Here is a 72,089-nt window from a genome sequence, read left to right as displayed (position 1 = left end):
GCACAGCACACCCAGCACAGAGAAGGCAGGGAAGTCGAAGAGAAGTAGCTAGGAAGCCACAACTTTTACAGGCAAACCATTCAATGCGGTTAGTCAGACTGCGACGCACTCATCATCCTGGGGCTGATGTAACTGCGCGCTTCCAGTGCCAAGTTCCCATCGTTGCCGCCATGCCATATTCCCTTTACACAAAGGGCAAGCGCGTCAACACCAGGGGCGCTACTCTTTGATCAGGCCCCCTTCCTTTGGCCGAGGCTCCCTTGTTTCTCACACTTCAGGTCTTCCTCAAGTGCCATACCCTTTGGCAAGTTTTTAGCCTCCACAGATCTTCCCTCTCCTCCAGTATTCCGTATTAAAGTTACAGTAACTTTTAGTACTACTCCTCTGTAAAGCATAGTTTAGTCCATAATTTCTATCAATTGGTATTTTCACTAGATTTCAAGGATGCCAGTCTCGACTTCTGCCAGCTTGTGCAACTGCGGGGCATGATCAGTGTTTTAAAGCATTCTGGCATGCCCCCTCAGCTCTGGGCAAAGGCGGGAGCTGTGTTGTGATTCTTATCTTAAGGCATAGCCAATTGATTTTACATTCATTACATTTCTTTCTTTGACAGAGGCGTCCTTCAAGAAATGATCTATTTTTCTGGATATTCTGTTTCCATACATTGCTTAGAATATCTGAAGGCTTACAAATTGTTCTGCAAGCACAGAACCTTCTTTGACGTAACTGTCAATATTCTTCGTGGTGCAGCCTTTGTCAATGGAGAATCAGAGGGGACCATGCTTCAGAAACCATGACCCCAAGCACCCAGAACCAACCCCATTTGATGACAAACATGGTCTCGACATGTTAGGATGGCAGAGACACGATTTCTAGGTTTCTCACTGATGTTAACTTACCAAAGATCCTGTACACATTGGTTGGCTAGTATGATCAAAATTTAGTGTAATTTATCCTTTAGATATTTGTTGCTTACTTACTAGCTGTGTTATAAACTCTGGAAAAGGAACGGGAAGTATACCTCTGAACAATCCAATGATAAGATTTGTACTGTAGAATTTAGAATTACAAGTGGTGGTCGGCACCATAAAGGAACTGGAGTATTTGATAACAGAGGAGGAGCTTGAAGCAGGAGAATGGGGGCAGGTGTAGCAAGAACTCAAGATGGAGTGAGGCAGAAGGTGAGGACAGGACGTTTAAACTAAAACCCAGCAGAGGAGAAGCAGTAGTCTTGAGAGCACAGAAGAAGAAGAGATAGTCTGTCAAGTGGAACAGTTGGTTTTGTTCAGCTCTATAACCACTCCTTATTCGGGGCACCTGCCTTAACCTTGAGAGTCCCAGGTCACAATGATAATAGCTAGTTGGCATTTAGTGTTCAGCTACAAAATACCATTATTACAGTGTTGCTCCAGGAAAGCTTATTGCAAATGAAGAAATTGAGACTCAAGTAAAGAGAGGGATATCCAACCTTATCTATTGGACTCCAGAGTGTATGTCTCCCCCTCCCCCCCATGGTAATTGTATGCAAGTGAGTGAGCGTGACCCAGAGTCACCCAACTCCAGGATCTGAAAAACTGTTCAGAGTATGTTCTCTTGATGACCTGTCTATAAATCAAATTGAAAATAAATCACAAATGTTTTACTTGTAAAATTTTTCTTGTAAATATGATGAAATACATCTAGGAGTAGGGAAGAGTCAAAAATTAAGCAAATAATCCAAAGAGGATAAGAATAGCTTCCCTGATGCTTCCTGATGTATATTATATGTTAGCATTAGCTGGCCCCTGCCTGTATAGACAGTAGATAACCATTATTGACTCCAATATTTCCTTCTTTCATTCCACAGATGCTTTCTGAGCACCTGTTATATGCCAGACACCCTGGTAGTAGCTCAGGATATAGATAAATATCATGCTCTGTCCTGGGTTTATATGCAATACTTTGGGGAACAAAGAGAAGAAACAATTATAATGTAATATATATAGTATGGGAAGTGCTATGTTTGAGGTACACAGGGACATGGAACACAGACTGGAAGGAGGCAGTGTTACAATTTCAGCAAATGCTCCTTGAAGGAGGTGATTTCTGATCTGAGTTCCTAAAACGTAAGTAGGAGTTAATCAGCTGAAGGCTATAATCCAGAAGTGCTAGCAGGGAACATTATGGGAACTTCCAAGTAGCTGTTTTGGCCGGACCTAATGTGTGGGTACAAGAAAGTAAGCGTAGTAGGTGAGGCTGAAATGTAACTGGAGGCTAGACTGTGAAGAGCTTCTACAATGTGATCAGAAGCTAAGATCTTATTAGTTCTGTGGGGAGTCATCATATGTGAAAATGTAAGCAGAGAAATGATGATGTTTTTTGAGTAATCTGTGAGAGCTGAGTGGAGAATGAATGAGAGGAGGGGAGACTAAAGGGGTGGCAGAGTGGGGTGGGATCATTGCTGTGTGCCTGGTGCTGTCCTGGTCATTGGGGCTCTGACCATGAATGAGGCAAACACGGAGCCAGCAGGCCAGGGAGAGAGACAGCAAACTTCACTGCTAGATCTCATTTTATATTCCTGACCAGTAACCTCCTCTGGCTGCTTTGTGCTGCCCAGCAATCAGGCTGTAAGTCCATTCACTCCTTCACTTCCCTAGATACTATTTCATCAGTTCTCTTCCCTCAAACTGCTATGTCCTCCCAGAAACTCACACTTCATGGTTGACCTTTCTTCCCACCTCACAGAGAAAATGCAAGCAGCCAGAAGAGAACATCCGATGGACTCAGCACTGTGCCTACCCACGTTCCATGTCTGCAAGTTCTGACACCCCCTGCCTAGCACCACACAAATTCCCTGGACTCCCATCTAAAACCAGTCCCTCCTCTTCCTGGATCCTGTTCCCTCTGGCCTACTCAAAACAATTCTCTTGCTTTTCCCCACCAATGGACCATTCCATCAGCATTTAATGTAGTATTATTCTTCCCAGCTTATTATCCTTTTCTTGACCCACTTTGACCACCAACTGCTCCAATGTTTCTCTGCTCCCATTCATAGCAAATCTCAGAAGAGTTGTCTATACTCACTGACCTAATTCTTCTCCTTCCAGGTTTTCTTTCTGTGAACCTACTACAACTGGGCTTAAGCCCCACCACTCCACAGAAATTACTTTGCTAAATCCAGGGGTTAGTTCTCAGTCCTCATCGCAAGTGGCACTGGTAATGATATAGTTGCATAAATCCTATTCTTAGATGTCCTCTCTTGACCTTGCTTCCAGGGCACACATTTTCTTGGTTTCTACCTCATTGTCATGGCTTCTTAGTCTCTTTTGCTGATTCTACCTCTTCTCCCCGACTCTTTATGTTACTATGCCCTGGAATAGCGCTCTTACTGTTTCTTGATATTCACACCACCTATATGCTGGCACCTCACTAACTAGAGTATTAATCTCAGCTCTTTCCTCCATACTTCAGCCTTGCTTATGCAACTGCCTTCTCAAGACTTCTACCAGGGCACCCAGTGGACACTCGAACCTTACGTGTCCAAAACTGAACTACTGGTTTTCCTCTATAAAGTCTGCTCTATGTCAGGGGGAGGTATCTCCATTTTTCTAGTTTTTCAGGCCAGAATTCTTGCGGACTGTCTGGTTTCTGTGTCTTTCCCACTTACATCTCATACATAAGTAAATCCTATAGCTCTGTGGTCATAACGTGGCGACAATCCTCTTACTTCCAGCCACCTTCACTCCTACCATTGATAGAGCCATCACCTCCTATTTCAAAAGTCTCCTAATGGGTCTCTCTGCTTTTACTCTTGTCTTCAAAAAAATCTGCATTCAAACTCATCACTGTTTACTCAAAACCCTGAGTAACAATCAGGGTACCTAAAGTTCCTAAAAAGTGCTATACAACGTGTCCTCTCCATCACCTCTCTGACCTCACATACTTTCTCTTCTTAACTACTCTGTTTCAGCCATACTGACCTTTCTGATCAGTCTTAAATTCTTCAGAATTTCAGAATTTTTCAAAATTCTTAAAGAATTTTGAATCAGTTGTTTCTTTTTCAAAGATATTCCATGTGTTGCTCTATACATACCTTCACCTCATTTAGGTCTTTGCCCAAAAGGAACATTTTTGTAAGGCCCACCTTGAGCACTCTGTTTTAAATAGCAACCCCCTACGCCTCTTGCATTCTTGATCTCCCTTACCCTGTTTTATTCTGCAGCAATCACTACCTTTTAATTTACCATATAATAATATGCTTATTTATTATCTTTTATGTGTGTATGAATATCACACTTTGCCTGCCAGAAGTTAGTTTTTTCCAAGGGAAGAGCTTTGTGCATTTTGTTCTATTACACATCCATTATGCATCCCATAGATGCAGAACAGAGTCTGTCCTATAAGGAATGGAAAAATGTGGGCCCCAAATGAGACAATGTCTGTGGAGTGGAGAAGTACAGAGATGAAGAAGATAAAAGTAGGAAACCTCTTTGATTGACTTCAAGGGTAGAAGAAGGGAGTAAAAAATGGTTCCCAGATTTTAGGCTCAGGTGTCTCAGTGGAGGGTGGTACCTTTTAGTGAGATAAGAAATGGGAATTCAGTTTGATACCTGAATGTGGGACAGCAAGGTCAAAAGTTCTATTTGTGAAGATTTTTAATAAAGTTGTTAAGATAGAATGCTCATATAGTAAAATTGACCTTTTTTGGAGGGTTATAGTTTTGGAACATAGTTGATTTACAGTGTTGTATTAGTTTCAGATATATAGCAAAGTGAATCAGTTATACACATATCCACTCCATTTTTAAGATTCTTTTCCCATGTAGGTCATTACAGAGTATTGAGTTACCTGTGCTATGGGCTTCCCAGGTGGCCTGCCAATGCAGGAGACACAAGAGACTTGGGTTTGATCCCTGGCTCTGGAAGATCCCTTGGAGGAGGGCATGGCAACCCACTCCAGTATTCTTGCCTGGAGAATCCGGTGGACAGAGGAGCTTGATGAGCTGTAGTCCAAAGGATCTCAAAGAGTCAGACCCAACTGAGGTGACTTCACATGCACTCACCTGTGCTATTTGTTGTTGTTCAGTTGCTCAGTCGTGTCCGACTGTTTGTGACCCCATGGACATGGCTTCCAGGCTTCCCTGTCCTTCACCATCTCCCAGAGCTCACTCAAACTCATGTCCATTGAGTCAGTAATGTCATCTGCCATCTTGTCCTATTGTCCCCTTTCCTCCTGTCTTCTATCTTTCCCAGCATCAGGGTCTTTTACAACGAGTTGGCTTTTCACATCAGGTACCTGGTCAAAGTATTGGAGTCCTTCCAATGAATATTCTTGGTTGATTTCCTTTAGGATTGACAGGTTTGATCTCCTGGCAGTCCAAAGGACTCTCAAGAGTCTTCAACATCGCAGTTCAAAAGCATCAATTCTTTGGTACTCAGCCTTCTTTATGGTCCAACTCTCACATCCATACATGACTACTAGAAAAACCTGTGCTATATGTGGGTTCTTATTAGTTATTTATTTTATATATGGTAAAGTGAATATGTCAATTCCAATCTCCCCCCAAATTGACTCTTGTAAATTGTTACAATTCAGTAGTTTTTAGTATATTCACAAAGTTGTATAACCATTGCCACTACTAATTCCAGAGCATTTTCATTGTTCTACAAAGAAATCTCATACCTCTTAGAAGTCACTGCCCATTCTTTCCTATCTGGAGCCCTTGGAAAACAATTCATACACTATGTCTCTATGAATTTGGTTACTGTGGATACTTAATATAAATAGAGTCATATATAGCCTTTGTGTCTGGCTTCTTTCACTTGGTATAATGTTTTCAAGAACATATTTTGCAGCATATATCAATACTTCATTACTTTAGGTGGCTGATTAATATCCCATTGTCTGAATATATTACATTTTTTTCAGACTTTACTTTTTATTTTTTCTAATGTTTAAAAATTTTTTATTTTATATTGGAGTATAGTTGATTTGCAGAGTTGTGTTAGTTTTAGGTGTACAGCAAAGTGATTCTATTATACATATACATATGTCCATTCTTGCAGAAAAAGGTATTACTGAGCTGGTTCAGTACTGTATTTCTGCAGGGTAGTCAAGTGTTAAGGGGAAAAGGAGGTAGAAAGAGCTGGAATGGTGTGTTGAATAGGAGATAATTGATCTTAAACTTTCCAAAGCTGCCCCCTCCCTCACCCAGTCAGTTACATTTTTTTGCATATGGAGAGAGATAAGAGAAAGCAAAGCAAAATTCAAGAAAGGCACAACAGAGAGCCTGGCTTTTTTTTTCTGCCAGTTATTCAGCTTTTCTTGTCTCAAAATAAATAAATAAAAAAGCATTTTCAGATGTTTTCTTTACTCTGAACTATGAATAGTTTTAAAATGTCATAAATATCCGTTTATGTTTCAATCTGTTCACAGGAAAGAGATGAGTTTAGCTGCAATAAAGTTAAATCGACCAAGCATTGAAATCTCACGGAGTTTTTTGTTCATTTATGCTGTATTGCTGAGGTTTCAGATTTGTATTTACTCTTTCACAACAAATATTTTATTTTTCTTAAGTTTATAATCAGTTGCATTCATCATTACCTTCACACGACTGATAGATTAGACAGTATTGCCCATTTGCCTTTTATTGTTAAACTTTTGATTGTTAATTTTAGTAACCTGTACAGAGTGTGAACAATTTTGATACTTTTCACTTAGATGGTGTGTGTCAATTATCTGGAACTGTTTCTTAGTTCTTTATATCATAAAACTTAGGTAGTATGGTAAAGGAAAAGTGGGGATTCTAAAAATGAGTTTAACACTAACTTTTTCACTCTCCACTTTCACTTTCATCAAGAGGCTTTTTAGTTGCTTTTCACTTTCTGCCATAAGGGTGGTGTCATCTGCATATCTGAGGTTATTGATATTTCTCCCGGAAATCTTGATTCCAGCTTGTGTTTCTTCCAGTCCAGCGTTTCTCATGATGTACTCTGCATATAAGTTAAATAAGCAGAGTGACAATATACAGCCTTGACATACTCCTTTTCCTATTTGGAACCAGTCTGTTGTTCCATGTCCAGTTCTAACTGTTGCTTCCTGATCTGCATACAGGTTTCTCAAGAGGCAGGTCAGGTGGTCTGGTATTCCCATCGCTTTCAGAATTTTCCAGAGTTTATTGTGATCCACACAGTCAAAGGCTTTTGCATAGTCAATAGCAGAAATAGATGTTTCTCTGGAACTTTCTTGCTTTTTCCATGATCCCGCAGATGTTGGCAATTTGATCTCTGGTTCATCTGCCTTTTCTAAAACCAGCTTGAACATCAGGAAGTTCACGGTTCACGTATTGCTGAAGCCTGGCTTGGAGAATTTTGAGCATTACTTTACTAGCATGTGAGAAAGTGAAGAGGAACTAAAAAGCCTCTTGATGAAAGTGAAAGTGGAGAGTGAAAAAGTTGGCTTAAAGCTCAACATTCAGAAAATGAAGATCATGGCATCCAGTCCCATCACTTCATGGGAAATAGATGGGGAAACAGTGTCAGATTTTATTTTGGGGGGCTCCAAAATCACTGCAGATGGTGACTGAAGCCATGAAATTAAAAGACGCTTACTCCTTGGAAGGAAAGTTATGACCAACCTAGATAGCATATTCAAAAGCAGAGACATTACTTTGCCAACAAAGGTCCATCTAGTCAAGGCTATGGTTTTTCCTGTGGTCATGTATGAATGTGAGAGTTGGACTGTGAAGAAGGCTGAGCACCGAAGAATCGATGCTTTTGAACTGTGGTGTTGGAGAAGACTCTTGAGAGTCCCTTGGACTGCAAGGAGATCCAACCAGTCCATCCTGAAGGAGATCAGCCCTGGGATTTCTTTGGAAGGAATGATGCTAAAGCTGAAAGTCCAGTACTTTGGCCACCTCATGCGAAGAGTTGACTCATTGGAAAAGACTCTGATGCTGGGAGGGATTGGGGGCAGGAGGAGAAGGGGATAACAGAGGATGAGATGGCTGGATGGCATCACTGACTCGATGGATGTGAGTCTGAGTGAACTCTGGGAGTTTGTGATGGACAGGGAGGCCTGGCGTGCTGTGATTCATGGGGTCGCAAAGAGTTGGACACGACTGAGTAACTAAACTGAACTGATACCTGAATATCCTTAAAATGGTAATTAAAATACAAACACTATTTGCAAAAGTTAGTTCAGCCCCACCCACTCTCCAATAAATGGAAAAACTCTAGGAACAATAGGCTCAGAATATAAATCTGCTTTATATCATCATCTGATTGTTCTAATTAACACTATACTCTTCCTCACCTCTCTGTCCTTATAATTCCTACTTCCTCTAAGTGGTTGGTCACTTTTAGTTTTGCTTCCTCTGAATACCTTCCAGTAGGACATGCATGGGTTCCATGTTATTTATGATCTATTCTATGCTGCTGCCTACACAACCCAGAATGATCTGACCCCAGTATTTTTTTTTTTCAAACTCATCTCCTGCTGTCTCCTCCTTGCTCACCTTATTTCAGACTCACTGGGTCTGATGGTTAATTTCATGTATCAACTTGATTGGGCCACAGGGTGTCCAGGCATTTGGTCAAACATTATTTTGGGTGACTCTGTGAGGGCTCCAAAATCACTGCAGATGGGGCAGTGAGGAGAAGGGGACGACAGAGGATGAGATGGCTGGATGGCATCACTGACTCGATGAATGTGAGTCTGGGTGAACTCTGGGAGTTGGTGATGGACAGGGAGGCCTGGTGTGCTGTGATTCATGGGGTTGCAAAGAGTCGGACACGACTGAGCGACTGATCTGATCTGATCTGTGAGGGTGTTTCTGGATGAGGTTAATGTTTGACTCTCCTGCGTTTCCAGTTTGCCAACTGCATGTCTTGGAGCTTCTTAGCCTCCATAATTATGTGAGCCAATTCCTTAGAATGTATAATATATATACAGATATATGTGTGTGTGTCTCTGTGTGTGTGTATCTATCTCTGTGTGTGTATCTGTGTGTGTGTTTCTTTGGGGAGCCTGGATTAACACACTGGGTTTCTCATTAAGCTCTTTCTTGCCTCAGGGACTTCTGACATGCTGTTCCCTTTGCCAGGAACTTGCTTTCCCCTGATCTTCCCATGGCTGTCTCATTCTCATCATTTGTCTCTACTCAAGTTGTTTCCTCTTCCTGGAAGTCTTCCATGACCACATGAATAAAACCCCAGCTCCCATTACTCCACAAACTTTGATTCTCTACCAGGATACTCTCTTTATTTCCTTCTTATCACTTAGGCCTGGAATGATAACTATTTGTGTAATTTTTTTTGGTTTCCACTCTTTTCCTTGATGTTTCATTATAAGAGAATCAAACCTCTTATTCTCATCCACCGGTGTGTCTCTGTGCTCACAGAGAAGCCTAGCTTGTGCTAGCTACTCAAAAAATATGCTTCCTCGTATTTAATGGTGTAAGGAACTCAAGAACAGCTTCTGAAAATTGACATATCCTGTAATTATTTTAAGTAGTTTTTTGTCTACATCACCAGCATTAGGAGAAATAAGACAGAGGTTATGATGATAAGACTTCAGCTTTGAATCTTTATCATCAGCCACCCAAGAAAGCAGGCAGTGCTTTCCCTTTCTTCCTACCAAATAAAAATCACATGGGTGATGTACATGGAAGTACCCTGAATATGCGAACCGTGGTTTATATTATTATACAGTAGACTGAAGCGACTTAGCAGCAGCAGCTATATTTTAATAGTGTAATGGTGCAATAGGATAATAGTTTAACATTGGAAACTATAACTGTTACTGTACCTTCTCATCCCACTTTGTATTGTGCTTGGTTTCCTTTTGACACTTTATGAGCACTTCTGCATATTATCAAATATTCTTTGCAAACATGATTTAGTGACTCTATATATTGCTTTGTGTGGAGGTATAATAATTGCAAATCTCATGATTGCTGGACACTTAGAGTGCTTTTATTTACATTAAACTTATACTGTGATATGCCATAATAGATCAAATATGTTACTGATTATAGTTTCAGAATGTGTCTTCAGACAGAATAATACAGCAAAAGAAAAGAGTTTTTATGGCATTCTGAGCATAATGGCAGATTGTTTTTCATTAGAGATCATACCAGTTTACATGCTTTACATTTCCCAAGTGTTGAATGAGACATATTTTTTACCTCTAGCATTCTTATGGGTGAGGGATATTATTTTTGCTGTTGAGTGCATATTTATGGTATTATTGGTGAAGCTGAGCATTTTTGTATATATATTGGACATTTATTTTTCTCAGAATTGCTTGCTGTTGTTTTGGCCATTTTTCTATTGGATTTAAGGATTTCTTTCATTTAATCAATTTGTATGAGTGTATTGTAGATTGATGGCTTCTATCATTTATCATGAATCTTTCAAATATTTTTCCCAATGTGTCTTTTGTCTTAAATTTATATATGACACAGAACTTTTCATTTTCAGGTAATCAGATTTATTGATAATTCTGGCTATGATTTCTTTTACCATATTTATGCATAGAAAGTTCTTCTTTGGTTTTATATCAGATAATTATTAATATTCTTTTTCTCCCATTCTGATAGAATTTTATTATTACTTTAACTCCTAAGCCACCTGGACTTTGGGGTACCAAAGTGGGGATTTTACTTGTTTCCCATCTTCATGTCTAGTCAAGCATTGCTCATTCATTTTATCAGTTTCCATATGCCAAATCCTCCATAGACTAACATACGTTTCTTGGGCATTTGTTCTGTTCTAATCTATTGGTTCAATTTTACACAGACACCATTCTATGTAAAATTATTACAGCATTACCACATGGTGTGATTAGGCAAAATGAGTTTCTCATTAGTGCTCTTCTTTTAAAAACAACACTGACTGTCTTTATTGTTTACTCATTCAGATAACATTTCGACTCTTTAAATTATGTAAACTCAAACTTATATTTTTTGTTGAAATTACACCAAGCATACAAATTAATTTGGTAGAATTTTATATTTTTACAATTTCTTCACAGAATTAAGAATTATTATGTTATGTCACAGGATTAAGACTTTATTCTTTTTTATTTATTTCAAGAATTGGTTTAAGCTGTACAGTGAAGGTTTCTCGTTTTCTTAAAGGTCACTTAAGGTTTTCATTAAGATTATAACTCAATATTGTATATTTGATTACAGTTCTTTATTTAGGTAGCTTTGATGTTGTTATACTATTTCTAAGGAAGTAAATGTTGCTTATATGTGTCATCAGTCTGTTTCATATATTGGGAGAAGAGTTGAAGAGAAACAAGTCCAGATAGTGAGTAAAGAAAGCACATAGGATTCAGGTGAGGAGTCACTTCCACACAAAGGCAGCTTATAAACCCCCACGTAGCTTGTAGTTTTAACTTGGTTCCCATCATGCCTGACTCTTCACTTGTAGATAGTTGTCCCTTTGATTTAAAAAAGGAATATGAGGGTTTATTAAACAATGCACACCATTATTATCCTCCAGTTGGGCTTTCCTGGGGCCTCAGTGGTAAAGTAGGGTATGGATAGCAAGGACAGAACAGAGAAATTGTCTATAGTAACGGTGAGATGTTATCAGACAAAGCCAGAGCTGACAGGATCAGATGCTCGCAGGAGAGAGGGGTCACTCTGCAGGCGGGGAGCCTTCTGCCCTCCAACTCTCCCTGCTCTTCTCCCTTTTCAGATGACTCCACACCAGGGAAGTCAGTTATTTGAATGGATTCTTTCAGATAAGTGTTTCTTGTATCCTAGATTGATGCTCAAAATTTTTTTCCCACCATAGGGAAAAAACAAACAAACAAACTGCTAGTAAAGAAGAGTTGAAGTAGCCCTTTTGAAACAATATGCCAAGAACTAAGCAATTGGGGACTGAAAACCAACTGCTATGTTGATCATAATCTCTATGGAGAAGGCATTATAAGTTTCAAACCAACTTCCAAATCAACTTTTGGGTTCCAATGCAGCAAGTTTCTTGACAGCAGGGTCTGTATCTTCATCATTGCGTTACTGAAGATTAGCCCAGAGTCCACTAATGTTGGATTGTTCAAACATGGGTCTGTTTATAAGTTGCCTGCCTCTGCTTAATACAGGAATAAATAATGTCTCAAACATTTTCAGGCACCCTTTTCCCCTCTCTTATTTTGATGTGACTTATATTGAAGACTAATGATTTATTTATCAAATATAAATCCTAGCACTAGAAGGGAGAAGGCAATGGCAACCCCACTCCAGTACTCTTGCCTGGAAGATCCCATGGACAGAGGAGCCTGGTAGGCTGCAGCCCATGGGGTCATGAAGAGTCGGACACTTACTGAGCGACTTCACTTTCACTTTTCACTTTCATGCATTGGAGAAGGAAATGGCAGCCCACTCCAGTGTTCTTGCCTGGAGAATCCCAGGGACGGGGGAGCCTGGTGGGCTGCCGTCTATGGGGTTGCACAGAGTCGGACACGACTGAAGTGACGTAGCAGCAGCAGCAACACTAGAAGGCAAGTCTAAAGACTTCTTGCCTTCCTGTAATTCTAATTTTTGAATGGTATGAGGTCGCCATCCACCTCCAGTTTAGGGCTCCCATGAACTTGAACCCGAGGATCCTCCTCCTATTTAGCTTACTGCTCCAGTGGTCCTTGTACTGGTTTTGTCTAGGACAGACTGCCCGTCTCTTGACTTCTCTCTCCTCCCCCCGCCCCCCCCCCGGTTTACTGAGATGCAGCCCTTTTTATCTGCTCACAGATGTGAACTCCTAAGTGCTAGTTTGCGATCAAGAAGTAACAAAGCTGTCATCTCCCTAAATATATTTTTATATTTTGCTCAGTGTTGTCACTATAAATAAGAGAAAGTATTGCTGATGGGATTTTTCATGTGTGTGCTCTCTTTCTCTCTTCCTCTTCATCCACTTTATCATCGCCAGGCCCCTGAGCTGTGTCACCACCCTGAAACAAATGGGGGCAAGCAAACAATTACATTAAAATGCAATATAAATAGAGGGAACAAACAATTTTTAACTTTGGTTTCCTGAAAAACTGCTCCCTTTCTGGTGGCTAGTCAAGGAGAGAGAAGAAATAAAGAGGTTATTTGGGTGTCATTTCATCTGAACTATCATAAGGATGCAAGTGGCCTAGGGCAATAGTCCCACCGAGCCCTTGCTCTCTCACAGACAGCTTAGTTTGTCTCTGTCACTCATTTGGGAGAATACTGAGATAGAAGGTATTTCTGTTGGAGTCTTAGGGAAATTATTCTGGGAACAGGACCCGTGAAAAGGATTGTGAGAATAATGAACGTGGAGATTTGAATCCCTCATGTCTTCTAGAAATGGAAAGACAGCAAAAGATAGAAATGCCCTGCCAAGAATTGTCATACACATGCCACTCTGTCTCACAGGAGGCAATGCCATCAAACGTCAAGGTGACCTTAGAACCTGAGAATGTGGAAGGGAGAGGTAGCCACACATTTAGCAGGCTGTTTGCAAACAGGTGGAGCAGTGGTCAATATATCACACATGTTGCAGTCTCCCTTGTCATGCCCATGGCAGGTAGTGTAAGTGAATTAGGGTCTGATCTCCCCCACAACCCAAATTTTGTCTTTAAATCTGTTTCAAATCAGAATGCCAGGTACATTAGCCATCTCCTGGTGGCAGCATACCAGGAGAATCAACGTGCTATCCATGATCTGGAGTGACCTGAGACATCTATCTGTGAAGTCAGATTGGAGGAAATGTGATCCGGGCTTGATTTAAGAAGGAAGCACCTGCCTCCTCACCTTGAGCTTCTGCTTCGACTCCAGGTACAGTCACACCCCTCTCCATGAGTGCCCTGGGGTGGGTTTTACATTTCTCATGCCATCATATCCACTGAACTTTGCTTTCTACTCTACCCTGTTACTTCTGCCTCTGTAATATCCAGGCAAAACTGAGGGGGCTGTCTTGCTGAGGATGTGACTGGAATGGAGTTGAAGGTGATGAGGAGGGAGAGGGTATGAGTTTTCCCTCCATCTCTGTCTACACTCATATGTTTAGTATGTCTTGAAGTTTTCGATTCTGGTCTTGGGATCTGCAACAAAATCTCCATAAGCCTTGATTGGCATTCTGCTCAGCTCCTCTGATGCCCCTTTCTGATTTTTAGATTTCCTGGGAGATCACTGGACTAGTGATGACCATTATGATGATATCTATAAATAATTTTCCTACAAATAAGTTGCTAAGTTCCTACAGAAATGATGCTTGAGCTTCATAATTTTTAGACAAAGCCTGCACAGCTGCCTTCATATCAGGTATAGCTGTAATACTGATTTTTGCATATTTTCATGAAGCTTTCTGGTATATTCTCCCTCCTTCAATTCAAACAGCCTCACTGAAGTTTGGTAATAGTCTCTAAAACTAGCCACCAAATCATACTTGTCTACAATAATGTAGATACATTTCAGTATTTGTAATTAAAAATAATTTTAATTATAAAAGCTTTCAATCATACTTATCTTCATAATGAGTGCTGTGTTTCTGGAAATATTCAAGTTTGTTATGCACAAATATGTGTAGACAGTTTGAGGGACAAAGGGGCTGGAGGAGTATTTTCTGAGATCTCTTTCTTTAGAAGATTCTTTCTTCCAAGTGTGTTTTTTAAAACCAAGAAAAGAAATTGAGGGAAACAGCTCAAACTTCAGATCAGGCAGTTGCATCAGAATGAGGGGTTAGTAGCTGTTCTCAGCTGTGAGGATTCTGAAATTCTTGCCAACCTCAAACCTGCCTCTTAAATTTCTAATTTTAAGTGTATCCCACTGAGTTAAGACAATGCTTCTCTCTTAAAGATGACACTCATGAAACAGTCATTGTTTTAATTATCTGGTTATGTAAAGCAGAATAGGAGGAATGGTCATGCCTCAGAAGTCTTGAATAAAGGAGAAGCATTATGCCTTTGGGTCACATCCTTCATACTTTGGGGACATCTTGAAGTCATGGGAGTCACTTTTTCTTTGACCAGTTTTATGCTACCAGAACATTTTCACAAACTAGACTTCTAACATAGCTGTGCCCTTTGTGCCAGCTAAGTGCCTTACCTCATCAACCTCCCTAACATCCTTCACCTGCCACCAGGTGCTAAGCTAGGCTTCATCTCTGGTCTCCAACAGTGTCCAGTTTTCCTCAGAAGCTACTTTTTGTCACCTTCCCCATCCCTGCCCCTTCCCTCTCTGCCAGGGCCTTCATAAGCAGGTTTCTTCCTAATTCATGGCTCATAGGAAAACAGGAAGGTCCCTTCTCACTACAGTCCCATTTTCTAGAAAAAGAGCATCTTCTCAGGCTTCTCATAGCAGTGCTGACAAATGCAACTTGATGACATCAGCATTAAACCCCTCTCATTTTAAGTAGCCTGAGAGAAAGCATGCACAATATTGGCTCTGGCTTGAGGTATGAGGAACAGGGCAAGAGACTCCCAGTGGACTAACTGATTCACAAACATACATGAAAAACCCTCTGATGGTTTCAGAAACACTGGTGTGATGGGAGATGTGCAGGACCAGAAAAGAGTATGCTGAGGTTCTGAAGTGTTCAGGTGGGGCTGAATGAAGCTGGTCTGACCTTAAAGTTCATTTGTCCTCACTAGGACCAGGTTGCTGCTACCTGGGAACATCTGATGTACCACAACTGCATTATTCCATGGGTGTAGTATCAATTGCTCTTGGAAGATATGAGACTCCCATGAGCCCCTAAAGTCACTAATTTCTATAATTGTCCGCAGTAAAATAATTTGGGAAGAAGGTCTTATGGGTTTGTTTTAATAACCAATGAACTCAATTGTATCTGAAGACCTACGCCTGTGAGTATAACTCTTGTTGATATTTGGCTTAATAGAAGATGGCTGGATTCCCGTATCTGCTTCTACATTCAATCTGTTGTCTGTTGTTTTGCAGAAATATATGAAGATATTCTGTCCGCAGACAGGCATGTAGTTGGAAAAGTAAGGAGAACTCTACTTGCCTTTGTAGATCAGTGCAAATACTCTTTTTTTGATGGTACACCAACATTCAGCAAGTAGTAGTTTCTTAAAACTGTGTGTTTGAAATTTGAAACCATTTCAGTGAACTTTTCTTGACTCTCTTACATTACAATCCATTGTCTCATCTTGCATTTTGATTACTGTAGCCTTGAAGTATAGTGTGAAGTCAGGGAGCCCGATTCCTGCAGCTCCATTTTTCTTTCTCATCATCTTGTATGTTGAGTGGATTATTTCACCATGCATGATTCTGTAACATTGGAAAATATTGGTTCATATCTTTTCAAATGTTCACACATTTCATCATTCAATATCAAAAAATCACATTTATTTGTAGCACCACCAAACCTATTAGAAAAGTCTTTATCTGTTAAGAAGCTGGCAAGCTCATGGTGATGGATACAGGCTTTTCAAAATTCAAATTTTCACTTGAAAACTTGAATTTTATCACTGGCAACAAATACTGTCAGTCATTTTCTTTGAAGTGATAGACCTACTCATTTTCATGATATTTCCCAAATACCCAGATCTGAATAGCCATAGTTTGCCTCTCTTTTGTACTTTCAAGTAAGAACGACATTTGTGAATGAAATGAATAGTTTAGTTTGCACTTCAAACAGTTGCCCAAGTGCTTTGTTTGAGGATAACTGCCATCCTTTAAGATGCAAGAGAAATGCAATTCTTTATGCATGCTTCCTGTTTTATTTATGGTGGTTAATTCTACATGTTCAGTTGGTAAGTCATATCTGACTCTTTGTGACCCCATGAATGCAGTATGCCAGGCTTCTCTGTCCTTTACTATCTCCCAGAGTTTGCTCAAACTCTCTTGAGTCAGTGATGCTATCCAACCGTCTTATCCTCTGTCACCTCCTTCTCTTCCTACCCTCAGTTTTTTTCCAGCATCAGGGTATTTTCCAGTGAGTTGGCTCTTTGCATCGGGTGGCCAGAACATTGGCTCTTCAGCTTCAGCATCAGTCCTTCCAATAAATATACAGGGTTGATTTCCTGTAGGATGGACTAGTTTGATCTCCTTGCAATCCAAGGGACTCTCAAGAGTCTTCTCCAATACTACAATTCAAAAGCATCAGTTCTTCGGTGCTCAGCCTTCTGTATGATCTAACTCTCACATCTGTACATGACTACTGGAAAAACCATAGCTTTGACTATATGGATCTTTGTCAGCAAATGATGTTTCTGCTTTTTAATATGCTGTCTAGGTTTGTCATAGCTTTCCTTTCAAGGAGCAAGTGCCATGTGCCCTGCATATAAGTTAAATAAGCAGGGTGACAATATATAGCCTTGAAATACTCCTTTCCCAACAACCAGTCCATTGTTCCATGTCTGGTTCTAACTGTTGCTTCTTGATCTGCATACAGATTTCTCAGGACACAGGTGGTGGTCTGGTATTCCCAGTCTCTCTAGGAATTTTCCATAGTTTGTTGTGACCCACACAATCAAAGGTTTTAGCATAGTCAGTGAAGCAGAAGTAGATGATTTTTCTGGGATTCTCTTGCTTTCTATATGATCCAACAAATGTTGGCAATTTGATCTCTGATTTCTCTGCCCTTTCTAAATCTAGCTTGTACATCTGGAAGTTCTGCTGAAGCCTAGCTTGAAGGATTTTGAGTATTACCTTGCTAGCATGTGAAATGAGTGCAATTGTGCATTAGTTTAATCATTCTTTGGCTTTTCCCTTCTTTGGGATTGGAATGAAAATTGAACTTTTCCAGTCCTGTGGCCACTGCTGAGTTTTCAGATATCCTGCATTGCTGGCAGACTGTTTACCGTCTGAGCCCCCAGGGAAACCCCATGTGTCAACTAGGGTGTTTTTGGATGATTCTACTCTTCCCCATCTGTCTTGGAAAGTAAGAAGAGCAAAGAGATTTCTGTAAACTGACAACCAACCAAATCAATTTAAACATCATTCTTAAGGTAATCCTTCCTCCCAACTCTTAGAGTAGTTGAGTGGGTACAGGTGCCTCTCTAGGTTTGGTCTCTGTTGGTGCCAGAGCTGGTGAGGGGTCAGTGCTGACTCTCACCCCTACTCAATTTGCTTCAACCCGGAGAGGCCTCTTTAAATAAGAGTAAGTACGTCTGCAATTCCAAACCTCATTTCATGCATAATTGATAGTTCATAAGAAAGTATCATATTCCAAAATATAAAACAAATGGATGAGGTTGAGGTCCTTTATGGTTGTTGTGTATTCACATCAGGAAGAAGAACCCTTTAAGGAGAAGAATATGGTATTTTCATTTGCATAAAGGCCATAAAACTCTTTCAGCAGCAATTTCCCCATATATAAAAAGTGAGAACATAGCACCTCAGTGACACTGACATCTGTTACTTAAACAGATGCCACCTTCTAAACTCACTCAAGCAACCCTCTGCTCCAACCAGAGACCCCTAAACCAAAATTAAATGTGCGGCTAGAGCTTAAAAGGAGGACTTTGAATAATGATTGATTTTTACTTCTAAGCTTTTTTATGAATCTGCTTTGACTTTTGTGTGTTTTTAATTTAGCAAAATCTCCATCTCTGTCAGTAATTCCTTGCTTCTGGTTTAATCTCCACAGTCTACAAAATCCAGTGCTTCCATATTAGATTCATTGTGATTAACATTAGCCCTTCTGAGGACCAGATAAATCATGGCTTCTGTTTGTTTCTTCTTGCAGGTGTACTTTAATGACTTCACAGGGCAGGGCACTAGCATCATCTAAAAAAGGAATGAAACTTGGTTTCTTTTTTTAAAATAGCACAAAGAGTCCCGGACAGATTTTTACCAGTTAAGCAAAGCAATACTTGCCCAGGCTGAGACTGATAAGCGCCTTCAGAAGTTAGGCTTACACTTCTAAATCAGCAGTTCATGAAAGGCATTACGAAAAACTATTATACTGCTATAATGGATGACAGCACAGTTGTATATGTTACACCTTGAAGTAAGCAGTAGGATTTTCAATCACCTGATAACCTTGAAACTGCTAAGGTATCAAATTGCTATCATGAATATTGTGCAGGAACAGAAATAACTCAGGAAGCTGCCTTTGTGAATAATAATCAGAAAACTGCACCATTTTTTACCGAGAAAATGGATTTGAGGCACTGGTGTATTGACAAGCTCTCTAACAGAAAACTAAGGTAGACCTTACAAGTACATTTGCACTGGGCTGTGCGTCAGTCCATCACACAGCACCGGATTGTAAGATGTAGTAAGTTAAAAATTATTGGCAAAGAATCACGTTGTTTGTTAGCATTTCAAGGATGAAGGGCAAGGAGACCCCACATGTTACTTTGGAGCTAGAAACAATAAACAAAAGTTTTGTATTTAAACTTTTCAATGTACTCTTCAATTTAACTCATTTCAATAGAGCATAGAGAGGAAGAGATTTGGAAAGTGAGAATTTTCTTAATAGGCTTTTAAATCAGTTACCACATGAAGACATGGTAAAAATTAGTAAATATTATTACATATCTCTTTTCTCTAAAATGCATCTGTTTAATTTTTGCCAAATTCCAGCTTTGTTCATGAGCAGAGTGCCTAGTGTCGGTCTGTGGCATTTCCAGACACCAGAGTCTACTGAGAACCCTCGACAGCTATGTGAAAACTCAGTGTCTGGAGTGATTCATCATTGTGTCAAATTGGCCAGCACTTTGTCACAGTGACTGACAATGGGAGAAACTTGGAAATAATACAAAGATTCTCTGTTCACTGATAGTGTCTATACTGTGATTAGAGAAGAAAGCTTTGAGACTGAGGAGAATCTTCATTTTCCTCCAAAATTAATTTTGCTGTTTTAACTCTTTGTGGGTCAGATCCCACCTGTCATTTCCCATTATGTCTTACTCAAAAGCAGCCATTTTCATTTAAAATAGTTCCTGGAAATTGAAATCACTACACACTCAACAGCTTATTGAGTAGAGTGAACAATTTTTCACTACTATAAGACTAACTATACCATATAATATGAGGCCACTGTATCTACTTGAACTATACTCCAATAAAAATTAAAAAAAATAACATTAAATGGCAGAGGGAGTATTAAGGCTCAATGTGATGGCTTTCTCCTTTCTTCCTATTTGATTCTGTAACCAGAAACTCTTGATTGTCACCTATAGATTTCAGGGGTGTTGTGAACCTAGATAGGAGAAAATTATATCTTTATTTTCACTCACCTATAACTGAAATTTAACATTCTCCTATATACCTGGGCAATAAGCCCCAGGAATTTTAAGAGTGCTTATGACTTTGTAACCAACAGAAATCACTAATGTGTTCAGACTGCATTATAGCTTTTGAAGATATCTCAAAATATCATTTACTCTCATCACTACATTAACATAATCATAGTTGTTAGATCTTGTTTTTGATATGTTAATAAAGAAGCACATATATCAGTATACAAAAAAATGTTTTGATAACTTTGTTTCAATATAATTGGTTTCCTTTATTAAAACTAAGATGCAAACCCATGCCTTCTCCCTTCTATAGGAAAAAAATGAAGTATTATCTTCCAGTGATAGCAGATCAATAATGTCAACTTCTTACTAAAAAGAAGAAAATGTTAAAATATATCCTATCCCAAGAGTGATTCTAAGAGGAGTAAATTATCAAAGGGTAAGCAATCAGTCAATACTAGCATTTATTGACTTAAGATCCAGAGATGATATCTCATTTATTCATAAGAACACTATGAGAAGTGAATTATCATCACCATTTTACAGATTAGAAAATGGAGGCTTGCAGAAGAGTAAGTACCTTCTGTAAGATTATATAGTTGATAAATGGTGAGGTTTGTATTTTAGTCTAAATATGCCAAATATTTTAAGTGTTAAGGATATTAATCATCCCACCAGAGTATACAGAAGGATTTGAGGTGGGGTCTATGAAAGATAAAATCAAGAACTTAGAAAAAAGAAATTCAGTCAAATATTCATAAGAGGGATGGTTTCAGCCACATGCAAATCAATGTTAGAACACACCCTCACAATATACACAAAAATAAACTCAAAATTGATTAAAGACTTAAATATAAGACTTGATACCATAAAACCTCTAGAAGAAAACACTGGCAAATATTCTCTGACATAAAGCATACCAATGTTTTCTTAGGTCAGTCTACTAAGACAATGGAAATAAAAACAACAATAAACATGACCTAATCAAATGCATAAGCTTTTCCACAGAAAGGAAGCCATCAACAAAAAGAAAGGACAGCCTATGGACTAGGAAATATTTGTGAATGATGTCACCAGTAAGGGCTTAATTTCCAAAATATACAAATAGCTCATATAACTCAATAACAAAACAACAACCCAGTAGAAAAATGGGCAGAAGACCTAAATAGACATTTCTCCAAAGAAAACATACAGATGGCCAATAGGCACATGAAAAGATGCCGATCATCACTAACTATTAGAGAAATGCAAACCAAAACTACAATATAGTACCACCTCACACTAGTCAGAATGCCCATTATGAAGTCTACAAACAATAAATGCTGGACAGGGTGTGGAGTAAAGGGAAACCTACACATTTGGTGGGTATGTAAGTTGGTACAGCCACTTGGAAAACAGTATGGAGAGTTCCTCTAAAAACAAAAAATAGAGTTGCTGTCTGACTCAGCAATCCCACTCCTGGTCATATGTCCAGACAAAACTGTAACTCAAAAAGATACATGTACCCCTAAATGTCTGTTGACAGATGAATAGATAAAGATGTGGTATATAGAATGGAATACTACTCAGCCATAAAAAGGAATGGAATAATGCCATTTGTGGTTACATGGATGCAGCTAGAGATTATCATACTAAATGAAGTTAAGTCAGAAAGAGAAAAATGTCATATGACATCACTTATATGTGGAATATAAAATACAACACAAATGAACATATCTATAAACCAGTTTTGACCAGTGTGAACAGTATGTCTGAACCTGTAGATGCAACATTGGGACAAGTCTGGGCTGAGCTGTGCCATCAGACCCAATGGCTGCTTATTCCTGGGATGATTGTGTCACAGAGCATAAAACTTGCTCTCAGAGACTCAGCTGTATTACTCAGCCAGAATGACTATTCTTCAGCTTAATTTTCCTGACTAGTATGACCTTTCTTAAGAACATGTTGTTAGTGACTGTAATCTACTTGGCTGGTTTCCTGTCCAGGACTTCCTGTGTCCTTTGCCTTAGAAGTTGTCCTTTCCCAGTCCTCCCAGATATTGGTTTTACTAGATATGTGTGTGTGCTCAGTCATATTTGACTCTTTGCGACCACATGGACTATAGCCCACAAGGCTCCTCTGCCCATGGGATTTACTAGGCAAGAATACTGGAGTGGGTTGCCATTTCCTTCTCCAGGGTATCTTCCTAACTCAGGAATCAAACCCAAATCTCTTCAGTCTCCTACATTGGCAGATGGATTCTTTACCAATAGGCTACTTGTGAAGCCCCTACTTGATATAAGATATACTTAAACAGAATAGATCTCCTCAATGTATTAAACCATGAACAAAGCACCCATCTGATTTTGAATCACCATTACTTTGATTCTTCTCATGCCTTAACCTAAGAGGACACCTGGGTCAGTTCTGGCTCTTGAACTTTCTTGGATAATGTCTAGTGGTCTTGGGATCCTGTTCTAAGAGATTGACTCTAATCCTTAGCTCTAGCTTGGTCTTTCACAAAAGGTCATTTAGGAAAACTTAGAATGTCATGGAATGCTCATGAGTTTAAATAAATTTTGTCTTAGATTTCTTCATTGCAGATATTCTCTGATGAATATAGAAATTGCCCAATGCCACTGTTCAAATCAGCACAAGGGCTCTGTTCTTACCTGGCAGGAAACAGCTTTGGATAAGTCTAAGACTTCACGAGAGGCACCAACCCAGTACATTTATTGCAGAGTTAATCTATGCTCACCCACTGACCCTGGACTTCTGCATCAGTTTCCAGCTTCTCTCCTCAAATTTGATTGACCTCCTTGTGGTTTTCCTCCTCTTGTTTGGACATCTGAATCCCATATGAAATCTCCGGCCTCTGGATACTTTGTTACCGGTCACCTCTTACCTGCCTGAGCCAACTTCTTACCTCCCAAGGTCTCTCAGAGCCTTTCTAAATGTTGCTAGAGATTAAAAAAAATAAGTAGCCCTGCTTAGGAAATCATGGACATGGAACAACAGACTGGTTCCAAATCGGGAAAGGAGTACGTCAAGGTTGTATATTGTCACCCTGCTTATTTAATTTATATGCAGAGTACATCCTGCAAAATGCCAGGCTGGATGAAGCACAAGCTGGAATCAAGATTGCCGGGAGAAATATTGATAACCTCAGATATGCATATGAAACAACCCTTATGGAAGAAAGCGAAGAAGAACTAAAGAGCCTCTTGAAAATGAAAGAGGAGAGTGAAAAAGTTGGCTTAAAACTCAACGTTCAGAAAACTAAAAGATCATGGCGTCTGGTCCCATAACTTCATGGGAAATAGATGGGGAAACAGTGGAAACAGTGACAGACTTTATTTTGGGGGGCTCCAAAATCACTGCAGATGGTGACTGCAGCCATGAAATTAAAAGATGCTTGCTCCTTGAAAGAAAAGTTATGACCAACCTAGACAGCATATTAAAAAGCAGAGGCATTACTTTGCCAACAAAGTTCTGTCTAGTCAAGGCTATGGTTTTTCCAGTAGTCACGTATGGATGTAAGAGCTGGACTATAAAGAAAACTGAGCACTGAAGAACTGATGCTTTTGAACTGTAGTGTTGGAGAAGACTCTTGAGAGTCCCTTGGACTGCAAGGAGATCAAACCAGTCAATCCCAAAGGAAATCAGTCCTGAATATTCATTGGAAGGACTGATGCTGAAGCTGAAACTCCAATATTTTGGGCCACCTTATGCAAAAAACTGACTCATTGAAAAAGACCCTGATGCTGGGAAAGATTGAAAGTGGGAGGAGACAGGGACGACAGAGGATGAAATGGTTAGATGGCATCACCAATGTGATGGACATGAGTTTGAGTAGGCTCCAGGAGTTGGTGATGAACCGGGAAGCCTGGTGTGCTATAGTCCATGGGATCACACAGAGTCAGACACAACTGAACAACTGAACTGAAAACTAGTGTGGTAGGAATAATCAAATGGGTGGTGTCAGTGTACAGTCAAGGTAAGGAGCTACTGCTATACTTTCTTAGAATTCAGTGGAAATTGTTTTATAGAGAGAAGGGCAGGTGTGAGGGAAACTAGGTCTGTAGAGAAATAAGTGGGGGAAATGATAGCTTAGTAGGGAAAGTGTCAATTGAGAGGCTGGGGGAGACCAAGTAAAACAGAGAAGAGCCAGCCCTGGAAACTATGCCCTAGGGCCACATAGGAAATGTACTCAGGAGGCAAATGAGTGAATCTAACCTAATCTCCTGGATGAAGCCATTGACAGGAGCAGCACTTACTCGACCCAGTGAAGTCACACTTAGTTCACACAACCAAAACACATAGGTATGTAAATATCCCTGGAGCCCACACACTCTACCTTCTGCCTTCTCATGGCTTCTCTAAGCCCTGCTCAGGAAATTGTTGCCATGTACACTAGTGTGGTGGGAATAATCAAATGGGTGGTTTCCCTGATGGTTCAGCAGTAAAGAATCTGCCTGCAATGCAGGAGAGAGGTGGGTGCAATCCCTGGGTCAGGAAGACCTCCTGGAGAAGGAAATATTCTTTCCACTCCAGTATTCTTGCCTATAAACTTCTGTGGTCAGAGGAGCTTGGTAGGCTACAGTCCATGGGGTTGCAAAGAGTCTGACATGACTGAGCAAATGAGTACACACACACACACTGAGCATCAAGAATTATTGCGTAGTCCTAACAACCAACCAGATGACAAAATCAGGTCACATGTTGATTTTGATTTTCTTGGCCATCCTCTGAGGTAGGCAGGAGTGTTGTTATTTTTACCAGTTTCATTTTTATTGATCAGGGTCATGAGATTCCAAATGAAGTAACTTGCCCAGGATCATGTAGTTACTAAATTGAAAGCAAAATTAAGATTGGAACCTGGACTGTTTCATTCCAAATCCACATCTTCCTTCACTTCACCCCTTTGTCCAAAAGGATGGAAAATTCTCTCAAAATACAGAGATGAATTAAGGTTGTAATGCTGTGCTTTGCAGCTCTGGGTGGATTGCCGTCATTAATTAAGTGGGAGAGTTGTTTGTTTCCTCATCAGTTGAATCAGTGATCCTTAAGGGGAATGATACCACTACTTTAGATGCATTTGGAAATTTCTGGGGAGAGGTTTTTGGTTGTCACAGTGATGAGTCCCTGCTGGCATTTAGTGGGTGGAGGCCAAGGATTCTATAAGTCTTTCTCTTTTTATTCAAAAATAATTTCTTTATTATTTATTTTTTGGTTTGCTGGGTCTCTAGTTGTGGTGCTCGGGCTTCTCTTTGCAGTGGCTTTTCTTCTTGCAGAGCAGGTTCTAGGATGTGTGGGCTTCAGTTGTTGCGGCTCCCTGGCTCTAGCGCACAGGATCAATAGTTGTGACACACAGCATGTGGAATATTCCCGGATCAGGTATCGAACCCTGAATTGGCAGGAAGATTCTTTACCACTGAGCCACCAGGGAAGCCCTCTAAAAGTCTTATGTTACATTCTTACACAGGAAAGAATTGTAGCATCACAAGCGATGTTGAGAGCCCTGTGGATATCATGTAGGTAGAAAACCTGTATAATTACCTGAGTCAAGAACTTAACTCAATTTTACATATAAACACAAAGTAAGTTACATGGCTTTAATTGTTACTGAATTTTCAGAAGTGTGATTTTCATATAAATTCAGAGAAAAATTGTTTATGGTTTTGTCATAACTTTACAAACAATTGCTCATCATTTTTAGAAAGTCATAATGCGTGTGATTTTGCCTTAACTTCCCTTGATAACTTTATAATCTTGCCCCAGAATAGGAGTGGAATTGGAGGGGATGCTTTCACTGTATAGTTGCCAGAAATTTACTCATACTCTAACTTGATAATTTCTGATACTTGACAAACCAAGGCCATAAACGATAACATATTGAACTTCATTCTGCATAAAAGCAATTGATTAGTAATATCATGCTCCACTAATCAAAAGCCTGGATTTTGACTGAAATGATGGGCAAACCAGCTCTTTTCATCCAGTTTCTGGATCATCCAGAAACTTATGTGACAAATTTGAATTATACATGAAAATGCCTGAATGTGAAAACATTCTGCAAAACAATTTGTTCTTCTTTCTTTGAGAAAAGAAGTTGAATCTGGATAAGACATTCTGTCACAGATTCATTTCAGCCTCATGTCATAGCTTGTGTATTATTTAGAGGTAATTTAAGAGTCCTGTATATGGTAACAAATATTGAAACTTTCATTTCACCTACTGCACTCTCCTCCTGCACTTTCCAATCCCAGTCTTTGTTTTGGAACGAAACTATTAAGCTGCAGTATGAAGTTAAACACAGTCGACAGGGAAAGGTGTGTGAGTCAGCAGTTTGTAGCTGCCAAGAAAGGAATGAGAGGGCTTTCAAACTCATATTATTGATGTGAATTATTTTGAAGACTGTATGGTTGGCTGTTTCAGTGAACTTCGGCAGGGATCAGCAATTTACCAGTGATGAAAATAAAGTAGCAAACAACATTACATTCTCCAAAGAGGTTGCAAAGCTGATCATTTGGTAATCAAAAGTTAAAGAGAGAAAGCTGTAGGTGATCATTTCAGAGTGACCCCTGGAGAAGTCCCCTGAATTCAGCTTATTATCTCAAATGGTCAGATCTCAGGCTCACAGTGAATGAAAAGTCTGCCCCAAATCACATCTGGGGTGTAATTTCTTAGAGCCTTGCTTTAAGGCTCTGTTTTGGAATCATTTCTAAATATGTTCACAATAATTGTAGGAAGATCCACAGCACCATTCTGGAAAATCACAATTTCATCACAATTTTCTGGGGGAATTTAAACAAAATAAAAACACAATTCCCAAACACAAACCTCAACCTCCTGATTTGGTAGTGCTGGTGTGACACCTGGAAATCTGTATATCAAAAGAACTTCCTGGTAGTTTCTAATGTGCCAACAGGTATGTTACCTACTGATTTTGACCACTCTTCTATTTGAAAACAGAATAAATAAGAATCATGTAGCATATTTGTGGGCTCATTTGAATAAATTAGGGCAAATTCTAATTCCCTTCATCAATTTTATACATTTGATCTGAATATAAAACATTTAGTGTTGACATTGTTTAAAAGAAGCCCCCTTAATGTGGACAAGGCCAGAAGAAACAGAAAGAATGTATGTCCCATCTCTTCTAGCCCAGGATGGAATAATGTTGTGTGAACTGCTGGGAACACTTTCTCTTTGCATAGATGTAGCTGGTAGCATGATGTTAAGTTACTTCTGGACTGTAGTTCAGCTTTAGGGGATACAGTATTTCATAGGAAAACTGGTGAAGGAAAGTTTGGTTTCAAAGTACCTAAGGAGATGGCGATGGGAGAAGGCGATGGTACCCCACTCTAGTACTCTTGCCTGGAAAATCCCATGGATGGAGGAGCCTGGTGGGCTGCAGTCCATGGGGTCGCTAGAGTCGGACATGACTGAGCGACTTCACTTTCACTTTCCACTTTCATGCATTGGAGAAGGAAATGGCAACCCACTCCAGTGTTCTTGCCTGGAGAATCCCAGGGACGGGGGAGTCTCGTGGGCTGCCATCTATGGGATCGCGTAGAGTCAGACATGACTGAAGCGACTTAGCAGCAGCAGCAGCAGCAGCAGCAAGGAGATGGCGATAATACTTCTTCTTCGAAGTTTCCAGACTGAGATGGCAGACAGTCCCCATTCCGTTTTCCTATAAGACAAGAAAGAGCCCATTTTTGCCCAGTGGTTCTTCATTCCTTCTTAAAAAGCAAAGGTTTATAGTTTAATGAGTTTTGAGTAAAATATTATATTATCCCAAAGGAGGCAAGTTTAATAACAGCACTTCTCACTTTGTCCCGATGCCTAGTACAATATTGTTTGTTGATACTACAATTTGAGCCAGTGCATGTTCTCACAGCTCTGGTGTGGCCTCTGCTTTTTCAAAGGAGATAAACTCTCTGCAGCAGTAAATTCTGAAACCCAGGGTGAAAATTGATTTACCCATTTTATCCCAAACACCAAGTTTTGAGGATCACAAACAATTAGGAGGCATCCTCTATGATCAGAGAATCATAAAATGTTATGCTGAGGAGAGATCTTAGATATAATGTGGTCCACCCCTCACGGGCAGTCATCCCTGAACACTCCCTTTCTATGGCACTTTCCATATCCATTAAACAATCCATAGGCAAACCTTTTAGCTTCTATGTTAAATATATCTGGAATAAGATCACTTCTCACTGCTTCCTCTGGAGTGACCTTGGGCAGAGCCACCATTAGGTCTCACTTGGACTACCAAATGTTGTTTAGTCGCTAACTCAGGTCCAACTCTTTGAGCCCTCATGGACTGTATGTAGCCCACCGGGCTCCTCTGTCCATGGGATTTTCCAGGCAAGAATACTGGAGTGGGTTACCATTTTCTTCTCCAGGGGATCTTCCTGACCTAGGGATTGAACTAGCGTCTCATGTAATGCAGCCAGATTCTTTAGCACTGAGCCAGCTGAGATTTCCCTTCCTACGTAGTGTCTTCAGTTGCTTCCTGGCCCAGTATAGTCTTTCCATTGCAGCAGAGAGATACTTTCTATTTTATTGTTGCTTTTACTTTTTATTAGAGTAGGTTAGATTTACAGTGTTGTGTTTCTGCTGTACAGCAAAGTTAATCAGTTATTCATATAGATTATTCAGTCTGTTTAAAATTCTTTTCTGAAATAGGTCATTACAGTGTATTGAGTAGAGTTCCCTGTGCTATACAGTAGGTCCTTGTTGGTTGTGTATTTTATATATGCTGCTGCTGCTGCTGCTAAGTCGCTTCAGTCGTGTCCGACTCTGTGCGACCCCATAGATAGCAGCCTACCAGGCTTCCCCGTCCCTGGGATTCTCCAGGCAAGAACACTGGAGTGGGTTGCCATTTCCTTCTCCAATGCATGAAAGTGGAAAGTGAAAGTGAAGTCGCTCAGTCGTATCCGACTCTTCGAGACCCCATGGACTGCAGCCTACCAGGCTCCTCCGGCCATGGGATTTTCCAGGCAAGAGTACTGGAGTGGGGTGCCATTGCCTTCTCCAGTATTTTATGTATAGTAGTGTGTATATGTCAATCCCAATCTCCCAATTTATCCCTCCTCCACCTTTCCCCCCAGGTAGCCAGAAGTTTATTTTCTACATCTGTGACTCTATTTCTGTTCTGTAAATAAGTTCATTTGCATCAGTTTTTAGATTCTGCATATAAATCATATCATGGTATTTGTCTTTTTCTATCTATTTTACTTCACTTAATATGATAATCTCCAGGTCCATCCATGTTGCGGCAAATGGCATTATTTCCTTCCTTTTAATAGCTAAGTAATAATCTATTGTACATACACACCGTATCTTCTTTATCTACGCATCTGTTCGTGAACATTTAGGTTGCTTCCATGTCCTGGCTATTGTAAATAGTGCTGCAGTGAACATTGAGGTGCATGCATATTTTTGAATTAGGATTTTCTTTGGATGTATGCCTAGGAGAGGGATTGCTGGATCATATGATAGCTCTGTTTTTTTTTTTTTTGTAAAGGAACCTGTATACTGTTCTCCATAGTGATTGCCAGAGAGATACTTTCAAAATGGAAATCACATTGTGTCATGCTTCTGGGCGAAAAGCCAAGCCTTATAATGACTTGCAAGATTTCTTTGTTTCCCGGTACTTCCTCATCTCATCTTCTATAATTTCTACTCTTTCATCCTCTACAGGCACACTGGCCTCCTAGCTACTCACTGAATATTTCAAGTATGTATTTCCTTCATGCCTAATGTGCTGATGTTTCTTCTTTTCATATATATCCCCATCGCCAATATCTTTAACTCCTTTACATCTTTGCCCGGAGGTCACTTTCTTGGTGAGGCCTACCCTGATGACCCACATTAAAATTCCCACTCATCCCGCTCTGTGAACTCTATCCTGGAATTCCATGACTACCTTTTCTATTACTTTTTGAGCCATCACATGCATACCATCATGAGTGGAAGTCTTTATTATGCCCTAAACTTGCTACTTTACTCAGTGGCATTCCCTCTATAAAGAAGTCCCCAAACTCAACACAATTGGGCAGGCTCCATGCCAGAAGCTTTATATGCATTATATCATTTAGTGGTCCAGATGGCACTAATGGTAAAGAGCCTGCCTGCCAGTGCAGGAGTTTTAGGAGTTCAGTTGCTCAGTTGTGTCTAACTCTTTGCGACCCCATGGACAGCAGCACACCCAGCTTCCCTGTCCATCACCAACTCCCAGAGTTTACTCAAACTCATGTCCATTGAGTCAGTGATGCCATCCAACCATCTCATCCTCTGTCGTCTCCTTCTCCTCCTGCCTTCAGTCTTTCCCAGCATCAGGGTCTTTTCCAGTGAGTCAGTTCTTTGCATTAGCTGGCCAAAGTATTGGAGCTTCAGCATCAGTTCTTGTAATGAATATTCAGAACTGATTTCCATTAGGATTGACTGGTTTGATCTCCTTGTAGTCCAAGGGACTCTCAAGAATCTGTTCCAACACCACAGTTCAAAAGCATCAATTCTTTGGTGCTCAGCTTTCCTTATAGTCCAACTCTCATATCCATACATGACTACTGGAAAAACCATAGCTTTGAATAGATGGACCTTTGTCAGTAAAGTAATATATCTGCTTTTTAACATGCTGTCTAGGTTGGTCATAACTTTTCTTCCAAGGAGTAAGCGTCTTTTAATTTTATGGCTGCAGTCACCATCTGCAGTGATTTTGGAGCCCCCCCAAATAAAGTCTGTCACTGTTTCCATTGTTTCCCCATCTATTTGCCATGAAGTGATGGGATTAGATGCTATGATCTTTGTTTTTTGAATGCTGAGTTTCAGGCCAACCTTTTCCACTCCCCTCTTGCACTTTTATCAAGAGGCTCTTTAGTTCCTCTTTGCTTTCTGCCATAAGGGTGGTCATCTCCATATCTGAGGTTATTGATATTTCCTCATGCAATCTTAATTCCAGCTTGTACTTCATCCAGTCCGGCATTGTGCATGATATACTCTGCATATCAGTCAAATAAGCAGGGTGACAATATACAGCCTTGACCTACTCCTTCCCCAATTTGGAAACAGTCTGTTGTTCTATGTGTGGTTCTGTTATTTCTTGACCTGCATACAGATTTCTCAGGAGGCAGATAAGGTGGTCTGGTATTCCCATCTCTTTGAGAATTTTCCACAGTTTGTTGTGATCTACACAGTCAAAGGCTTTAGCATAGTAAATGAAGCAGAAGTAGATGTTTTTCTGGAGCTCTCTTGCTTTATCTGTGATCCAGCGGATGTTGGCAATTTGATCTCTGGTTCCTCTGCCCTTTCTAAAGCCAGCTTGAACATCTGGAAGTTATTGGTTCACGTATTGTTGGAGCCTAGTTTGGACTGAGAAGCCTGGTGGGCTTCAGTCCATGGGATCACAATGAGTTGGACACGACTGAGTGAGCACACATATCATTTAATATTTTCTGTTGTCTTGTCAGCTCAATATACTTACCCCAATTTAAAACAAGAACATCAAAGTCACATAGTGAATAGCAGAGCTGGAATTCAACATCAGGCCCCAGTGATAGCAGAAATAATACCTGTCATCGCCAGTGTGCATGCATGCTAATTAACCTCAGTTGTGTCCCACTCTTTGTGACTGTATGGACTGTAGCCTGCCAGGCTCCTCTGTCTATGGAATTCTCCAGGCAAGAATACTGGAGTGGATTGCCATCTCCAGGCGATCTTCCCAACTCAGGAGTCAAACTCTAGTCTTCTGCATCTCCTGTAAGGGTCAGCAAATATGGCCCATAGGCCAAATCTAGCCCACCACTTGATTTGACATATAAAGTTTAGTTTTAACACAGCTGTGACTATTTGTTTATATGTTATCTATGGTTGATTTCATGCTGTAACAGCATAGTTGAGTAGTTTCCTGCAGAGAATGTATGACCTGCCAATTCTAAAATATTTATTTTTTTTTTGCCCTTTAGAGAAAGTTTGCCAACTCCTGATCTCTACTTTGCTGCCCTCTATACAAAGCAGAGGTTAATTAGTCCAGAAATCCCCTGATATATAAATGGATAAGGAAAATTATATACATAGAAGAGAGTTAAGAGGAAACAAGGATATTTTTCTTGTTTTAAGAGTAATATTCTGGAGAAGGAAATGGCAACCCACTCCAGTATTCTTGCCTGGAAAATCCCAAGGACGGAGGAGCCTGGTAGACTATAGTCCACGGGTTCACAATGAGTCGAACACGACTGAGTGACTTCACTTTCAGACTTGTCAAACAGGAGAAGTGATAAGGCAGTGTCTAATGGGGGAAATATCAGTTCAGGTAGAATGAAGTGAGCACAAAAGATCTGAAATACTAATAAGATTACTGTCCTGAGAGCATTACTCAAACTGTTAGTTTAAGATACTGGAGAAAAGTCAACAAAGCTGACCTGGGCAAAGGGGACTGTGCAGACCACAAAGCCATATTAACTAACTATAGATGGCCACTTAACTCTTGTTCCATTTCTTCTGCAGCTTCTGCCGAGTGGCTGGGCCAACAGATCAGACCAATTTGATATGCCCATCTTTAAGGCTTTAGCTGTGAAGCTGCTGGACACTAGGCTGAAGACAAAATCATATATATTTTAAAAAACAGCATATATTGCTTTATGCTTTTCCTGTTACAAAGAAAAAGAGGTATAACCTAATGGCGCCTCTGGTTGTTCATTTAAAGAAACCTCACAGAGGAACACCAGATACTTAACCCAATATACACAGTTCCCTGGCAAGTTTAATGAGGTACCCACTTTTAAGTTTCACACTTGACAGTAAAAGCAATAGATGATGACAATGAGTGGTGGCCAAGGTCATGAAGTGGTAGCCTGTGGACTGCTTTGCTTCACAGGTATGTTTTGACTGACATAGCATTAAAAGTATAATCTGACATTTAAAAATGGTGATATGGAGCATCTTTTGAAAAACTGGAAGTTCTGGAAACCCTGGGCCTGCAGTTCTACTCAGCACCGAGTGGGGTTCAGAACCAGTTGCTCCTTCCAGACGGGGTGGAGCACAGAGGGCACCACCCACCTGGCGTGCTTCACTTATTTGCCTTGTCTGTCTGGTCAGAACCCCTGGATGATGTTATAAGGTCACAGGCCAGGGGCCTCCAGGGAGAACAAATGTGTGTGTGGGGAGCGCTTTCTTACACTGCTAGAGAAATAAACAATAGTCAGTGCCCTAGTGTTCCCTTCTATCTCAACATGTTTAGGCCTTGATTATAACAGGAATATCCATTAGTCTTTTAAATTTAGCTTGATTGGATCTTTGGGAAGAAGAAAGAACCCTTTTTCTAAGTCTCTTCCTGGATAGCAGAGGATGACAGAGGATAAATAAATGCTGCTTGTTAATGAAAAAAAAAAATATTCAATTTCTTAAAGTTACCTGCCAATTCTAAAATATTTATTTTTTTTGCCCTTTAGAGAAAGTTTGCCAACTCCTGATCTCTACTTTGCTGCCCTCTATACAAAGCAGAGGTTAATTAGTCCAGAAATCCCCTGATATATAAATGGATAAGGAAAATTATATACATAGAAGAGAGTTAAGAGGAAACAAGGATATTTTTCTTGTTTTAAGAATAATATTCAATTTCTTAAAGTTCTAAACATTCAAATCCAACTTTTATTTAGCTTTTCAATGCTTTTGATTATTTTTTTGTCCCAATTTTAATATAGTTAAACTTCTTCAAACATTTTAAACCACATTTATAAGGTCAATATTTTTAGTCTCTCCTGTGAGTACTTCTATTTTCTGACATATGCTTATGTAATTTTTATATAGCAAGTCAATGAAACACATAGATGTACTTGGATACCCTAATACCTCAATCTCAATATTGTTTACAGATTGAGGCATATTTAAATTTAAAATTCTAAGTCTGTATCTGTTATTCAAATGTATACTTTATATTGAAATTAAAAATTTCACTTGTTATTCAGGAGGCCAAATTCTCTTGAACATTGTACATTTATAAAATTACAAATGTGCTCTCATTATTTAGCTTAAAAAATAGTATAAGTTAGATTATTTGAATATCCCTTACTTAACTCTAAATATCTTTGAGTTCAGTAAGAAAATATATGTATCATGCCTATCAATTTTGGAGAATATTTTCTCAACCAATTGAGATTGCAATTAACAGGGATTTTATTCATAAATTTAACACAATGTGTATTAATTCCATATAGCATATAGATAGAACATATAATTAACATGTTCTTACTCTAGGCTTTATAGAGACACCCTGAGTTTATAATGGCAGATGTAGTACTTAAAGACAGTTAGGCTTTTAGTATATGTCTCTGTCTCCTTTGGAAGGACTGATGCTAAAGCTGAAACTCCAGTACTTTGGCCACCTCATGCGAAGAGTTGACTCATTGGAAAAGACTCTGATGCTGGGAGGCATTGGGGGCAGGAGGAGAAGGGGACGACAGAGGATGAGATGGCTGGATGGCATCACTGACTCGATGGACATGAGTCTGGGTGAACTCCGGGGAGTTGGTGATGGACAGGGAGGCCTGGCGTGCTGCGATTCATGGGGTCTCAAAGAGTCGGACACGCCTGAGAGACTGAACTGAACTGTCTACTTAATGTTTGCAGCTCTACCAAATAAATTTACTTAGATGGATTTTTGCATTTCTTTCCATTCTTTGGCTTTAAAATGTGTTCTTCAATTTAAAGTCAAAGGCTTTTTACGGATATAACTTCTAAACGTTTATTCATTTTTACTTTTGGTTGTACTCGGTCTTTGCTGCTGTGCACAGGCTTTCTAGGGCAAGCGAAGGCTGCTCTCTGCTGCCGTGTGCAGGTTTCTCATTGTGGTGGTTTCTCTTGTTGAGGTTGGGCTCAGTAGTTGTCACTTGCAAAGCTCTAGGGTGTGTGGGCCCTAGTGGTTGTGGCACATAGGGTTTAGTTCTCCAAGGCATGTGGAATCTTCCTGGACCAGGGATCAAACTCATGTCTCCTACATTGGCAGGCAAATTCTTATCTACTGAGCCACCAGGGAAGTCCTAAAGCCAAAGATTTTGAATACATAATTTTGGTCTTTTTTTCATATATAGTCTGTCCTAGAACTTATAAGTTGTGGGAAGAGCTAAAATAAAATAACAATAATTTAGTAGGTAAATGAATAACCCATATTCCATCTTGCTACTAAAGTTTTGATTTAGGGAGTATCTCTCACCTGTCTAATGGTGGAGGAGATAAAGAAAGTTTTCCAGTTAGGCTTCTTCAGTGCAGTAGATCACCTCCTAATTTCACTCCAACTCCCCAGGGTGAGTCTGCTCCTCATTCTTCGATATCCACAGTATCCAGTACACACCTCTAGTCACATGTAAACCAAACATTTAATTATACTTTACTTAGTTAATTGAAATAAAATTTTAAGAACTGAAAACTGACTCAGTTATAGGAATAAGAATATTTGGAACAAGGTAGGAATGTAAGTCTCCTTTTTCAATTGTAACCTAAATAAATATCAAAATGTAGATTTAAAGGATGAAAAATTATAATTGAGATAAGTGATAAGAGTAAAGGACACACTGGACTTTGAGAGTTAATTTGAAAAAGAATGTATGATATTTCATTAATCATTTTAAAAGCATAGTATTTTTGATATGTGGGATTACATAAAATATAGTCTTGAATTAAATTTCAGCTTAACTTTACTATTTTTCAGTGTGGCTACTGGAAAATTTTGAATTATATTTGTGGCTTGTATTATACATCTATTAGATCATGACTATCCCAGTCGTACCTGCATCCATCCAGCATACTTTTAGCCTTCAGCATTCACCCCCACCCCATTTCTGATTACTGCTTTATAAATGAGAAATGGAGTTATTTGCTTTCACTGGCATCCCCTAGGATTCCCACTTTTTCCTTACCAAGTATGTCCAATTTTAGAATGTTCTTCATCAAACAAACGTCTGTATCCATTGTTTATGGCATCTTTGGCAGCCATGATCTTTCCATTTACAATTTAGTGTTGTGTCCCAGGTTTAGCAAATCAGTTTCTTTTTTTTTTCCCAAGTCATTTTCTGAAAACTGATCATGAAGGGAAAATTGAATGAGAGGATTCAAGTGCCTCTGTTGGGATTTTTATTAGATACAAGATATTATCTAACCTCAGCATTCTCAGAACATCACTGAGCCTCAGATTCATCTACACCCTGGAAATAATCATACTTGCTTCATAGGTTAGATATGAGAATGAAAGGATATATAAACTAGGAAAGCATTAAGCACAGTAAATATTCTGGGATTATTTTTGTTTATTATTTTTCGAAATTAGTAGAAGTTTTATCCAAGTTAAACAATCATCCAGAAAAATGAATGCATCATAAAGGCACAGTTGGTGAACTGGCACAGAGTGTACCTGTTGTCACTACTCAGGAGAAGAGGGCGATAACCAGCATCCCAGAAGTTCTCTTCTTCATGCTCATGCTTCATGAGCCTGCTCACGCTCATCATCATGCCTCATGATGGCCCACCAGCTTTGTTTGGCCTGTTTTCAGACATGATATCCGTATAGTTGTGTTGTATGTGTCTTTTGTGTTTTGCTGTTCATTCCACCTTATATTTCTGAGATATGACAGTGTTATTGTGTGTAACAATAGTTTGTGTTTTGTTGTTGCTGCTGCTGTTGTGTAGTTTCCATTCTATACCACGATCAATTTGTTCTTCTCTTGATTGATATATAAATTGTTTTCAGCAGGAAGATAGTATGAATGATGTTGCTATAAACATTTTGGTACATGGTTTCTGGTACTCATAAGTGTTTATTTTTGTTAGGTCTGTGACCTGGAGTATTAATAGCCAAGTCACAGGGTGTGGATATGTTTAGCCTTAGTTGGTACTGCCAATGCTTTTCAAAGGCGCTTGTACCAAATTTATCTTCACAAAAGCTATTTATGGAAACTCCAGCTACTCCATATCTTAGATAGCACTTGGTATCTCCTTATAATTTTAATTTGCCTGTCTCTAATCACTAAATAAATCAAGCTGTTTTTAATTCCAACTGCTTTTTCTGAATTGACCTTCTGATGTGTTAGATTTTCTTGGCCTGGAACCACTCTTCATGGTAAACAACTGACTAGTTGATGTTCTTGATAGGTTTTCTTAGAGCATACAGGTTTCTATTCTAAAAATTGGTGTGTCATGTGGACATTTTCCTCATATAATAACACAGTTAAAAATCCACACCTTTCCTAAATGTAGATTTTAAAATATTTCCTTCATCTCTTATACCCTAATAAGAACTTTGCAAAGGTGTAATTTATTAATTACAGGTGTAATGGATATTTTTTAATTAATTAAAGGTGTAATGGATATTTTATTGGTGTAAATGGACATTTTATCAACAAATAAAATGAATTCCAACTGTGATACTCAGATATGTGTTGAATCAAAAACCATTGCCACTTCTGCTCACCCTCATCACAGAGAAGGGCAGATACAAATTCAACTACATGAAGGTGATAAATATGTACAGAGGGGAGTCTATGAGAAGAGATGGAATTAGGTTTTTTGGTTCATGTTCAGGCTTGATATTTTCTACTCTTGTACTGACTTTTTATTTCCTTTCTACATTTTGATTAGATCAAACATATGCCTACAAAGAACATTTGAGTTTTATGATGTTACTTTATATCATAAAATTATTTGAAGACCAGGTAACATGTTTGATATTTTGTAACTCTGTTATACTCTGGAAAAAAAAAAAATCTCTGTTTCTGGCACTTCACTAAAATCCCAGGGAGTCCCCCATAAACCAACTGGAAATTGAGACCAAAACAATGCAAGAGCATTACTATGTCTGGGACATTGGATTTGTCTATTTGCTGCTTTTTTGCAGTAGAGAAAGCTCAGTATCTAGTCCTCCCAGTATTCTTTAGCAGGACTTGTAATGGTGTAGATGACTGTTCAGCAGATTAATTCCCTTGCCATTCCTGCTGTGGGAAGAGTCAACTTCCTTGCTTTGTTGATGTTGAGCTTGGAAAGTTAGTAGATGTGACATAAGCAGTGTCCTTAATTATGCTTATGTGGTTTGGATTGACTTTTGGATTCCTTGCATTCTTCAAGAGAAGAAAATTGCCAGGTGGCCATTGATCCAAAGAATATGAAAATTTTGTGTAGCACATCAGAACCCAACCTAAATCCTAGAGTCCAGAGCCTAGAGTCTGACCTAGCCAAAATGTGCTGAAACTGACTGGCAAACTCACAAAAGAGAAATAAGGTCTTGAGATTTTAAGACCCTTAGTTTTGGTGTGGTTTGGTAGGCAGTGTTATTAAGGAAGAAGTTGACTGAGACAAGTTTCTGAGTTTGTTGTTTAAGACTATTGATGTTAAAGTCCTCCAGTATAAATCCTTCACTTACTAATTTAGTCCAAAAATATACATGTATTTTTGAATAGTTGTAGTGTGCCAGGCCCTATGTTATGTTCTAGGGAAAGATAAAGAAAATCTATCTGGGGAAAATTGATAAGGTAATTATAATACAGTGTGATCTGTATCTGATAGGGATACCCATCTATTATAGGCTGATTTAGAAGGAGGACCAGAACTGGTTTTGACAATTCGAGGAAGTTTTGTCAGAGATGAAGTGCGAGTAGGAATCATTCACATTATTGTAGGTAGAGGCAATAACATGTTCAAAAACTTAGAAACTAGAAGATATGTTCATCTGATGGCCTAAAAAGAATATTGTATGAAAGGGCCTGGATGGAGTACAAAGGAAAAAAATAAATCTGGAAGGGTTAAGTAGTTTGAGAGGTAGCAGGTAGAATATGTATCTGAGACTTCTGGTAGCCATCTTGCACACTAAATGTAAAGAGTGAAAAAGCTCAGATGACATCATTGGTTTTTAAGATTCAATTATGCATGAAACCAAGGCTGGGTTTCTGGGTAACACCTACATATATGAGACAGAAAAAAATCAATGGTTCATTAATTTAACAGCTATTTTCTGAGTACTGTGAGTGTGATGACAAATGAAAATAATATAGTTGCTTCAGAGAGGTCACTATTAGTTAGAAATATGGAAATAATAGGCAATTCTAATACGTAATGTTCAGTGTAATCGTATGGAAATATACAGGGCAAAGTGGGGAGAGGACCAGAAAGACTATAGAGGAAGCCACACCTAAGCTGAGTACCTAGAGGAATGAGAATGATGTCAAGTCAAGGAAAAGAATAATATTGTTCCAGATAGAGTGAGTGGAATGTTTCAGATTTTCAAGAAAAAGGGAAAAGATTATAAGTCTATATAGAGGGGAGATATCTTTTAAAAGACAAACTGAGATGGTAAATGGGACCAGTTTATAAGTCATGTTATGGAGTTTGGATTTTAATTAAGAACAAAGAGAAACCACTGAGGGGTTTTAAGGAGTATTGATAAACACCCATGGGATAGAACAGGCAGAACTTGGTTACTGACCGCATGACTGGGTTGAAGAAGAGGAAAACACGGAGGATGCTCAGCTAGCTGACTTGGGAACATCACTGAAGTGTGATGCCATTGGGAGCAAAGATCTGGCATGGATCTAGAGGACTGGTGATGGAAATTTAAAGGTAATGTTAAATTAGAGGGGGTGGACAAATAGCTGGTAGGGGCAAAGTAAGAGAATCAGTGTCATGCTTATTCACCAATTGAAGGAGAAGATCTAATTTTTAAAAAGAGTTCTTTTTCATCATTGCCACTGTGACAAAGAATATGAGAACACTGAGGAAGCCATATTGAGATTGGGGTGTTAAGGCTTTGTAACTCTGTGGTAACCTTGTGTTAACTTTGTGTAACTTTGTAGTAACTTTGTGGAAGTAGTTTTAGTAAATTGGTGTGTAGAGACCAGATTATAAGAGGTTTGGGAGTGAGTGAGTGAAGAAATGAAGAGACAGTGGAAGAAATAATAAGATGGCAGCTTGAAGAGGTAACTGTGTTGAGAGACAAGAGTATTAGGAATAGGAACTCAGGCCAGTTTGTGTGCTAAAAAGAAAGATCCAGGGGAAAGGAAGAGATTTAAGGTGTAAGGTGAGTAGGGTGGGGTTGGGGAACACACAGATAATGTTCCAAAGGAAACAGAAGGCTTAAGTTCAGCCTCAAGGCTGAAAACTTTTCACTGACAAGGAACACAGACACTTCCAACTCAGGATGGAAGAACAGGGAAGGGCAGGCTCATGAAAATAAGAAATTTTAAGGTGATGGAGAGCAAGACTTAAGGAACTGGTGTTTATTGACTGTTATTCCAAAAGGTAGAAGAGGATGTTGTTGGCTAGCTGCATTTGAGAAGAATGGAAAATATTGTAACTATCCTTTCTGAGGTGATTGCTAAGGAGATGGTTCTTAGCTGAAAACCATAGACTCCGCTCTGTTAGTTTTGGTACAAGTAGAACTTATTAGCTAGTTTACAGGATTATCAGTAGGTCTAATGAGCCAGGACAATGCTCAGGACATGATGATCACTAGTAAAAAGTTACTGCTGTAAGCATGCTGTGCCTACATCTTGTTAATGAAAATATCATAGCTTGTACCTATCAAGCTCAAGATTAGACGTTAGATGTCTCTGAAGAGCCGAATGCTTGAAACCACTAGGAACCACCAGGTGCCCAAGGATGGACTCATTGAGCACCTAGTCCTCCTCATTCTGCTCTCTTCTATAGGACAGACTGCTGTTTGTACCCAAATATATATTCTGTTTTTCCACTGTAAAGAAATGTTTAGTTCATCACATAGCCACCTGCTCAGAGTAAAAAATACATTTCTCAATCTCTTTTGAAACTGAATGTGGCCCTGTAACTAAGTTTTAGCTAATGGGAGACACTCAGAAGTATTGTATAGCAGACAGAGAAGATGAATCACTCCCTAGGGTTGGTTAAGTAATTGGCTGAAAGGAACCTGTCTCCTATGGGCTTCTTGGAGTAGGACCATCCTGCCAGTCCAGGATTGTAGATTTTTCATTCTTCTGTAGGACAAAAGCAATCTTCTGTCTCATTTTCCAAATGAAAGAGAAAATCATGCTATGCCTGATATGTAGCCCAGATTCCTTTCCTAGATCCAGGGATCCATGGAGGGTGATGGAAAGAATTCAGGTTCTCTCTCTGGCAGCCAGGACTCATAAGGTGGCACTAGTGGTAAAGAATCCACCTGCCAATACAGAGACACAAGTTTGATCCCTGGGTTGGGAAGATCCCCTGGAGGAGGAAATGGCAACACACTCCAGTATTCTTGCTTGAGAAATCCCATGGACAGAGGAGCTGGTGGGCTTCTGGTCCATGGGGTTGCAAAGAGGTGGACTTGACTGAGTGACCAAGCAGCAGCAGCAGAGAGCTGGTGTTAGAAGTCATGATGCAAAAAATTCTACATTAGACATAATGAAAGGACTGTCCCTTAAAAGGGGGAGGTGTTCAAAAGATGTTAGGCAACTGCTAGTGAAACAGGTGTTTATAGCAGGGGTTAAGTTTGGGAGGAGAGAAAAGAAGGAAAAAATAATGAGTGGCAGAGGGGCACAAAAGAACATGACTTCACCAAGATCTGATTTCATGGCTTTAAAAAAATAAAAACAACTTTGACACCTGGAGTGGGAAACAGAAACTAATCTGAACCTCGGGAAAGTGCTGTGAAATTGCCAGATGGTAGAACTCAAAATTCTAGATATAGAAACAAACAGAGATGGAAGAGAGTGAGAGACAGAAAGGCTTTCCCTCCCTGGTGCTTCCCCCAGGGTCTGCTCAGAGGACGGGTGTAGGCAGTAGCGTTGAGGATTGAGTTCTGGTACAAACAGGCAGAAGATCTGAAGTTAGATGTCCATGAGACCCTAACTCTGCCTAACATGCTCACTGTAGAAACTTGGGTGAGTTACTTGCCTCTTCTAATTTATTTCCTCATCAGTAAAATGGAAAGAATGATAATATTAGTACCAGCAAACTAGTACCACAGATAGAGGGTGCTTGGTGCCTCGTACCATGCTTGGCACCCTAGCCCCCGGAGTCAAGGTGAACACTTTTTAGTAAAGCTGGAGTGCTCCGCTTAAACTCTTCTCCTCACATCTCCTTGCCCATGCCATCGGTTTTAAGCAAATAAAAATATCTAGTTCTATCTTGGGCTGAAAACCACCCAGCATAATTCAAGCTGTTCTCTGAAATACTGTTTGAACCAAGAAAAAAAAAAAGTCCTGACTCACAATTAGAGAATGGAATCCTCAGGAAAAACCAACATTAGCATCTAAACAAGAAAATGAGCTTATTGACATTGAAAAATGTTATTACGTTTTCAATTTCATTAAAGTTCCCAACAGACAACACATTTATTTCTGTGCTATGGGTCTGATAGCAAAAATGGGCAAAAACATCAGTCTACAAGCTCTGGGACTCTAGTCTGTGACAGCACTGATGAAATATATGTTTCCTGAAGAGACACGCAATTCTTACTATCTGTGACCATTGAAATATTAAGGAAATTACTTATAAAACAGATAAAAATCCATTATGGGAGCAGAGCCTAGAAACTGCAAAGGAGGATGGGAAAGAATAATTTCTAGTCTTCCTGGGAAATTGAAAAAAAAAAGGAGTTTTTTCTCTTGTTATTATCCTGGTGAAATTAAATTTCATTGTGTAATTCTCATCTTCATAATTACCAGGTTGCTTTGAGAATTAGATATAAAAAGCCACCTCATATAAAGGTAGCAGGTGGTTTTCCTAAATATTATATTTTTAAAATGATAAAAGAGGAGTAACATTGCGAACAATCACTTTAATCACCGTGCTTGTTCCACGTCAGCCCACCCACCTTTCTCATCATGCTTACTGGCAGGATTGAGGCAGAATACCTACAGGGACATCTACCCAGTCCCTAAAACCATCTGGGTCGGTACAGAAATAGGATCCCAAAGAATATGGAGTTGGATTTCTAGAAGAAATTGGAGGCTGGGAGGTGTGGTAGGCTAAGTAATTGCCCTCAAAGATGTCCACATTTTACTAACCTGGAACCTGTAAATATGCTACCTTATGTGACAAAAGGCCCTTCGCAGATGTGGGTTAGGTTATGAACCTTAGAGAGAATATCCACCTGGGCCCAGTCTAATCGCACGAGTCCATGACAGCAGAGGACCTTTCCCAGCTGTAGCTCATCAGAGAGATTGCGGTGTTGCTGGAAGAGAACCAGAGAGATAACAATGTGAGAAGGACTCAACTTACTCTTGTCGGCTTCGTCGATGGGAAAGGTCATGAGCAAAGGAATGTGGGCAGCCTCTAGATACTGGAGAAGTGAGGAGGTGGATTCTGTCCTAGGGCCTCCAGAGCCAAAGGTGCTCCTGCCCAAACCTTGACTTAAGCCAAGTAGGACCTTGTTAGACCCAGGAAACTGTAAGACACTACATTTGTGTGTGCTTTTATGATACTCAGTTTGTGGTATGTGTTGTAGCAGCATAGAAAACAAATACAGGGAGGGAACTTATTTATTAGCTTGGCATATTCCCTCTAATTCTTACTTTGTTTGATCTATGATTTTGCTTTTCCTGTGTCTCTGCTGTATGTGCCTGGGTGAACAGAAGACCTGGGACTGGCCTCTTGTCCTCAGCTCATTAGACTGAGGCCTGACAATGTGCCTGCATCTTAGTAGCTTTTATTTGGGATCTAGACTCTGTTTCAGTGAAAGCAGCGCTGGTTGGTGTACAGCTTCAGTTGAAATGAGTCATAAGGTGCAACCAGTCTTGAAGATTCCCACTGCGGTCTCATTGTCACCATAGAAGGCCCATTTCAACATCAGGCATGACCAGGACCTAGTCCTACTCATCAAATAATCCTTTCTTCCTCCCTCCTTCCCTGTTTCCCTTCTTCTCTTCCTTCCTTGGCATGACGCCCTTTACTCAAACATCTTAACAAGTGCTACTTATAAAATATAAATATAAAATAAAATATAAAATGTTTCAAAACTTTCACTCATCACTATCAGCAGCAGCACCATTGTCCTCTTTTTCATAGTTGACATGCACACATGAAGAAAATATGAAAAGCCTAAAATAAAAATTCTATTTATATCCCTATCATCTGTCATATTTCCAAAATATGAGTGCTTTAACCAACTTCTGCTTTTTATTTATATAATTTAAAAAATTGGGGATAAATGTGAATTTACAGAAAAATTGTAAAGGTAGTACAGAGAGTGCTCATGGACCCTTCACTGAGCTTCCCCTAATGTTAATATCTTACATAATCATGGGTGCATGTGTGTGTGTTAAGTTGCTTCAATTGTGTCTGACTATTTGTGACCCTATGGACTGTAGCCCACCAGTCCATGGGATTGTGGCAAGAAATGGCAATCTCTGTCCATGGGATTCTCCAGGCATGAAATACTGGAGTGGGTTGCTATTCCCTTTGCCAGGTGATCTTCCCAACCCAGGGATTGAACCTATGTCTCTTATGTCTCCTGCGTTGGCTTCTTGGCCACTAGCATCACCTGGGAAGCTTCATGATCATAGGTACATTCATTTAAAATTTTTAAGCTTTTAATTCTTCTGGTTATTTCTTTCATATTTCTAAATATTTGATAAATATTAATGCAATTTATCAAATTTAGAGAGTGAGAAAGGGACAAGAAAGAGAGGGTGATAAGAGGTGAGGTCAGTATGATGGGCAGGTATCAGACCATAACATAGGAATTTTAAGAAGGGTAAAGAGTTTGGATTTTGTTTTAAGCATGATGAGAAGTCTTTGGAAGGCTTGGGCATGGTATGGATGCACAGGAACATGGTCTGATGCACAATTCTAAGAGTTTATTTCAACTGTGTGGAGAATGGATGGTAGGGGTGGGAAGGGCATCAGACTACCTGGGAAATTATTGCTCTAGTTGAAGTGAAAAATCATGATAATTAGACCTAATTGGGATATATTTTAACATAGAGCTCATAGAACTTGCAGATGAACTGGAAGCCAGATGTAAATGAAAGACTACAGAGAAGTCATATAAGCCGGACAGTGGGTGGTGCTCTTTGCTGAGATGGGAAAACTCAAGCCCCCTTAGATGAAAATGTTGAGATAAACAATGTAGCATGATAGTGATGCCAAGAGGCACCTAAGTGCTGCTGGTAAGCAGGCAGTAAAATATGCAGGAGGTGGTAAGATATTCCAGAAGGCGTCATACCTGAGATGCATATTTATAAATGACTCATAAATAGTTTGCATGTAAAGCAGTGAGACTGAATGAGATCATCTAAGGAAAGAGTGGGAAGGTGAAGACGAGAAGTGATTTAAGAAGGAGTCTTGGAGTGAAATTTAGATGTCAAGCTGAGAACAAACCAGCCACAGATTCTGAGAAGTGGCCAATAAGAAGGGAGGGAAAACAGGGACACACAAGGAAACCCAAAGAAAGTGTTTCAAGAAAAAGGGTATAGGTGAACGGTGTCCAAAACTGCTGATATCAAGTGAGGACAGGGGCTGTTGGCCCGGCCATGAGGAAGTCATTCTCAAGTGTGTTCTCAGAGAAGTGAGATATTGAAGTTGTCATGGAGTGGATGAAAGAAGGGATGGAAGGAAATGGAGACAGAAACTTACAGAACAACTTTAGGAAGTTTAGCTAGGAAGGAGAGTTAAGAAATAATGTACTGGTTCTCCACCGGTCAAGGCTGGAGTCCTCCGTGTGGAGCATTCACCCTCCCGGGGCACGGCTGGCCGCTTTCCTGAAAGCAGATATTTCCATCTAAATTCACCTGTGTTAGCATGTTATGATGCCGTCTCGTACCAACCTGGCTACTGGAATTCCCAGTAGCAAAGTGAAAGACTCTCTAGTACGGATGATGGCTACATTGACCTTCAGGGAGAAACTCACTGCTAAAGCCAGCAGACTGTGGGAATCTTCCTTCTTTCCTGATGTCATGAGATCCAATTTATTAAAGTTTAAGAAAAGCCCTCCTAAGATCCCATATAAGGCCATTGCGCTCGCTACAGTGCTGTTTTTGATTGGCGCCTTTCTCATTATCATAGGCTCCCTCCTGCTGGCAGGCTATATCAGCAAAGGTGGGGGCAGACCGGGCCGTTCCTGTCCTGATCATTGGCATCCTAGTGTTCCTGCCAGGATTTTACCACCTGCGCATCACCTACTATGCATCCAAAGGCTACCAGGGATACTCCTATGATGACATTCCAGACTTTGATGACTAGCACCCACCCCAGCACTGAAGAAAAGAGTCACAGATGGAACTGAGCCCAGCTTTAAGACATTGAGCAGAAAGTATGACTAAGGGCTAAGGAGTTCTGCAGTTTGCAGATGTTTAACAAAACAGTGGCCAGATTTTATGGGTCCATCCTGAAAGATGTTAACTAAGCTCACAAGTAACTGTCATTTGGGCATTCTCTTATTTTTCATTTTCTGGCCCTGGCAAAAAGCTCCTGACAAAGTTTTTCTGAATGAATATGCATCATGGGAGAGTAGCAATTAATTGTATGGGAAAGTGGGAGGTTATTCTGTAGTGGAAAGTGTTCTGCCACCACCCTTTTTAGAGTTGAGCATTCTTTTAAATAGTCCTCATGGTCAGAATGTTCTTATGGCAAATGGAAGAATGCGATATGTCAGATTTCTTATTACTAAGTAATTTATTTTGAAAATAAGTGTCTTCTCCCCATACTCTTTAACTTTGTGTTCCAGTGGAAGACCTTGGCACAATCAAATATCAGTGTGGTGCATCTATAATCTTTTTTACTTGCTTTCTTATTAACAACAACTAGGAATTTTTTAAACCTCAAAGCAAATTTTCAAAATGTAAACACTCTTCTCTGTACACCAATCCTTGTCCAGCTCTGATCTGGCCTACTGATAGGTTGGCCAGCATATAATTTGGATCATTCTGTCCTGTGTAGATCAAAATGTTCTTATATCATACCTTTATGGACTAGACTTTTGGCTGCTTCCTAAGGAAAAAATGTAGACGAATGGTTATTATTTAGAGTTTATAATCCCGTTGTTGACACCTTGTATTAATGTCATTCTGCTGAAGATTTTAAGAATTGGCCTGGATCTCTAGAGGACTGGACTGCCTTAGCTTGATCTGCCTCCTAGCTTGCAAAAGTGACTTGTATTCAAAAGAAATTAAAATGTCAAAATCTAAAAAAAAAAAGAAATAATGTACTTATTGGAGAGGTGATATCAGAACATATTTGTATCTTTGGGGGAATAATTCAGCAGAGAGGGAGAAAATGCTGATGTAGAGTAGAGAGGATAAAACTCAAGTAGCTGTTACACCTAATATGACAAGAGGAGATGAGACACAGAGAAAAAGTGTGAGTAAGGAATGATCTTAGACACAGGTAAGGTAAGGGTCTTTTTCATTGTCATGGAGGAAGAGTACAACGTATGGGTACATATGCATAAAAATGAAGTGGCACAAAAAGTAGCTACTCTCTGATTATATTCATTTATCATAAAAGTATTGAGCAAGGCCATTAGTTGAGAGAAAGTGGTGGTAGAATATAGATAATTTAAGGAGAAATAAGTTATGAGGGAGTCATTTTGGAGAGTGTGACAGCAAACAAAGTAGAGAAATGCAGTAGGATTTCCCAAGAATTTCCCAACAAGAAGTTAACCAAGCCAATATTATTTGAAAGTTGTTTTTTCTTTTTATTTCCTCCAGCTTACTGGGTGCAAGACATGAAATGGCACTCAACTGAGAATCACTCCTAAGACTGAGAGTTAGGTAGGCAAGTACAGTAGAAGAAATGAGGACAGAGAATAAACAGTTATTCTAGGGGAAAGATAATGGATTTTGGAAGCTGAGGCTGCTTAAGAATAGTGGGAATACAGGTGTGGTGGACAGTAGGAAATGGACTAGAGTCGTGGTTTTGAAATGTTGGTACAGAGTGTTGAGGATACTAAAGAGAGTAATATGGAAGGATGTCGTCAGAGAATGAGACACTGGATGTTGTGATTTTAGAGGAGGAGCAGTTCTCAGGGGAATCATACATCAGAAGAATGGAGAATGAGAGAGAAAAAAAATTAATCCCAGTATGAGAAAGCTGACCAGATAGCACTTAACATTGTCTTCTCTCACTGAAGTCTTAATGGGCTTTAAGTAATTCTAAAAATGAAAAAGAACAATTTATCAAATTTGTATAATTATGAGTTTGTAAATAGTGCTTATGAAAAATTTGGTAGCATGATTGAACAAGTAGAGAAGGAAATATAGACTTCTAACCTGTGGATACAATGTTTTAATTGTCAAAATAAAAAACTTAACTTTTATTAACACTCCATCAATTGGAAAATCATGCCACATGATTTTTTTCAATCTCTTTCTATTTTGTTTTCATTGTATTCTGAGAGAATTCCTTAAACTTTATTTTTGCTTTTTCTAATGACTTTTTTAAAAAAAGATCAGCAACCATAACTTGACTTTTCAAGGACTGCATTCTGTTCTTTGTTTTCTTTTTATACTGGTCTTTTCTCCTTTCAAATCCCTTTGAATTTGCTAGTTTTAAACTTTTGAAAGTTGTCTCTTATTCTCTAAATTATATATATTTATTCTTATGCAAATATTTGCTCATCTCAGAACTTTTAGTTTGTACTACTAGTTTTCCTCAAATGTCTTCTGAACCTTGGTCTCCTAAACATTGCTTGTATTAATAACATTATTGTTGTTGTTGTCCATCGCTAAGTCATATCCAACTCTTTGTGACCTCATGGGCTGCAGCACAGAGGCTCCTTTGTCCTTCACTGTATATCTTGGAGTTTGCTCTAATTCATGTCAATTGAGTTTGTGATGTTATCTAACCATCTCGTCCTCTGCCCCTCCCTTCTCCTTTTGCCTTCACTCTTTCCCAGCATCAGAGTCGGTTTTCTAATGAGTCAGCTCTTTGCATCAGGTGGCCAAAGTATTGGAGCTTCAGCATTGGTCCTTCTAATGAATATTCAGGACTGATTTCCTTTGGGATTAACTGGTTAGATCTCCTTGCTGTCCAAGGGACTCTCAGGAGTCTTCTCCAGCACCACAGTTTGAAAGCATTATTTCTTCAGTGCTCAGTCTTCTTTATGGTCCAGCTCTCACATCCATACATGACTACCGGAAGAACCATAGCCTTGACTAGACGGACCTTTGTCAGCAGAGTGGTGTCTCTGCTTCTTTAGTACATTGTCTGTCTAGGTTTGTCATAGCTTTCCTCCCAAGGAGCAGGTGTTTTAATTTCATGCTTTCAGTCACCGTCCACAGTGATTTGGGAGCCCAAGAAAATAAGATCTCTCACTACTTCCACTTTTCCCTGTTCTGTTTGCTTTGAAGTGATGGGACTGGATGCTGTGATCTTCATGTTTTCAATGTTGAGTTTTAAGCCAGCTTTTTCACTCTCCTCTTATACCTTCATCAAGAGTCTCTTTAGTTCCTCTTCACTTTCTGCCATTACAGTGGTATCATCTGCTTATATCTCAGATATAACCTGTATATCTGAGGTTGTTGATACTCCTCCCAGCAAGCTTGATTCTACCTTGTGATTCATCCAGCCTGGCATTTTGCATGATATACTCTGTATATACGTTAAACAAGCAGGGTGAAAATATACAGCCTTGATGGACTCCTTTCCCAATTTGGAACCAGTCTGTTCCGTGTCTGGTTCTAACTGTTGCTTCCTGACCTGCATACAGGTTTCTCAGAAGATGGGTAAGGTGGTCTGGCATTCCCATCTCTTTAAGAATTTCCAAAGTTTGTTGTGATCCACACAGTCAAAAGCTTTAATGTAGTCAGTGAAGCAGAAATAGGCTTTTTTTTTTTTTTTAATTCCCTTGCTTTCTCTATGATCCAACTAATGTTGACAATTTGATCCCTGGTTCCTCTGCCATTTCTAAACCCACCTTGTACATTTGAAAGGTCTCGGTTCACGTATTGCTGAAGCCTACCTTGAAGGGTTTTAAGCATAACCTTACTAGCATGTGAAATGAGTGTAATTGTAAGGTAGGTTGAACATTCTTTGGCATTGCCCTTCTTTGGGATGGAATGAAAACTGACCTTTTCCAATCCTGTGGCCACTGCTGAGTTTTCAAATTTGCTGGCATATTGAGTGCAACACTTTGACAACGTCATCTTTTCAGATTTTAAATAAATGAGATTGTTAGTATAAATAATAATGTTGGATTATTATTGGAAGCTGATCTGAACTTCACTTGCCATTGATAGTGAACTGTTCTTAACCATTGGGTATGTTTTGAAGAGGCCTCACACTAAATGATGAAATTACCTCGAGCACTGTGTACATGGTAAGATTCTTTCTGGAGTGTACCAGCCAGGAAAATGGCAGATCATATTTCCATACTTGTATTAGTTTGGTCTTGCTTCATGACAAATTACTGAAGATTTAATAATTTAAAATAACACAAACTTATTATCTCATAGTTTTCATGGATCAGAGTCAGGCCTCACATGACTGGGGTCTCTCGGTCTCATAGGCCAAAATCAAGGGATTGCCAGATTGAGGTCTTGTCTAGAGACATTGAGGAAGAATCCACTTTCAAGTTCTTTCAGGTTGTTTGTTTAATTCAATTCCTTGTACTTGTAGATCTGAGGTCTTTTTTTCTTCACAGTGTCAGCTGGGGGCCACTTTCAGCTCTTAAAGTCTGTCTGCATTCTTAATATGTGTATTCATCCAGAAATGGAGAATCTCTTTCACATCAAATGCTTCTCATAGTTTGAAACTCAAAATCATCTGATTAACCATAATTACATCTGCAAAACCTCTTTTATTATATAATGTACCCTAATCATGGACACTACACTAGGAGGCAGAAGTCATGAGGGCAATCTTAGAATTCTATGACACTCCTCCAGAAGAGATTAGAATATAAGACCTTTTCCTGGCTTGTTGGTATTCCCATTAGAAACCATAATTATCCTTAGGCAGATCTTTCAATTTCTGTGAAGAACATCCAGGCTTTATCCCTGCCATTAAGGCTAACTTCAAGACTGGCATTGACCTGCATGCCTGAGGATAAGTCAGGACACTTCAGAAGATAAATGCCTGTCTGTGCACTTCCAAATGCTATGTTTCCTACTTGAGTTTGGAGTCCCTCCAGGGCTCTCCCAGAAACATTGGCCCCTACTTCCACTGAAGGCTTTTTCAGGTCTCCTTTATTTAAAAAAAATAATTTTCTCTTTTCTATAAATGTGTTAGTAACCAAATTTTATCCAAACTGAAACAAGAAGTTATGCACATTTTCCTTAAGGATAGATTGCTATATGTATAAATGCTTAAACTAAGAATAGGAGTTTCTAAGGGTGAAACCCTGCAATAACTTGTCCTTTTGTAAACTGAAGAAAAACAACCATTTCTGTTCCCCTGTATTGAACTGTTACAATGAGATGTGGCAAAGTTGCAGCCTTAGTGTTCAGAAAAATAAGAGGACTAAGAGCAGGCTAGGAAGGTGGTCTTTCTAGTCAAACTCTGTGGTTTACATTCCTTTAAGTAGCCGTCAGTGACCTAAGTTTAGAGAACAGCCAGAGCACAGGGACCAGAAAGTAAATGATGAGAATCTGCAGGCGAGGACTAGATGAGATCTTTGACTCTTTTACTCAAGGAATGAGTAAATAGGAAGTAAATTTACTGGAAGTAAATAGGTGGATGCCAGCCTGGTTTTTGAGGAATCTCTCTATATCCAAAGAAACAGACCTGACATAAAGATAGCTTTTGTTTAAAACTAATATTATCTCCCCCTGCCTCACATACTTCTCATCCTGCACCTTGGGACTCACAGTGAAATACAGTAGGCTGTAAAAGTCATGCATCCTCTAGGAAGGACATCAACCTGAATTTAAACTTTAGAGACGATCCCCTCAGAAGGCAAATTTGTAAGCATGGAGTGTGATGGGCAAGGAGATTTTCCAAGAGAGCTACCATATTGAATAACCAAACCATTGGCCCTGCAGGCAGAGTGGGGCATCTTTGCTGCTCCCATCCAGCAAGAGTTAATGTTTGTTACTGGTTAGTGGCTATGGGGTCATTCCCACTCTCTTTTGCCCTAAGGAACAGGTTTTACTACAGTTATTCTATTCCTTGTCCTCATTGTGTAGAAGATGTGTTATGGGAAGATAACTTTAAAAAAATGCAGAAATCCCTGAGACCATGAGAAGCCACATTTGGTTGTAATACCAGAGAAGTGCACATCACCCACCACAGAAATGGGAAAGTCTAGTCTGTCATTCTATCATATGTTTCAGAGTTCCTGAGGAAACTCTTAAGATAGAATTTGAGCATCCTGTAGCTTCCCTCTAGCAATGTGTTCTTCTTTCTTAGGAAAGTAAAAAAAAAAAAAAAAAGTAATATATTTTGTGACATTTTGTTTTGGTAACCCAAGTATGACCATCAAAATCACTGTGACTTTTCCTTTAAGATATATTCACAGTAGTTCCAAGAAGAGTGAATTATACTTGCACAGCTGTGTGTGCCCTTTCATTTCCAAATAACGTCAAGGAAAATCATAGTACTTCTTAATATGGGCAAAAGTCTTACAGGGGTTTTACTAGCAGTTACATCTAGTCTACAATCTTGCCAGAGGGTTGGAATAAAATGGTCTATAACATCAGCAATCTGGGGGAACCTGGAGAAACTTGGAGCAGGAACAACCAATGTGTCATCATCAGGGTCCAAGTGCAAAAGACTCCTGTTGTTTCTGGAGCCCAGTATCCTTCTGGTAAAGTTGACCACAGCCAGGCAGATAAATGACCACAGTGTTGATAGCATATGAGTATTTCAGACATCACATAGTGAACAAAAAGCCTGTGAAGTCCCATGGCCAATCTCTGGTGTCCTTTGCCATTTGGTGTCCTAAAATTCACACATATTTGATTAAAATAATTAAAATGCAACCTAATCCAAGGAAAGGCTGCCCTGTAACTTCAAATATCCTACTACATCATTGTAATACAGTATGAAAGAGACTTAAGAATATAAATCTCTTTACTTATTTTGTGTATATAGTCTAGAACCAGCAACCCTTTGAAAGATGTAATCCTTCATTGCATCATTCATACATTTCACAAGTATTTATATAAATATTTATTGTATTTATATAAATATAAATATTTATATTTATATAAATATATATATTTATATTTATATAAATATATATATTTATATAATTAAATAAATATATATATATTTATTTAATTATATAAAATATATATATATATATTATATATATAAAAATATATAATTAAATAAATATAAATAAATAAATATATAAATATTATTGTATTTATATAAATATAAATACTTGTGAAATGTATGAATGATGCAATGAAGGATTACATCTTTCAAAGGGTTGCTGGTTCTAGACTATATACACAAAATAACTATATATTCGGAGAAGGCATTGGCAACCCACTCCAGTACTCTTGCCTGGAAAATCCCATGGATGGAGGAGCCTGGTAGGCTGCAGTCCATTGGGTCACGAAGAGCGGACATGACTGAGCGACTTCACTTTCACTTTCCACTTTCATGCATTGGAGAAGGAAATGGCAACCCACTCCAGTGTTCTTGCCTGGAGAATCCCAGGGACAGGGGGGCCTGGTGGGCTTCCGTCTATGGGGTCGCACAGAGTCGGACACGACTGAAACGACTTAGCAGCAGCAGCAGCAACTATATATTATCAAGTCATCTTTGGATAACTGGGCTTCCCTGGTGGCTCGGATAGTAAAGAATCTGCCTGCAGTGCAGGAGACCCACGTTCCACCCCTAGGTTGGGAAGATCCCCTGGAGAAGGAAATGGTTACCCACTCCAGTATTCTTGCTTGGAGAATTCCATAGACAAAGGAGCCTGACAGGCTAGGAACTATGTGTTCAGCAATATGCTAGATGCTCTGAAGGGAGTACAAGTGAATTAAGCCCCCTTCACTGGGTGTCATCAAGGAATACAATATGCAGGGTAAAAATATTAGAATTTCATTTCTATTTTTTAATTTTATACATTTTAAACTTTAATATACTTTAGTGTACATTTTAAATTTAAAATATATCAATATAAAGATAGATGTGATATGTATATAAATTTCATGTGTGTGTTAAAGTTTACTTTTCTTAACTGCTGGTGGTATTATCAAAGAATTTTGGAAAGCACTTGTTTATAGATTGCTGAAGTGTGAGTTGAGATTGCTTTCTATATAATACTACTAATTATGATAATAAATGCATAAATTGTAATTATGTTAAAATAATTACATAAATGAGCACTTACTATATGCATTACTCTGTTCTTTAGAATTAGTATAATTACAGATGTTTCTTAAAACAATCCAATAAGTAGGTGTACATGTTGGCATGTTATGAATAGAGGAAAGGATGCCTATGGAGTTTAAATACTTTGCCCAAGGATGATTGTCTGAGTCAAATATATTGCTCCCAGTTGAAGGAATCTAGGCTCTTTTAGTCCTGTCTTCAGGGAGCAGAATTAAAGGGACCAGTATAAATAACCACAAGTGATGCTTTATGCTGATGAATCCCCTTGAGTGTCTCCTCTAAGCCAGTTTGATCGTTTCAGGCCACCCTGAACTCTTTCAGCTGTAAGAAATGGAACCTAAAAATAACAGACCTGAAGCTAATGGCCTGCTGCTGCTGCTAAGTCACTTCAGTCGTGACCACATAGATGGCAGCCCACCATGCTCCGCCGTCCCTGGGATTCTCCAGGCAAGAGCACTGGAGTGAGTTGCCATTTCCTTCTCCACTGTATGAAAGTGAAAAGTGAAAGTGAAGTCGCTCAGTCGTGTCCAACTCTTTGCGACCCCATGGACTGCAGCCCACCAGGCTCCTCCGTCCATGAGATTTTCCAGGCAAGAGTACTGGAGTGGGGTGCCATTGCCTTCTCCAACTAATGGCCTAGTAGCAAGCTTTAAATTTCTGGCATCTAAGCTGGCACTTGTTTTTCTTCTCTGACCCACTCTTCAATTTCAGAAATCCCTTGATATATGCTAAGCAGATCAGCTCTGCTTACCCATCTTCCAATATAAGTGAATGAATATGGTAATTAAATAAACATGAATAAGAGAGAGAGAAGCGAATATGAAATAATCACAAAGATTCTGGAGAGACGCTATGCTGTTTCCTCAATTCTCCTTAAAACATCCACTAAGCTTTTAGATCTTGGTTTAGAGAACCACCTCCTCTGGGGAGCCTTCAGACCTCCCAAGTTAAATTCCTTTATCTTCTTTAGTATTGCCATGCCTCCCAACACTATTGGCTCAATAAATACTGAGTTATAACAATTATTTGTTATAATAAAACAATTATATTACTTTGTCATCATTACTAAATTGTTAGTTTGCTGAATGTAGAGACAGGCTATCGTTCACAGCTATATCTTCGTGTTTCCATAGCTTCTAACATATATATGCAATAAATTCATATAATGTGATAAATAAATACATACAGATGAATGAAGAAGTAGTAAGTTGTTAAATTAACCAAAAGGTTACAAGAAGGGAGGTTAAGCATGGTACAAGGAATCAGCAAAGTAGGGCCATCACAACTGTGAGAGATGTTGTGCTTCAGCCAAGCCTTCCAGACTTTTACAAAAGCAGGAAAATCTAAAAAGAAACTACTCAGTTTCAGCAAACATGTAAGTTGTAGATTCGTTTGGCCTTAGTGATTCCTGGGTCACTTACAGAAAGTCCAAACAAAAAGCTTTACTAGTGAAAGGAAACAGAATACACCTCTTCAAAATATGCCACTTTGGTATAATGATTACTTGGAATTAAAGATACTTGAGAAACATGCAGTGCAAGAAGCATACTTTGACCCTGCTTTGCCCCCTGAAAACAGGAGATAAGTCTCCCATGTGAAAGTTTCCCTCCCTGTACCAGGAGGGTCGAAGGCATCCTTATCTTTCCAAAAACAGGAAACTTAGGGCCAAGAAGGCTCTATAAACCATGTTATTTCACCAGTTTACTACCCCATGAGTAGACCCTTTTGTCTTGTCAGTTCTTCACAAATTTAGCTGCCTTGTTTGGTCACTTTGTTGAGTCTCATATTTTTATGGGGCTCTCATACATAGGGCATTAAATTTTTTTTGTCCTCTTAATTTGTTTTATGTCAATTTATTAGACCAAAGAACCTAGAAGGGATGAAGGGATTTTTTTTTTTTTTTTTTTCTGTTCAACTCTAGTGACCTGAAAAGAGCTGAACACAGGACTGAGGTCTTTTGGCTTCAAATAAACCACCCTGTAACTTTGGTTTACATCATTTCCCATCTCTTGTGTGTGTTTAATTCAAACATGAAGACCCAAAGACAGGCTAAAGAAGGCCGATCAGTGCTTGACACCTTTCTCCTAGAAATCATAAATCATCCATGGTTCAGTGGTCACTCTAGACAGAAGACGTACCTTGTTTCTCCTTCTCTCAATCTCCAAAGGTTAAAGGCATGGCATTATTCCCAGTCAGAAAACTTTTCAAATCTCAGCCAACTTCTAATGACCGAATGAAGCTCAGGTCCTTGAGGAGAAGCTAGAGAGGCGGTGTCTTTAGCTTTGGTCTGGCGTGGCAAGAGTTGACACAGCAGCAGAAGTAGACTAGTGGTGAGTGGATGATGAAATATTTTTGTTAAATCTAATCATTTAACACTGAGAGAGAATAACATCAAGAATGATTTTTACAAACCTACTTTCTATTTGTTTGTCTTAGAATTCTGTACCTCCCAGGTCATTTAAGTTGTTTTTGCTTTTTATTTTATTTTTTTAAGATTTAAGAAGCTGGGCAAATGGTTTTCAATAAAGAAGAATGTCAGGTCTCATTGTGCTTAAATTGCCCATTATTAGCATAACTCCTAATAGGGTTTAAACAGCTAGCTATTGACAATTATTTGTGTTTAGACTGCTTTTCTAAGGAGGGAGTCATTTGTGTGTAGCTAAAAGCCTGGATATCCTCTAGTGACTAAGACAGAAGTCATAATAGCATAAATCTACATGGTGATCTCTAATATAGAAAAATACTTTGTCCATACTGGATACAATGATGCGATTTCTTTAACTCTGGATGAAAACATAGTCTTTCACAAAATACCAAGTTCCTGGGGCCTCTTTAGAAATGCACAGAAGAGCTAATTAAATCAGTGGGTTAAAAGCAAAAGTTCTTAACCATTAAATTGGAAAAACTTAGCAAAGCAAAAATAAATCCATGTTTAAGACTGGATAGAAACAACAGAAATAAGGATTTCTTACCTCTTCAGAGAAAGAAATGGTAAGGACAGGAAAGGTACATGCATCTCTGTTCATGAGAGGATGGAATGGAGTGGAAGAGGTGAGAAACAAATGAATCCTCAGTTGGGTGATATTTTGTGCAGTAATCTAAGTCTTGTGGTGGGCTTATTACCCACTGGGCTAAGGTAAGAAGAGGCAGTCTATAAGGACTAGACTGGAAGCAGTGTGCAAACAGAGCAAAGTATTTCTCAAAAAAAGTACCAGGGAGAACAAGGAAGGACATTGGGTCTTAATGTTGCCGGCGACATTTCCTTGTTTGGGGTTCTTGTGTTTGTCCTCGTGAAGGTTATTCAAGGAATGGTATTTTACGCCTTTCTCACTCTCCAGACTCAATTGTCCAAGTGAAGTGTATTACTTGCCTCTGTTCTTAAGAGCAGCATGGCTTTTAGTAAAAGGGAAGATCAGGAATAACTACCACCAATAATAATGATAACCATAACATCTACTGAAGACAGTCTATGTGGCAGATACTGCATTCGGTGCACACGTGCACTCTCTCATACAATCACAGCATCCCAAGGATGTAGGTTCCACAGGGAAGGACCACCTTATACAGAACTAGGTCCTAAAATTAGCTCTTAACTATTCAGTAAATATCATTAATGTAACTAGAAAAGCCCTAGAGATAAATGTGGGGTGGATGGATAATTCCTAAGTCCCTGCTTTCCTAAAGAGTTTACATCTTTCTGTCTTAGTGTTCAGTTTCAATGACCTTAATATATGTGATTTAAACTAATTACATAGTGAAATCCCAAGAGAAGAATTAAAATATTTAGTGTAACCCCAGGGGAAGGATGAATTATAGAAGTAGCTCACTGAAATGAATCACAATTCTTTCCTGTATTTAATATTTGAGGGAATTAAAGCTAGCGAAGATAAGTCCATTTCTCAAGGTCAAGAAGGTAGTTAGTGAAGGAGTTGGGAATTTAAACCAGAGCCCTCTTGTATGACCAGTGTGCAACTTGCAAGGCCAGTGGGGGCAGCATTGCCTATGCATTTCCAAAAGATACAATGTCCTTTATTGGTAAAGAGTCTAGAAACAGAATATTTATAAAATAGATAATAGTTACATATGCTTAAACTAAAACAGAAACAGAAAATATATGCAGCAGGGAAGGATCACTGGCAAATTCATCAATACTCTAGAAAGATAATTCTGTGGAGTTATATATTAAAAAAATGCTTTGATGTGTAAGTGAAAATAGCAGCTAATTCCAATGTACCAGAGTTTTAAAATGCTAACATTTTAAGGTATTTGTGAAAAAGATCATGATTTAATGACAAATCTCAATAAAGCCTGAAGAATTTGGTACAAAAGACACTAAAGTGTAACTCCTCAATTATCTTTTCTACTCGACAGTCACACATTCCCTGCCTAACCAAAGCATTTGTCTGCTTCAAATGAAAATTGTTTTTCACTTTTACTGAAAAATCCAGCAGCCTCAGTCAGCCTCCATCAGCAAATCTTTGAGTATTTGACCGCATAGGATCACACACATTTAAAAAAATTATGTAATGCATTTTTGCTTTTCCTTTTCATTCCCCATTAATTACTAATCATTACGGCCAGGGACAGTTCTACTTTTAAGGGTTTGATATTTAGTAAATCCTACTGGAATCTGAATCTAAATTAATTGCTTTCTCTGTTTTGAAGAGCAAAAGTCTTTGCATCTTGGAAACACCACCCAATCTTGTCACATGGATGTCATCCCTTTGGTGCTGCTCAAGGATTTTGTTCCTTACTCTCTCTTTGTCCTTCTCAGTCACTTGTACTGTTCTCATCAAAATACAAATTCTATCAACCAACTTTTGAGAAATCCTTCCTTGAGGTCAAATACCTCAAATGGTTCAGCTCCATTTCTCAGCCCCTAGTTTGTAGCAAAATTTGGAAATGTCATGGTCAATATTTATTGTCTTCACCTTTTTTCCTATTCATTCTTTTTTAATAATTAAGTTTCAAACAACTTTAAACTAATACAAAATTTGCAAAAACAGACCAACTAACTCTGAAATCTCCTTCACCTCACTTTCCCAGTTGTCTACATTTTACTACATCTGTTCCATCTCCCTGTAGATATAAAGCTCAACATTCAGAAAGCTAAGATCATGGCATCTAGTCCCATCATTTCATGGCAAATAGATGGGGAAACAGTGCCTGACTTTATTTTTGGGGGCTGCAAAATCACTACAGATGGTGACTGCAGCCATGAAATAAAAAGACACTCCTTGGAAGGAAAGTTATGTCTAGTTACCCTAGACAGCATATTAAAAAGCAGAGACATTACTTTGTCAACAAAGGTCCGTCTAGTCAAGGCTATGGTTTTTCCAGTGGTCATGTATGGATGTGAGAGTTGGACTATGAAGAAAGCTGAGCACCAAAGAATTGATGCTTTTGAACTGTGCTGTTGGAGAAGGTTCTTGAGAGTCCCTTGGACTGCAAGGAGATCCAACCAGTCCATTTTGAAGGAGATCAGCCCTGGGATTTCTTTGAAAGGAATGATGCTAAAGCTGAAACTCCAGTACTTTGGCCACCTGATGCAAAGAACTGACTCATTTGAAAAGACCCTGATGCTGGGAAAGATTGAGGGCAAGAGGAGAAGGGGATGACAGAGGATGAGATGTTTGGATGGCATCACCGACTCAATGGACATGGGTTTGTTAGACTCCAGGAGTTGGTGATGGATAGGGAGGCCTAGTGTGCTGCAGCTCATGGGGTCACAAAGAGTCGGACATGACTGAGTGACTGAACTGCTCTGAACCCATTATCATTATTATTTTTATGGATGGTTATGGGCAACTTGCAGATATGATGTCCTTCCCTCTTCAAATCCTCTGGTGTGTTGTTTCTAAAACCAGGACACTCTCCAGCATAACTGCAGTGTAATAATCCCAAATAGGAGATCTACGTTTATCAGTTACTACAACCACACCTGAAGTCTGTTCACATTCTCCAACCACCTCAGTTAGATCTCCTTCCCCTTCTGATTCAAGATGCCATCAGGATTATGCTTTATGTTTGGCTCTGATGTCTCTTTAAATTTGGAACAGTTCTTCAGCTTTTGCCTTTCCCTGCCTCCTGTGTCTTCAGTGTCTTTTAAAGAGTACAAATCTTTCGTTCAGCAGGATGTTGCTCAGCCAGATTTCCTAAGGTCTGGACAGCACTCATGCATTCTTGGTGGGAATACCAGAGCAATGCTGCTGGATCCTTCCCAGGCTCATGGGGATCATCCTTCCCTCAAGAGGTCACGCCAACCTTTTTCAAGGTGGTGTCTGCCAGACTTTTCATCTTCTCCTTTGTAAATGATGTCTTTTGTGGGGTAATACACCAAGTCTAAGCCTATATCCCACTGGCTTTGGAGTGTGCCAACCTGGCTGGGCTGAACTGCTCTTCCCAGAATGTTTCTGCTTAGGTTGGCCACACAAGATGACTGTGGGCCATTTAGGTGTGGAAGTGAACCAGTTGCCATCGTGTACTCTCATGCCTGGCTGCTTACCTAATGGCTTACCTCACTGCTACGTGGGGCCAGGTCTGTAACTGCTCCCCTCTCCCTGATTTTCTTTTCATGTTCTCTGACTCCTGGGCCAGGTCAAAGGGCCGTGACTTCTACAGGACACATATCATCAACAACAGAAGCAATAGGAATAGGCCCAGGTTTCAGTCCCTCTTCGTGTCTGCAGCTTGCACTTGTGTTCAGCTTATTCTTTTTTTTTTTTTAATACTATTTTTAAAAATATTGTTTGTTTATTTTTTGGTCGCACCATGTGGCATGTGGGATCTTAGTTCCCCAATCAGGGATCTAGCCTGCACCCCCTGTATTGGAAGCAGGAAGTCGTAACCACTGGACCACCAGGGAAGTCCTGTAGCTCATTTTTGCTCCCCTCAGCACTTGCCTACTTTACGTCTATTTTTCCCCTGCTTACTGCCTTTTTTTGGACTTAAGGCTTCAGCATCACCCACAGACAGCAGCCTGCTTAACCAGCTTAGCTGACTTCCACAACTGAAGAAGGCCAAATTCTTCTGCAAGGGCATGGTTTATATATAGTATATATCAGCATTGTTCATTATAATTGTACTCATTCTATGTTATGATATACAATAAAATATAAAATGTAAATTATATAATATATGACATAATCACAAGCTATTATTTATGAAATAATATATAAATATAACTCATATCTATAAATCATGTATATATGTATATAATCTTTCCATGGTTGTTTCTGCTTCTCTGCCTGGACCCTGACTGAGCTACTTACTGTCCTCCAGCCAGTAGTCTTATCATCCTTTCATATCTTCCAATTGAATTGATCATGACTGTGATGTTTATCAAATGCTGAATTTTCCATGTCCATAATTCCTTCTAGATTTATTAGTTAGCATTCTGCTCTAAGGAAGAACATTTCCTTCTCCCTGATTTCTTTATTGCTTATTTATATACTATGGGCCTATGGATTGCGGTTTCTTTTAATGGGTTGTAAACCATTACTCTGTCATTAATTTTGATGCCCAAGGTGTCTTAGAGTTGGCCACTGGAAATCCCCTTTAATCTGGTCTCATGTCCCTTTTGACATATCCCTTTCATTGTTTGAGTACTTCCTTTCTGGCACAAAAAGATACTCATGGCTCCTTTTGTCTGCTCATTGACTGAGCCCCAGAATCAGGTATTTTTCTAAGGGAATCTGTATTTTTTTTAGAGGGGATGGTATTTAGACAACAAGCCAAAAATATTGAACTTCTCATTTTATATGTTTCTTTTGTCCTCTACACTATATTTGTTTTGCATGGCTGCATAACAAATTACTATTAACTTAGTAGTTTAAAACAACACAACATAATTTTCTATTTCCATGAATCAGGAGTCCAGGAGGCTATAATCAGAGTGTCACCTGGGTTGTAATATCATCCAAAGCTTGGGGTCCTCTTCTAAGCTCATCAGGCTGTTTTTTATTTTTTAAAGATTTTATTGGAGTATATTTGATTTACTGTGTTGTGTTAGTTTCTGGTATACAGCAAACTGATTGTTAAACATATATTCATTCTTTTTTAGATTCTTTTCTTGTATATGTTATCACAGAATATTGAGTTGAGTTCCCTGTATTATACAGTATGTCCTTGTTGGTTATCTATTTCATGTATAGTAGTGTGTGTATGTTTCATCCCAACTGCCTGATATATAACCCCTACCACATTTCCCCTTTGGTAACCATAAGTTTATTTTCAATATCTGTAAGTCTGTTTCTGCTTTGTAAATAAGTTCATTTGTATCATTCAGAATAGTTAGATTCCGCATATAAGTGATACCATATGAAATCGTCTTTCTCTGGCTTGCTTCACTTAGGATGATCATCTCTAGGTCCATCCATGTTGCTGTGAATGGCTTTATTTCATTCTTTTTATGGCTGAATAGTATTCCATCATATATATGTACCACATCTTTACCCATTCCTCTGACAATGGACATTTAGGTTGTTTCCATGCGTTGGGTATCGTAAATAGTGTTGTAATGGACATTGGAGTGTATGTATCATCAGGTTGTTGATAGATTTCATATTCTTGTGATTGTGAGGCTAAGGTCCACTGTTGGTTGGGGGGTGTCCCCCTCAGTACCCAGAGGCTGCTCTTAGATACTAGCCACATGACCTTCTTATACCATGGCAGCTTACTCCTTCAAAGCCAGCAGAAAAATTCCACTTCTTTTTTGTTTGTTTGTTTCTTTAATTTTATTTTTAAAATTTTACAATATTGTATTGGTTTTGCCATATATCAACATGAATCTGCCACAGGTATACACGTGTTCCCCATCCTGAACCCTCCTCCCTCTTCCCTCCCCCTTCCCCATACCATCCCTCTGGGTCTTAATCAACATAATGTAATCATGGGAGTGACTATCCCATTATAGTCACAGGTCCTATTTACACTGAAGGAAAGAGAATTATACAGAGCGTATATACCAGGGGGCAGGGTCTTACTTGCCATTTTAAAATTCTGTCAACCTCAAGCCATCAGCATTTCTAAGAGTTCTACTTCCAGTATACCCCCAAAACTGGCCTCTTCTTTCCATTTCCACTGCCAGCTGCATTCTCTTTTCTTTGTTCAATTACTTTTATGATCTCCTTTCTTACACTTTTGCCTTTCTGTATCATTATCCAAGACTAGCCAAAGTGACCTTTCAAAAATGTACATAAGGCAGTGCTATTAACATCCTTTAAAATTCGTTAATGTCCTGTTGCTTTCAGAGCAGCATCTGCACTTCTTCACATAGCCTACAAGCCTGTACATTGTCTGCCCCGGCTACCTGTTGCATCATCCTCCTTTCGTCCTGTGGAACTCAGCTCCCATGGCCTCTTTCCCCTATTTTTCAAATTAGCCTCAATTGTTCCTGCCCTCTACCTTTGCACTTACTCTGAACAAATTTCTTTGGTTATTTGCATCTCAGTTTACATAATACTTCTTTCTAAAGAGGTCTCTCTGACGCTGTAAAGCAAAATCCAAGTTCAGTCACTTTGAATTATTAATTAATAAGCCCGTTCAGTTTCTTCATACTGCTTATTACCATTAGAAAGTGTATCACCTCTTTACTTATGTATTATCTATCTACCCCAAGTAGAAGGTTAGCTCCATGAGGCCAGGGACCATGTCTATCCCATGCACTGGTATATCGCCAGTACCTAATATAGTAATATGCTTCATATTGTGTAGGCACTTGATGTATATTATGGTATACATGAAATAATCAGCAGTTGGAGAAGATGTTACTTCAAAGCACTCAGGATCTGTGGTAATTTTGTAATGTGAAAAACTATATATACATACATACATATGTACTGGAGAAGGGAATGACAAACTACTTCAGTAGTCTTGCCTTGAGAACCCCATGGACAGTATAAAAAGGCAAAAAGATATGACACTGAAAGATGAACTCCCCAGGTCGGTAGGTGCCCAATATGCTACTGGAGAAGAGTGGAGAAATAAATCCAGAAAGAATGAAAAGGCGGAGCCAAAGCAAAAACAATGCCCAGTTGTGGATGTGACTGGTGATGGAAGTAAAGTCTGATGCTATAAAGAACAATATTGCATGGAACATGGAATGTTAAGTCCATGAATCAAGGTAAATTGGAAGTGGTCAAACAGGAGATAGCAAGAGTGAACACTGACATTTTAGAAATCAGTGAACTAAAATGGACTGGAATGGGTGAATTTAACTCAGATGACCACTATATCTACTACTGTGGGCAGGAATCCCTTGGAAGAAATGGAGTAGCCATCATGGTCAACAAAAGAGTCCAAAATGCAGTATTTTAATGCAATCTCAAAAATGACAGAATGATCTCTGTTCGTTTCCAAGGCAAACCATTCAATATCACAGTAATCCAAGTCTATGCCCCAACCAGTGATGCTGAAGAGGCTGAAGTTGAACAGTTCTATGAAGACCTACAAGAACTTCTAGAACACCCCAAAAAGATGTCCTTTTCATTATTGGAGACTGGAATGTAAAAGGAGAAAGTCAAGAAACACCTGGAGTAACAGGCAAATTTGGCCTTGGAGTACAAAATGAAGCATAGCAAAAGCTAACAGAGTTTTGCCAAGAGAACACACTGGTCATGGCAAACACCCTCTTCCAACAACACAAGAGAAGACTACACATGAATCACCAGGTGGTCAATGCCACAATCAGATTGATTATATTCTTTGCAGCCAAAGATGGAAAAGCTCTATACAGTCAGCAGAAACAAGACCAGGAGCTGACTGTGGCTCAGATCATGAACTCCTTATTGCCAAATTCAGACATAAATTGAAGAAAGTAGGGAAAACCACTAGACGATCCAGGGGTTTAGTGACCTAAATCAAATGAACTAAATCAAGTCCCTTACAATTATACAGTCAAAGTGACAAACAGATTCAAGGAATTAGATCTGATAGACAGAGTACCTAAAGGACTATGTACAGAGGTTCATGACATTGTACAGGAGGCAGTGATCAAGACCATCCCTAAGAAAAAGAAATGCAAAAAGGCAAAATGGTTGTCTGAGGAGGCCTGGGAGAATGAAATGGCAACCCACTTCAGTATCCTTGCCTAGATAATCCTGTGGACAGGGGAGCCTGGTAGGCTGCTGTCTGTAGGGTTGCACAGTTTCAGACATGACTGGAGCGACTTAGCATGCATGCATGCATTGGAGAAGGATATAGCAACCCACTCCAGTATTCTTGCCTGGAGAATCCCAGAGACAGAGTAGCCTGATGGGCTGCCATCTATGGGGTCACACAGAGTCAGACATGACTGAAGCGACTTAGCAGCAGTGATGGCGGAGGAGGCTTTACAAATAGATGAGAAAAAAAAGAGAAGCTAAAGGCAAAGGAGAAAAGGAAAGATGTACCTATCTGAATGCAGAGTTCCAAAGAATAGCAAGGAGAGAGAGATAAGAGAGATAAGAAAGAGAGAGAAGAAAGCCTTCCTCAGTGATCAATGCAAAGTAATAGAGGAAAACAGTAGAATGGGAAAGACTAGAGATCTTTTCAAGAAAATCAGAGATACCAAGGGAATATTTCATGCAAAGATGGGCTCGATGAAGGACAGAAATGGTATGGACCTAATAGAAGCAGAAGATATTAAGAAGAGGTGGGAAGAATACAAGAAGAACTATCTGGAAAAGATCTTCATGGCCCAGATAACCATGATGGTGTATTACTCACCTAGAGCCAGACATCCTGGAATAGAAAGTAAAGTGAGCCTTAGGAAGCATCACTATAAACAAAGCTAGTGGAGGTGATGGAATTCCAGTTGAGCTATTTAAAATCCTAAAAGAGGATTCTGTGAAAGTGCTGCACTCAATATGCCAGCATATTTGGAAAACTCAGCAGTGGCCACAGGACTGGAAAAGGTCAGTTTTCATTCCAATCTCAAAGAAGGGCAATGCCAAAGAATGTTCAAACTACCGCACAATTGTGCTCATCTCACATGCTAGCAAAGTAATGCTCAAAATTCTCCAAGCGAGGCTTCAACAGTACATGAACCATGAACTTCCACATGTTCAAGCTGGATTTTGAAAAGGCAGAGGAACCAGAGTTCAAATTGCCAACATCTGATGGATCATTGAAAAAGCAAGAGAGTTCCAGAAAAACATCTACTTTATTGACTACACTAAAGCCTTTCTGTGGATCACAGCAAACTGGAAAATTCTTCAAAAGTTGGGAATACCAGACCACCTTACTTGCCTCCTGAGAAATCTGTATGCAAATCAAGAAGCAACAGTTAGAATTGGACATGGAACAACAGACTGGTTCCAAATCGGGAAAGGAGTATGTCAAAGCTGTTCATTGCCACCCTGCTTATTTAACTTATATACAGAGTCTATAATGTGAAATGCTGGGCTGGAATAAGCACAAGCTGGAATCAAGATTGCTGGGAGAAATATCAATAACCTCAGATATGCAGATGACACCAACCTTGTGGCAGAAAGTGAAGAACTAAAGAACCTCTTGTTGAAGTGAAAGGAGAGAGTGAAAAAGTTGGCTTAAAACTCAATAATCAGAAAACAAGGATCATGGCATCCAGTCCCATCACTTCATGGCAAATAGATGGGAAAGAATGGAAACAGTGACAGACTTTATTTTTGGGGGCTCCAAAATCACTGCAGATGGTGAGTGAAGCCATGAAATTAAAAGGCACTTGCTCCTTGGAGGAAAAGCTATGACCAACCTAGACAGCATATTAAAAAGCAGAGACATTACTTTGCCAACAAAGGTCCATCTAGTTAAAGCTATGGTTTTTCCCAGTAGTCATGTATGGATATGAGAGTTGGACTCTAAAGAAAGCTGAGGGCCAAAGAATTGATGCTTTTGAACTGTGGTGTTGGAGAAGACTCTTGAGAGTCCCTTGGACTGCAAGGAGATCCAACTAGTCCATGCTAAAGGAAATCAGTCCTGAATATTCACTGGAAGGACTGATGCTGAAGTTGAAACTCCAATACTTTGGCCAGCTAATGCGAAGAACTGACTCATTGGAAAAGACCCTGATGCTGGGAAAGGTTGAAGGCATGAGGAGAAGGGACAACAGAGGACGAGATGGTTGGATGGCATCACCGACTCAAAGGATATGAGCAAGCTCCGGGAGTTGGTGATGGACAGGGAAGCCTGGCGTGCAGTAGTCTATGGAGTCGCAAAAAGATATGACTGAGCAATAAACTGAACATACCTACATACATAAATGCATACATACATATATACGTATTTTTTCTCTAAATTGAGAGTATGGCATTTAAGAATTAATATTAAACTAGTCTGTTTGATAATAATAAAGTCCCCCTTGGACCCTGGAAGGAAAGTATCATTACAACAACAGCTTTTTCACTGCTTTTCCTGCTGGTGGCCTGATATTTTTGCAATGAGCATATGACAGTATTCTCCTATGGCAAATTAATATCCTTCTCCAGAATTTCAGTTTATCCCTATTAGCAATAATAATAAAGATCCTTCTTCCAGAGATTCTGCAGGTAGAAGACTCCTTGACAGCACTGAGTTAGTTTTTTAGCCACCAATCATAAAATATCAATATCTTCCCAAACCGATCCCTCTCTATCTAACTAGGTAAGCTGCGGTGGGGCTTTTGCTGGCTGGCTTCAGGGTGAGGCCATGTCTCAAGAGGCCTGCCTCCAAGCATGCAAGAGGAAGGAATGTGGTTAATTAATCTTGGACGGGCTCAGTGAGAGCTCTATCTGGGTGACTTCTCATGTTCCAAATGATTCCAGTATCCTCCAACTCCATTCCTTAAGAACCAAACTGGAAACAATATGCACTGATGTCATTTTATGTGGTCAGTTGGCTAGCTTAAACTACTATATACAGCTCAAGAAATTTAAGAGCCTCTGGCTAAAGGGCTGAGTGTAACAGGAATGCTTAGGAACTATTTATATGCTTGATTTGTTTTACAGTGTTTTTGGTCTTTAGTTTTGATTGGATTGTTTTACTGAAACATGAAGGGCATTTAGAAGGCAAGAAAGTGAATAGGATATATTTGCAACAATATGCCCTAAAGCAACATCTTAATGTCAGAAGTAAATTATAACAACTTACATTACTGATGACATACATTATAATTCAAAGCCAGGAGAACTACATCAAGGTTGTTCTCAGTATGCTATAAAAAAGGTTTTCTTTGTATTTTTTGCAACTAGATGAAGACCTTTATTGATGAAAATGGTATCAACAAAAGGTAATAGAAGAAAAATCATATCTTCTGTGATGCACAAAAACATTTTTTTTCGGAAGCTTCCCAAAACCTTTGCATCTATTTCACCAAAAATGTTCTTTATTTCATAGACTGCATGGAATGAGTTGCTTTTGGTGTTATATATGTAACTCCCAAGATGTCAAGAGAAAGTGTATGTAAAGTTTGACTGGATCCATTTCTGATCTGAATATTCAACTGATAACAACATAAGCTGTAAGTGATGATAATTATTAGATGATGCTTATGGCAAACTGTTAAACCCGTTAGGAGCCTAAGTAATTTCGATATTATTTGTATATACCATCTTTTTTTTTTTTTAGCTTTTTATTTTGTATTGGAATATAGCCAGTTAACAATGTTGTGGTAGTTTCAAGTCAACAGTGAGGGATTTAGCCATACATGCATGTGTGGGTGTGTGCCTGAGTGCTCAGTCCTGTCAGAAGCTCTGTGACCTCATGGACTGTAGCCCATCAGGCTCCGCAGTCCGTGGAATTTCCCAGGCAAGATTTCTGGAGTAGTTGCTATTTCCTTCTTCGGGGGATTTTCCCCGACCAAAGAATTGAAACTCCATCTCTTGCCTCTCCTGCATTGGCAGGCAGGTTCTATACTAGTTGAGCCACCAGGGAGTCCTATTCAGCCATGCATATGCATGTATGAATTCTCCCCCAAACGCTCTTCTCATCCAGGCTACCACATAGCACTGAGCAGACTTCCATGTCCTATACAATAGGTCCTTGTTGGTTATCCATTTTAAATATAGCAGTGTGTCTACCCGGTCTATTTAGTTCTTTAAAAGAAACAAACTCTTGCATGGTCTTCCTGGTTATTTTTGTTGTTTATTGGAAGAATGTTTGTTTATGTTTGTATTCATGTCTTTTGAAAGATCTAAATTTAGGCCCAAATGAGCTCTCAAATTATTAACAGAGTAGACACTTCATGAAAGCTTACTTCATTATTACTAAAAAAGTGCTAGTGTGAGATGAGGACACATGTATAAAGGATAAACATAGAGACATCATAGGAATATTGTCCAATGAAAATAGTAGATCTTGTATCTTTGATTATAGAGAATATAGAGTCTAAAGGTCATACCTTTAATCAGTATAAGGATTCAATGTGGTAGTCCACATCAGTTAAAATATGTTTAGTAATTGTCAGATCTCAGTGACTGCCTGTACCTTATTCCTTGTGTGTGTATGTGTGTGTGTGTTTGTGAATGTAACTGAATCAGACCTGGGTCTCTGGCACACCTGCCCTGCTGACAGGTACCCAGTGAAGCATTCAGTCAGGAGAGATTCAGCCTTTTTTGTGTGTGTGTGTGGTCTTGGCCCCAGTAACTGAATGCAATAACCTGTTAGCCTAAGGGAAACTTATCTTTTTCTTTTAATTTGTTTGTACTATTCCAGCCATTCTGTGAGCTGCCACTTCCTCTGCTGGTATTCCCAGACTCCTGAAGAACAGAGCTGAAAGGAATTTAGAAATTCAGTGGCAGCCACAGCAAGGTAGCTTCCGGCCTCCTTTCAGATGCAAACCAACTATAATAATATTGATAAACTCATCTATTATGACTATAACTAATAATTATTCTTGAATTATGTCTGTGGGTATGTTGGCAACATGGTTCCCTGAAAAACCGAGAAGAGAGAATAAACCCTTTCCCTTATTTTCTTGCTAATTGGAAGATAGCCCTACCTACTGTACTAGTGCACAGTGAGGGGCTAAGAGAGGTGAAATCCTTCTCTGTTTGGGCTATGTCTTTGAATATAAACTGATTCACAGCTCTGTTTTGGAAATCAGGTACAACTGCATGAGTTGGAAAGGAATGTGTTGTCCAGGGCCTGTAGCCTGTCTCATGAAATATCAGGATGCTTGGTATCCTTTGCAATAATGCTATGTTAGACAACATTACCTGAAGGATAAAGCCAGCTGAGAGTCAAGAGGCTGGAGTTCTAACAGTGAATTTACTAAGACCACCTATTATTCATAGAATACTGTTGCCTTCATGTGTAATATTTTTATGAGGCAGGAAGGGCTCAATAGAAATTTTTCCAATGAAGAACCCGAAGCCCAGACTTACTGACTTAAGATAATATTGTTCATGAAAATCAATCTCGTATCCTATGGGTAACCTTGTATGTTCTTAGAAAATATGTCATCTCTAAACTGGAGCCGTTTACAATGTAAGGAAAGGCATAACGCTAGAGGTTTGAAAGGAACTATGAAACCACCTGGGCAACGTATGTAAGTGGGTTATCAGTCTAGGCTTAGACGTGGGAGCTCAAGTTGCTGGAATATTATTTTTAACACTGAGCCCCATTGGGCGCATGAGGGCCTGTTCCACTGCTAGGCAGCCTGGTGCGTTGACTGTGCACCCAGACCTTCCTATCAGAGGTTCTTTTCTTGAAATCTGTGCCACAGGTAAATACCATCATCATTGTCATAAAACTTGCCACACTGGGTTGTGTAAACATTAAGTGAAGTCATGGAATTGAAATTGCTTGATCAATTCTAAAATTCTAGATGATGTTTGTGATTATAATTATTTATTTTAAAGCATAGGCCATCAAGAAGAAGACAATACTAAAAATTCCAAACTAGGATTTTTGGGTATTTTAACATTTCTCAGATCTGTATTTTCTGTAGATAATTAGAGTAAAGGTGGCCTCTGATCTGTATTTACAGTGTGATTCCTTTATTTTTTTTTTAACAAAAAAAACATTTTGCATTGGGGTATAGCTGATTAACGATGTTCTGACAGTTTCAGGTGAACAGTGAAGGGACTCAGCCGTACATATATGTACATGGATCCGTTCTCCCCACAACCCCGCTCCCATCCAGGCTGGCACTTAACACTGAGCAGAGTTCCATGTGCTATACCATAGGTTTTTGTTAGTTATCCATTTTAAATATAGCAGTGTGTATGTGACCTTCCAAAGTCCTTCTTAAAAGTCATGTAGACATACTGATTATATCTTAAGAAGAAATATCTATTATGTGTGTAACATAATCACTTCTATTTGGCCTCAGTCTTTCTCTGCTCATTAAAAATTGGCCTCACCATTATCTAAATTGTTGTTGTTCAGTCGCTAAGTCATGTCCAGCTTTTTGTAACCCTATGGACTGTAGCATGCCAGGCTTCTCTGTCCTTCAGTATCTCCCAGAGTTTGCTCAAACTCATGTCCATTGAGTCAGTGATGCCATCCAACCATCTCATCCTCTGTCTCTCCCTTCTCCTCCTTCCCTCAATCTTTCACAGCATCAGGGTCTTTTCCAGTGAGTCAGCTCTTCACATCAGGTGGTCAAAATATTGGAGCTTCAACTTCAGCATCTGTCCATTGGCCACTACCAAACCAAGAGGGTGAAGATAAAATCTTAAAGTCAGTTCTCCTAAAAATTGGATCTGCCCATAAGCCATTGACAAAATCTAATCAGTTTGGGTTTTATTCAGAACATCATTATAAAAAAA

Source organism: Bos mutus, chromosome 2, assembly GCF_027580195.1.
Source record: "Bos mutus isolate GX-2022 chromosome 2, NWIPB_WYAK_1.1, whole genome shotgun sequence".
NCBI classification, from domain to species: domain Eukaryota; kingdom Metazoa; phylum Chordata; class Mammalia; order Artiodactyla; family Bovidae; genus Bos; species Bos mutus.
This window is presented reverse-complemented; position numbering follows the sequence as displayed.